This window comes from Cricetulus griseus, chromosome 7 (assembly GCF_003668045.3).
Source record: "Cricetulus griseus strain 17A/GY chromosome 7, alternate assembly CriGri-PICRH-1.0, whole genome shotgun sequence".
Lineage (NCBI taxonomy): Eukaryota > Metazoa > Chordata > Mammalia > Rodentia > Cricetidae > Cricetulus > Cricetulus griseus.
The window spans coordinates 131,590,303-131,652,293 of NC_048600.1; the positions used below are offsets into that span (position 1 = coordinate 131,590,303).

Below are 61,991 nucleotides of genomic sequence, written 5' to 3' on the forward strand. Positions count from 1 at the left end.
CCAGGTCAAGTTTCCATCTCCCAGACTGGCAGGTTCTTTTCCACACTGCTGCTTTGATGGACCTCCTCCTTGGGTCTGCATGTAAGTGCTCTGAATCCCGGAGACTCAGAGCCCTTCACACACACCTTTAAGTTCCTAAGCTGAGCAAAAGAGTCCCAGGCTCAGTGTCCTAAAACAACACAGTGCTTCTTCCAGGTCAGACACTCCTTTCGTTGGAAGGAAGCTCCTGGGGCTATCATAACAGCTCCAAGGAGGATGCTCTAGAAAACTCCCATGGGCGTGTAGGGACTGATGTTACAGGGGCTAGCCAGGGAGAGGGAGGGCACAGGTCAGACAGGAGGAAATTGTGGAAGGATGGCACAGTGGCTGAAGCAGATATCCATCAATACACCAGCCAGAACAGCTTCGGGGAGTGCTAAGTGCCAGTGCCCACACTTTTTTATCCCCCCAAACCTGGCATACTACCTGGTAATAAGAGGGTATGCCAGAGTGGACTCTGTAGCTCCCTTCCCTAGAAAGAGAGCTGCTCTGTCCCAGGCTCTGTGACATCCTGAACTCAGCTTTTATTCCTCATCCCGCCCTTTGATAGGAGCTGGTTAACCATGTTAAAAAGAAGAGATACAGAGGGTCAAGTAGCCCACTGATAAGCACTCTAAACTGAGGGGCAGGCATGACCTAGAAGTGAAAGGGCTAAAGGGGAGGGGTCAAGGTGGCTCTCCCTGATATGCACCTGGCATACAAGGACCTCCTGCTAGTGACCTCCTCTCCAGGGCTGCAGAGTGACTGACTGAGATCAATAGTAGAACCTTTAGTCCCCAAGCTGGGGCCACATTGACCAAGCCTGTGCTTCTCAGGTTTGCTGTGCCTCTGGCTTGCTAAGTTGTTTTTGGACATGTCACTTTGTCCTGATCTCCAAATACAGATTGCATTCGGAGCAATCAGTATTGGAACATCTTGGTCTCCACGGGCATCAGGAGGACACATAGACAGGTTTGCTGGTGTTCCAGAATTTTCCGAGAATACTTGTTGGTGGTTGACTGCTGACCACAGAGGCACACAGAGCGGCATACAGAAACCTGAAACATGGGGACCCCCTGTGGGGACAACACAGCCCTGTACCTTTCTCCAATGATGCCAGGGGCTACCAGACACCGAACTAGGAGAGTCCAGTAGGAAGTTCTAGGTGGCCGATCAGATCACCGGCTCCAAAAGAACAACTCAGAGAGGAAAATCCTCGCCCTAGCTCTGCTCTACTGGCGGCTAGCTGCAAGTCAGACTAATTCCAGGTATATGCTATAGGTGGCATCATGCTACTGGGAATGGCCTCTGTGGAGGGTGAGGCTCTCTCTGAGGCATCTCCATGCATGGGGAGCCCCAATCGAAACGACAGAGGGAGGGAGATGTGCAGGGCTTCTGGAATATATATCAGGGGACCACATCCCCAGGACTAGTGTCACCAAGTGGGCTTCTCACCCACCAGTGGGGGACTGGAGAGCCGGGGAATCCAGGAGTGTCTCCTGTCAACAGTGGAAAGAGAAAACCCTCAGTCTGCGCCCAGTGGGGGTGCTGGGTGAGCTCCCTCGGGTTTCTAGCAGCATTCTGGGTGGGAGAACCAGGCTAACTTGGCCTAGCTAGAAGTCCTTCTGCCTAAACAGTCCATGGACATCCTGGCTATCCACACCCTCTCCTCGGATTCCCTCCTGGTAGAGTAGGGAGAAGGCGAGTAGGCTTCCCCGCTGGAGCACTGCTCTGAGCAAGCAAAGCAGGCTCAGATGACTAGAGTGTGAATGGGATCCATCGGAGCCAGCTGCCTCTTCTTGCCCCAGCACCTATCCTACCCAGGTGGCCTACTCCCTGAACTAGGCTCACTGTCCAGCTCCAGCTCGCTATCACCGGGAAGTAGAGCGGGCACAGCAACTGTGAAGGGAGGTGTGATGGCCACACCTCCTACTTCTTCCTTATAAGGCCTGCCTGGCTTCAGGCCTTCCCCACCTACGGGAACTGGGCCCTTGGCTCAGTTTCTGGCCTTCTCACTGTGGCAGCCTCATGTAGCCCTTGCTCTTGGGCCTGGGCCATGACCATCAGGGACTGGGAAGCCAAAGGACTGGGAAGGTGGGGTGCTGGGACAAGCAAAATCCCAGAAGACAGCTGAAGGGACCCCGGATCCTCCTGCTCTCCAGGAGTCTGACTTGATTTCTGGGACTCACCCCCCCCACCTCCCACCCCGCACTCGCCTTTCCTTAAACCCAACACAGATTCCCTCCCATTTTTTTTTTAAACAAAAGCAATTAGATTTCAATCCTGATTCATTTGCATTTGCACCTCAGAAACCCGGTGGGGGAGGGAAGACAGGCGGGGAGGAGGGAACCACCACAGCTGGCCGAGCTGCCACTGGGCCGGCCACATCTGGCCAAGCGCAGTGGCCACCACGGGTCTCCCGCCACCAGCTCCTGGAGCCTACGCCCCGCAGCCGCTCGGCGGCGCCCTCATCGATTGCTAGGGCCGGGAGCGGAGAACAAGGTATAGCCTGTATTTAGGTTCCTGCCCTTATATGGCGATGTGCACGAACGCCAGCCGAGCGGTCGCACCATATAAGGACACGCGGCAGGCGCCGGGCTGAGCTGGTGCGCGCTCATTGGCCAGCGCGTCTCTCGGCAACCGGGCTCTCACGAGTGGAAAGGAGCCAGCCGCCCCCGCCCGCTCCCCGCCCCCTCCCATTCTTTCTCCCTTGGCATCCCGGCCTCTCGGCTCGGCACCCCTTTTCCTTGCCTAGCCCCCATTTTTGCTCGCGCCTTCTTCCTGATTTTTCTTCCCCCAATCATCTCCTCCCCCCTCGCCCTCGTTGTCACTCCTCTTCCAGTGTTCTTTCGGCCTGTCTTCGCCTCCCATCCCTTTGCTCACATCCCCAACCCACGACCCCCTCCCCAAACCCAGAGAGCAATGGGGATGGGCAAGAAGGCCCGGATGCGGAGGGGAGCTGCAGTGCGTGCGTGTGTGCGTGTGTGCGCGCGTGCGTGTGTGTGCGTGCGTGTGTGCGTGTGTGTTTGTCGCTGCCGCAGTAGCTTCTGCAGCATCAGGTCCACGCATGCACACACGCACCGCGCTGCGCTCTGGGAAGAGTCCGAGAGCCCCCCCACCCTGCTTCGCTGCCCCCCATCCGTTAATCAGAGCAATTAGCTTCGGAAGAAAAACGCTTGCGGGGCTAGGGGTGTGTAAGCCCACAACAGCAGTGGGTACCACCAAATTAGCATCTCCCAGGGCGTCCCTTCGGGCTGGATTTCTGAATACAATCATGATAATGATAAATCGATGTCTCATTTAAAGGTTACTTTAAAAAACCTGCCAATTGTTAGGGAAAAGAAGAAACCCTGCGCACGGAGGGAAAAGGCTAGAAGAGGGACTCTCGTTTTTTTTTTGCGGGCAGAATACAATGGAGCAATGATTGTGGGATGAAGGTCAGGTGCCCGGGGCTGGGCCCACTGTGGGGTGGGATGGGAACTGGCCAAGGCGGAAGGTGTCGCTATGTAGCTAATCCTCCAGGGAGACTCCCAATCACCTCAAACTCAGGCAGAAAAGGGACCTGGGTCCAAGGGCGCTTCGCCCCCTCCCCCGTCTTCAGGGGCGCGCGCACGCTCGCACGCGCGTACAGGTGTCCGGTTGACCCCTGGGGCGGTCGCTAACGTACTGGGGGCGTTCAAAGTATGCCTAGGTGCTGGAGCTACCCTTCGGGATTCCCAGGAGGAGGAGGGACCTAAAGGTGACAGCTAAGACAATGGGTGCCCTAGAGCCCTGGGGACTTTGCCTATGACCGAGCTCGGTTCTAGGGATGCCCCCTACTGGACAGCTTGCTCTAGAAACACCAAGCAGGTAGGGTCCACTGGGGAAGATGACAACCTGCCAGACCTCTGGGTTTGGGAGATCTTCCCCACCCTAGCCCTTCTCCCCCTCCCCCATCTCATCTCAAATCCCTCAACCAGGTCGCTCCCGAGGGAAGGTGGTGGCGGAAGTGGGCACAGCCAGGGAACACAGGTGCGAAATTGGGGAGGGCGTTGCCTGCTGGATCGACTTAGCTTTGGCCGTCGGCGGCCCGCCGCCTCGCAGTTTCTGCAAAAGGAAGCGCCCCGGCCCGATCACCTAGGTACCGGCTCCATCCCTCCCTGACTTGCAGGTGATTTGCTGCCTCGGTGCTGGGCAGAGGCTGAGGTTGCTCTTGGGGCAGAGGGTTTGTTAGGTCTGCGCTCAGCTTCAGACCTCTGCCATTGATGAAGGAGGTCTTCGAACGCCGGAAACCTGGGTTTATCTTCTAAGCACACCCCATCCCGGGAGCACACAACACACCCCACCCCACGCCTGCCGAAGCCCATTTTGCTAAGGGGGTTACATTAAACCCCGCAACCCACGTTTCTGTGTACATGGACACTACGGCCACGGGCCACGTGAGGGGGGCGGTGGTGCGGAGAATCAGACATCCTCTAACTTCTCCCTGATCAAGGACGTGTTTTCTTAAGCACGCTTCTTCCCCGAAACCCCAGCTGCAAAGCCGCTACTGAATCTAGAACCGCCTGTTCCTAACCTGTTGGCTCCTGTTCACTGGCCATTGCTCTCTTATTCCTGGAATTTTAATTTCCCAGTTGCTGCTTGGTGAAATCGCAGACGTGGAGAATGCGGCTGGCGAGAAGGTAATAGGAGAAATTTACAGATAGGAAAAAATAATACCCAAATTCACACACCTCTCCCAGTCCAGTGCGGCCCGGTCTGTTGGAAACCTGAGTACTTTCGGCTCAGGGGAATGGGGGCTACAGATAAACGGGGCTAGGCCAAGGGGTTCTAACTCTGTAGCCCGACCCCACCCACCGAGCCTCTATTCACACTTTTCGTTTATTTCTTAGCGATCTCAGTCTTGTAGCTCCAGAGGCAATTTTCTCCCTCTCCCTGGTGAGCCTTCGACCCTACTCAGAAATCATGCCCCTGGCCGGGACGTCCAGCTCGCTCTTAGCGCCCCTCCCGAGATTTGGACTCCATTTGGCTCAAGGAGAAAGGTGTTTGAGCCCGCGGCCGGGCAGAGGTGGCGCGGCCAAAGGCACCTCCTCGGAGCCCGCGGTTCCCTGCGGTGCTCAGGTCAGATGCAGCCGCCCGCGGGGAGGGCGGTGGGCGCTTGGCACCTGCTGAGCTGCCGCCGCTGCTGTGTGGTTCATGGCGCCCCGGGATCCACCCGGATCTTCTCGGCTGAGTTCCGGGCTTGGGTCATTCTGTAGTCTGCACACACACACACTCACACACACACACACACACACACACACACACACACACAGAGAGAGCTTTATATTTGCCTTTTTTATTTATTTTCGGGCAGCATTTGAGCCGGCCCGACCTTTTCCAACGCCAGGGGCGCGCAAAAGGGTCTGGAGGGTGGGGGTGGGGGAAGTAGCGTTGTCTAGATGGGTGGGGTCCAAGCGGTCACTCAGGTCAACGCCCCATTAACATTTTCCCACCCGGGCACCGCGACCTCACGAGGACACTGGACACGTTGGTGGGGGTGGGGACTCGGGAAGTGCCCTTCCAGTACTGTCTCCCGTCACCCCCAACCCGGTAAGCCCTCGCCTGCAGGTAGCCGCCCCTCCCCTCCGCTCCCCCTCGCCCCCACGCCCCCGAGCCCGCGAGGGTCTGGGCTTCAGGAGAGTCCCCTGGGGGGGAAGGGGAGCAGGGTGCAGGGCTGCTGCGCGCCCCCCGCCCGGGGCAGCGTGGCGACTGGCGCCGCTTTGGCAGCCATTTTCTGCAGCTGCCTGGGTCGGAGCTGATCGCAGCGAAGCGCAGGCGGCGGCCGGCCGGCCGGCGCTGGGTCACGGGCGGGTGGGGGGCGCCGGGACGCCAGGAGACCCCGGCACTGGTGCCCGCCCCCGCCGCGGCGCGAGTGGAGCGGGCCGCTGCGCGTGCAGAGCGCCTGCGATCCCACCCTTTCCCCGCCATCTTGTACCCCGGCTGGCGCCTTCCCAAAGACTAGCTGCGCAGACAAAGCCGCGGTGGGCCGGCGGGGGCCCCTGCAGCCCACCCAGGCTAAGCAGGCGGGCCGGGTAACCCTAGGGCCACCACACTGCCCCACCCCTCCCCTGTGGCCAGCGCCCCTGCTCCAGGGAGGCTCCGCGTGCTGCGGCCACTCGCACAGCCTGCGAGGATGCAGGGACCCGCTCCCCCCACTCCGCGTCGCCCCCCCGCCCGCGCCCGCCACACCAGCTGGCCATGCTCGACCCGCACCTCAGCCCCAGCCTACTGGGGTTTCGGGAAAGGGGTCCCACAGGGGAACAGAAATGAGGACTTGTCACTCTCGAAGCTCCGGATACTTCGCTTTCTGATAGGGTTGAGTGGGTCACTAGTCCTAAGGTCCCTACAACCCGTTGTAGTGACAAACTCGGGACCTGGGGTTGACCCCCCCCCCCACACACACACACATGAGGAACCACAAAGAAGATCTCAGCAAGGGAGGCTTTCAAGATCATCTTCAACCCGGCTCATTACCCCCTGCAGACCCAAGAAACTCGGCACTCCATTTTCTGGGATACCAACAGCGCCTTAGTCCCTTAGCCTGCACAGCCCTTTCTCTCGACGCTCCTACCCCGAGAGTCCAGACCTAGGACCCGTGGGTGGGTCAAGGGTGTCAGAGACACCTTTCTCTGTCCCCAAACACCCACGACCTTGGCGCCTGCCAGTCTTATGGGTCAAATGCTATGCTACTTTCGGAACAGAAAATCGGCTCCTTGAGACTCCATTTTCCTGTCTGCGAGTCTCCGGAGTCTGGCGATGGGATGGAAGCGCCGGACGTCCCTAGGTCCTTGCTGGTCCAGCGAGGACCACTGGTGGGCATGGACACCGGCTCTGGGCATCCTCCTCCCTGCCCCACTGACCCTCTGGATTTTCCCATCCCCCATGCCGCGTCCCCCAGGCTCCCAGGAGTATCCACCACCAGGGACAGTGATAGATGAAGAAACTGAGGCTGAAAGGGGTGTGTGTGTGGTGCACGTGGCTAGTGTGAGGTCTTTCTGCAGGTTGGGACAGCACTGACTCGTCCACCCAACCCCCACCCCCAAGATCAAAAGGCCCAGGCTGCGAGGCGCTACTCCCCGGTGTTAGAACTCTTGTCCAACACGGTGGAACACAGCTGGTGGGGGCTGGGCTCGGCAGCGGGTGTGGGGAGCGACCAGTCTACTGACCCACACTTGGAAACTTTTTCCCCATCCCCATGCCGGCCCTCTCCTCACCCCAAGGGGTCGGAGACAAAGCACCCCAGGGTGGCCTGTCTGGAAGCCACCCTCGGGGTTCAGTCCTCCCCACCAACGCCTGCCAGCCCGCGTGAATCCCGATCCTGGCCCGGAAACCAGTCTGACCACTTCGCCTATTTCCCAAGCCTCGGTGGAGGGTGGGGTGAGCCGGGCTCTGCTTCGCCTGGGCTGCCCTGCACTGAATGGGTTTGCCCAGAAGGCTGGCGTCAAAGCGACGCGCCCGCCTGCCCGCCCGCCCGCGCCGCTGGGAGCCTAGGGCCGCTCCCCCATCTCGAAAAACAACGATTTTCCGCTCCACTCCCGACCTTCGTCGCCTCTTCCCTGACAGCCAGCGCCAAGCGATTCCTTGCTCAATGCCCTGTGCGCACCTGCGGAAGCGCAAGCTGTCCCAGCCGTGCTCTAACACTCTAACAGTGGCATGGGCCACTGAACTGAGTCGGGAGCAGAGTGGCGGGTCATTACAAGGTGGCCAGACCCGCTGGTGAGGCTGTGTGGGCCCAGTGTGGGCCGCCAAATCTGGACGCTCTCGAGGGCGACACGGGGCAGAGAGGCGGAAAATAACCCAGTTGGCACACTGGTTCAGTGGGAGGTTGGGCATGTGGCCTCACAGCCTACTTATGCACGTGTTTTGAAGGCCCGTGGGCGATGCTGGTCGGTACAAGAAAGCAACTGAGCCGCCACGTCCAGCAGGAGGCTCCTGTCCACGCGAATGCCCTAGAGGCTAAGCTGCCGGGGTCTCACCCCCCACGTGGTAGTGACCGTGAGCACAGCTCGCTAGCTCTCCCTGAGGAGTCCATAGGATGGTGTGTGGCCCGGGGGGGTCTGCGATCTCCAGGTGCAGAGCAGAAGGCCCGGCAACATGGGGGTCTGAGCCGGGGCGCCACTAGGGCCAAGAAGGAAAATGGCTTGATGCCAGCGTCGCCAGGGCCGCGGGAGGACAGGCAGGCATGCCCAAAGCAGGGGCACCACTCTTGAGGACTGGATCACAGGGTTCCTGCTACTCCCAGTGTCCCACTGGAGAGCAGTACTGTTTATTTGGTAGGGCTCAACGCAACCTGCTGGGCTTCTCCTCCCTGGAACTCCATCCTCCTCCAGCAAGAGAGCAGGCTCCGCTCTAAGAAGTGTTAGTATAGGGTTTCTGATCCACCTTCCGATGCCCCCCCCTTTCCCCTTCACTTGGGAAGGTGTAGCAGAAAGCTCCCTGACAAGGCAGCCACCCATCTGCAGGCATCCTTCTAGGCAGAGGTAAAATGCTTTAAGAAGCGACGGGGGAGCGGAGCAAACCAGGAAAAGCGGGGCTTCTTTCACTCCAGCTAGGCAGAGGCTGCTTTTCCTTCTGAAAGGGTTGCCAGGAAATGAAACTTGGCAGGTTGTGTCCAAATGAGGGCTCGTGTCACCTGGCAAAGTTGTCTCTCCTCCAGCCACCCAGTTAGCTCTCCAGCCTGGGGGGGGGGCACACCTAGATGGGAGGTGCGGGAGCTGGAATGATGAGGGGGAGCAATCAATCCCTGGAGATATCGAGGCTTCGGTGTCGCTGGTGCTTCTGCAGGAGGCCACCTGACTGGCTCCTGGCGACTCCACCCAAGTCCCCACAGTGCCAGGGAACAAATGCAGTGAGTGGGTCTATAGTCACCACACAGGATCTGTGTTTCTCCAGGCTTGGCTAGTCCCGCCTGCATAGTGAGGACAGGAGGGAGACTCTGAGATGACACCAAGGCTCCTGACACTTGAGTAGGCACTGCACTAGCCAGTGGCATTTCCACAGAGGGTCCCTGCCCTTGATCCCACATCACCACTGGAAAAGCACTCCCTCTGCCTACTTCTGCGGCTGGCACTGTTCTAGCTGTGCACTGGGGCCGCAGAGAATGGGACTACAGGGTCCCACGTGCCACCAGCTCTGATGAAGCAGCAGGAAAGTGCTTATAATCTGGACCCCCTCTATTCCCAGACTCCTCCTCTCCTTCCTTGGCTGTCAGTCTCCCCAGCCAGCCAACTGTTCATCTACAGACTTCCTAGATATGGCAATGTCGACCAAGCATTCTGCTTAGGCGAGGTGTGTTTCCTCCAGGAGAACCAATTCAGCTTCTGCCCTTATCTTACAACCCAGGCTGGGGGAGGGGGTGACCAGAATATAGGTATGTCATTTGCAACCTGAGATGTGCCATCAAGGGGGGGGGCTGGATGCTGTTGAGGGCACGGAATAAGTAGGACATGCCCGGAGGTAGGGTTAATGTTAGATGTCTGGCTAGCTCAGGCTTCTGGCCAGAACTGTAGGGCCCACCAGGACAGACCCAACTAAATTGACCACGTAGTCAAGATGGACGCTAGCAATACACTCGTCAGCACAAAACAACAACACAACCACCTCAGATAGGCGCTGAGTGTGGAGCTCAACTGCTTGCCTAGGTGCACTAACGCTCTGGTTTAATGCCAGTACCACACCTCCTAGGCAAACCCCTCGTGGGTTGAGAAGGGATAGTGTCTTTTTTTTTTTTTTCAAGACAGGGTTTCTCTGTGTAGTCCTGACTGTCCTGAAACTCGCTCTGGAGACCAGGCTGGCCTTGAACTCAAAGAGATCAACCTGCCTCTGCCTCTCGAAGTGCCGGGATGAAAGTTGTGCGCCACCACTCTTATGTTGACCCTATGGCTCTAGAAGGCTATGCACTTTGTGGGGTTCACCTTGGTCAATAGAAGCCTATTTATGGCTGTGCTGCCCTCTTGTTGGGGGACAGGAGGAGGATATCATGGCCAACATATTCCTCCTCCCAGATATACTCCAAGTGACAGCCATGGGCCACTATGGTTAGGTGTCATCTCCCTGTTCCCCCAAGCTCTACTACTAACTGGCAGTGTGGCATCTCAGCACCTCCATTTCCTTGTGGTTAGGGACAGCAATGCAAACAACTTGAAGTTAATGCCAGGACTGGGGGAGAGAGAAAACCAGCAATGACACATGCCTGGTGCCTAGCTCCTCCTGCAGTTCTGAGTGAGGGGTGGAAACAAGCACAGAGTGTAGACAGGAGTGCACACTGCCTTTGTTAGGATACCGTGAGCAGAGCACTCCACAAACTATGACAGGAGCTATTTCCTAAGTGCAAGGGTAAAGGATAAACCAGAGACAGAAGAAACACAGAGGAGGGAGCACTACTTGGAGACCCCAGGACATCCCCTGGTAGGTGTTTGCCAGGAACCGTGCTCTATCTGCCACGTGTAGTCACAAGCCCCTGGGATTCTACTCTTTTCCTGAGGCAGCAATGAATGTCTCATTCATTCTTGCTGAGTCTATTCATACTGTGCTGTGTTGGCTTTATGGTGAAAAAGACAAAGCCCGAACAATGAGGGATACAAGATCCAGCAGACTCTAAGAGAGACAAGTACCTTGAATGGAGTGAGGGAGACAGGGTAGGGCTTTCCCAAGCATAATGCCTCCGTCTGGAATCCTAGATGCTTTCCTAGTTTCTGGGTGGAGGCTTCACACTAACAGGAGTTTCACTGGGCCATTTCTGAGCAGCCATTTGGTGGCAAAGACTACTGAAGGGCAAGGACAGTCCAGTGGCTGTGCAGAGTCCAGGGTTCTCTGCCTCAGCACAGACAGACTCTTCTACCATGAGCTTCCAGGGGACTGGGTAGTACAAGACAGCTCCATGCTCGGTATAGAGAAGCCATCCACGCATGGGTCCTGTTCAGTAGTCTTTGCTGCTGGGCTGGCTCTTATGGTTTACTCTGACAGGGAGAAGCCTAGTGAATCTGTTGAGTTTCAGGGAGTTCCTGAAGCCTCCCTTCTTAGAGATTTACCTCTCTGCTAAAAGGAAATTCTCACAGGATACAATGTTTTAATCCTGGAGGAAACTGTTGCATAACACTCCACCCCTTCCTCCATCTCTTGTATCCCCTTCCTCTCAGTGATCACCGAGCCTTTAAGGTGATGTCCACCTATGGCTAAAAAAATAGGCCACCATGCCTCAGTGACAGTCACTTGTTCTCACTTGGGTCACCAGTGGTTGACTTGATGCTGATAACACCAGTGATCCATGGTTGTAAACACATGTTTAGAAGGCAGTTTGACAGGCATGTCACAGGCATCTACTAGAACCACAAAAGTTGCTTCCCCATGACCTCCCCAGCCAAGGTTTTTTATCTTGGCTTACAGTACCGGATATGAACTGTGTCTTGTGGAGCCGGGCCTTAAAAATCCAGTTGGAAGACTGCTGGTCTTACCCACAACAGCTGAAACACTATTGCGCAAGCAGGCACATCCTGGCCAGCATGTCAGCATTTTAATACTCCAGGTCCAGAGCCAGGCAGTACTGTTGGTGACGGTTCTCCAGCAGCAGCCTGCATGGTCCCTCTGGCACTACAGAAGCCAACTTACAGGGTGGGAGTTTCTAGTGCAGTCTCAGTTTAATTTCTCCATGTCCTACAGTCAAAACATGTACATGCGGTGTCTTTGGGAGTCTGTCTGGTTCTAGCACACAACCAGCAGCAGTAGTAATGGCCTTTATGGTTTGTGGGGACACAGGGGCTCCCCTTTACAAGCAGATAGCCTGACCCTGGCCCTGGAGCTTTTCATGCAATAACCTTACAGCCTCTGGGAGTGTACTTTCCCACCCTTGTAGGGTACACCTTTTGGACTCTGTACTTTGTAGCTATAGTTTTAACACATTTTTTTTCCTTTTAATTAGCTGGCTCAGGAGGATTGTAGGTGGGTAGAAGTACTGCTATACCCATTTGTAGCACAAATAATAAAAACGGATACTAGGGTTAAAGCTGAAGGCCAGAAACGCAAAGTGGCCAGCCACTAGTTTTCAGTTCTACCAATGCTCAGACCTAAGGGGCGATCCTGTTCTCTGACTGCATCTCCACACTGCACTGCTCCTCAGACTGCCTAGACTGCCACAAGTTCCAGTCTCCTCCCTCCTTATAATCCTCTCTCCACTCAGCCATATCACCCCTGTCTCCACCTTCCTAGTTCTGGGATTAAAGGTGTGAAGTCTATTTCTCTTTTAGACTGATTCACTCTCATGTAGCCCAGGGTGGCCTTGAACTCACAGAGATCCATCTGTCTCTGTCTCCCGAGTGTTGGGATTAAAGTTGTGCACCAGGACTACCTGGCCTCTATGTCTGTGGCTAGCTTTGCACTCTGATCTTCAGGAAAGCTTTATTAGATCATAAACAATATATCACCCACACCCGTTTGTCTCTCCAGTGACTTTCCAAACCTGCAAAAACACTCAGAGGTTAGCATTATATCATGTATAACAAGACCCTTTCCAGAGGACAGGAGGGACACTGGACAAGGCAGCATCCTGAGCCCTCCCAACCCATAACAAATAGTGGGTTACAAAGATAACCGTGTTGAAGCACTCAGAAAGTCTGTCATCACCTGTTCTCAGTAGTGTCAGGTGACCCCAGAGGCTCACAGCTACGAAGGTCCTGAAGCAAGGTCTAATGCAGCAAGAAGGTTCCATCCATTAGTGTCAATTGCTTCCTCCACAGATCAAGGTTAGTTACAAAGCATGGACAGGAAGCACTAGCGTAATTAGCTCCCCGTAACCCTTAGTTGCTTTCTCTGAGCATGTATGGGGTTTTTTCCCCCTTAGCCCGGGAGCTCCCCCCGTGGAGCCTCCCTACATTTCTCCACACCAGAAAAACTCAGTGGCCCTGACTTAATTTGGCCGTACCCACTCAGGGTCAAAGGTGACATGCTGGCTCCCTGGGTCAGAGTGGCCCTGGGATGGGCTGCAGCCTTTCAATTTACCAAACCTCGCTGTTTGGGGGGTTCCTAACTGAGCAAACCACCTCCACCCTAACATAGCCTTTTCCTAGAGGGAAATGATAATTACCGGCCCAGAAGACAGGCTTGATCATCTTCACCTGGACTGTTCTACCGTGGGTGTCTTCTGTGTTCTGCTCCCCAGGCTCTAGAGCCATCCAGGGGCTCCTCACCATACAATTTGGCTATCATTTCTTGCCGCATTTGTCTTCAAACAACTCAGACTTCTTTCTCCACTTTACCTTTTCACTGCCACCTCTAGGTCCTCTTTATACGACAGCCTAGATCACTGGGGTCTGCAGAAGCCTTTCCTACCTTATAAAGTTCCTGTCTCACCAATGGACTTGGCAAAGCCAGCCTCGAGGTCCCAGCTGGGTCAGCCTTGTCTTAAACTGTGAACATGGCTCTATCTGGCCCAGTGAACAGGGTTTCAAACACAGTTCCTCAGTAGTGCCTGCCCTTCCTCTACGGTGGTCCTGGTGTTCATGGGGACACCAGACAGAGAACCAAGTGTTCCCCAGTGGCACTGATAAGCCAGACCACCAGGGACTGATTTCTTTTCCCCAAGTTATGCAGCCTTTGCCTTAAGGAGGGGTTGAAGTTTGCGTCACCCCAGTGTCCATGGCTCCAGTGGTCAGTCTGATCCCATCCACCCAGGTCCCTCATCCCCACAAGCCAGGCTGCAACAAGCTCTTCCATTGCTTGCTTAGAGACCTTTCCCCAACTCCAACAGTTCAGGTGGTGACTATTCCCTTATTGCTATAGCTTCTTGCACTGAGCCATTGTTAGTGCCCCATCTGCACAATGGGTTACCAATTTTCCCTTCCATTCTATTAAATGTAGGACCTGATGGGTATCTTCTATTGCTTTTTCCATGTACTCCTCACTCTCTCAGTCTTCCCATGTGCTCTGATTTTGTGGATTCCAGGAAAGGGCTTTTGAGCATGGGTCTTTTCCTTCTAGCCCCCTACCATATTTACCATATATCTGTATCTATGTATATATGTATGTAATATATAGTTATAATTGTATAATTAATATATATTACATGCATTGGTGTTTCAATTGCACATATGTCTGTGTGAGGGTGTCAGATGGATCCCCTGGAACTGCAGTTACAGAGGGTTTTGAGCTGCCATGTGGGCGCTGGGAATTGAACGTGGGTCCTTTGGAAGAACAGCCAGTCTTCTTGATCCCTGAACCATCATCCCCATGGCCCCCAAACCTTCAGAAAGGGCAAGCCAATACCTCCACCTCATCCTCTCGTTTATCAAGCCTATTTGCCAAATCAGAGACTAACATGGAGTCTCTTGTTGCAATTGCTCTGTTACACAAACAAGTTCTTGTCTGGCCACCATCTTGGTTTCAGATGCACTTCTAACTACACACAGCAGAGGCCAGGCAACCCCCCCCCCCAGGCACTACCGCCAACAGCCTCACTCTTGTGTGGTAATCTCAAAGACTGGAAACTTTCCTCTAAACCTTTAACCATTTCCAGGGTATCTCTGTATTCACGTGGTGGACCCTACTCACCATACAGGCACACCACCCCATACCACAGAGAGGAAGACTGCCACTGCCCTCCTGGGATTCCTCCTACAGACACTCCTAATCCTGACTGACAGCTTAGCCTCAGGTGCATGTCTTACTGCCATGCAGCAGATGGGCAGTAGTGGCACACGCCTTTAGCCCCAGCACTTAGGAGGCATGGGCAGGAGGATCTCTGAGTTCGAGGCCAGCCTGGTCTACAGAGGGAATTCCAGGACAGCCAGGGCTACACAGAGAAATTGTCTGGAATACAAAAAAAAAAAAAAAAAAAAAAGAGGAGGGTGGAAGAGGAGAACCACGCAATTGCAGTCACAGCATGGAGGGGGGTCCCTTGACACACAGCACACAGCAAAGGCCAAGTCTGACGGAATTTCCTCCGAGGACGTCCCACTCAGGCTTCTCAGCCTCAGGGGCACCACGCCTTGCTACCATAGCCAAGACCATGCACTCAATCTTCCCCAGGTCACCCGTGTGGTGTTCCTGTCCAGGCACCAGTTACCTTACATGACAAAACCTTTCCTGGGGAGACAAAACACACTCCTCTACTTGCCTTGGACAGGGGAACACACAACAGACCAAAAAAGTGCGTGGCCAGTGTCCAACTTGGAGAACCAATGAGTTTCATCGGACTTGGAGGAGTATGGGTGAGGGGTTACTTGCAGGAGCAGAAATGACTCAGAAGGCAACTGCACCATTGAGTTCCACCCCAGCACGGTGACAGCTCACAAAAGCCATGAACCTGGAGCACACTGCACAGTCTGGAGGCAGGGTTAGTACGTTCCCTCCAGGGGCCTCAGTCAGCCTAAATCTCTTGTAGGCAGCTCAGACAGTTTCTCCAGCCTCCAGGCAGCTTTTCCTGCAGATCAGGGTCTCAACTGTCTGAGAGTCTTCTTGGCAGCAGGGCTCTCACTGTTTACTCTACAGGGAGGGGCCTAGTGAGTCTGGTCAGTTTCAGGGAGTTTTTGAAGCTTTTTTTTTTTCCCTCCCTCCGTAAGGAGCTCTCCTGCAGTACGGAATTTTTTTGGGGGTGGTGGGGTTCTGTGGCTTTGGAGGCTGTCCTGGAACACTCGCTCTGTAGACTAGGCTGCCCTTGAACTCACAGAGATCCACCTGCCTCTGCCTCCTGAGTGCTGGGATTAAAGGCGTGCGCCACCAACACCCGGCTGAATGTTTTTTTTCTTTATTGGAGGAAACTATTACACAACTTAACCCCAGGCTGCTCTAGGAAGACCACAGGAGAAAGCAACATCTGTAGGTCGGCTCTCCCCTGCTTATCTTGAGGACAAAATTCAGGAAAGCAAGCCGTATGTTGCTTGCTTCCCTTGTCAGCAAACCATTCAGCATAGCAACCCACACCTGCCACACATGGCATGACCACGCAGAAATCGCTTGCCTACACAGGTCCATCTGGGCCAAGTCACTATGTGGTGGTTTTCTGTCCAGCTTGGGGGTAGGGTGGGGGGCAGGGAAAGCAGCAGAAGCAGACTGGGGGAGAGCCATCCCCAGTGGGCTAACCTGGTGCATGTGTGTATGCTGCCATCCACGGCGGTACACACTCGGATCTTCTCTTCCCACCGTGTCGGGAGGCAGGCTGATGCAGCCTCGGACAAGCCTATGCACCAAGAGGCTCCCTAGCTTGGGTTCTTCTGGGTCCCCTCTAGACTGGGAGGGGGGCAGTTCTATTTGAAAAATTCAGCTTCCAGATGTAGCGCTGATTCTCAGGGAGCCAGCTTCTGAGGGACCCCCAAGGTCAGGCTTAGGGGAAGGTCTTGTTCAGTGTTTCCAAATAGTCCATCTGTCCAGAGACAAGCCTAGTCCGGAGCCACTGTGTCCTGAACTACTGGGGTGCCATTCCTTCCTCCCTCCTGCCGTAGCCACCCAGCTGCCAGCAGTCTTCACTGATTTTCCTGTCGCCCTCGCCTCTTTCCCGCCAGCCACACGAGGCCAGTGAGACAGTGGAGGATGACCACATCAGAAGGGAACGCTCTCAAGTGCAGGGCATAGAGCTGGGAGCCTGGGGTGCCCTGGCTGTAAGCTCCACCGGCAGGGGCATTTAGAGCTGGGAGCTGGGGTGCCCTGGCTGTAAGCTCCACCGGCAGGGGCGTTTATTTACTTTTGGGGTTCATGCCATCTTTGGGAACAGGCACCACACTTGGCCTTATTACATCAAAAAACATTCACCTCTTTTAATGTACTCTTCCCACATGGAAAAAAACCAAAAAGACCAGGTAGCCATATTAATGATGGCGGCACCAAGCAGGAACAGGCTGGCTGGGACCCACCCTGGGTTAGGGTATTTACAGCTGTGCAGGGCACACTGTGTGTGAGGAGTGTGGTCGAAGAATCCAGGATTCCCGACCCTCTTCCATCCCTCCCTTCTGAATCCTCTCCTTCCTTCTCCCCCTCCCTCTTTATTTCTGGTTCCCTTCCTCCTCTTTTCCCTCTCTTCCACTTTCCTTCCTCACTTCCTTTCCTTGACAAATAGCTCTCAAGTATCTGGTGAGTGAGAGCTACTGGGATTCGCTCTCCTGGTGGGCAACTCACCATGTCAGGCGGGGACTGGGAAGAGGGAACCTCCACTAAGGAATTTCTTCCCTCAGACTGACCCACAGGTAAACAGACCATTTTCTTGATTAATGATTGGCCCAGTCCACCCTGCAGTGTGCCACCCATGGGCAGGTGGTCCTGGGTTATATAAGAAAATAGGCTAAGTAAGCCATGGAGAGCAAGCCAATAAGAACCGTGCTTCCACGGCCTCTGCTCAAGTCCCTGCCTGCAGTTCCTGCTTGAGCTCCTGCTCTGGCTTCCCTCAGTGACGGACTGTGGCCTAGAAGTGTAAGACAGACCTTTTCCTCCACAAGTCGCTTTTGGTCATAGTGCTGGTCATAACTGGGACAAGGCCACCCACTCCAATGCAATAAAAGAAGCTGATAAAACAGAGTCTACTTTAGGCCAGGGGTGTGGGGCAATTTCTCAAGGGGTAGAATTTTGGAAACTAAATGGCAAGAACTGAGCCAATTCTAGGGAGCTCCTGGGGCCAGAGTCACCAGCCCCAGGGCATGGAGCTGCTGAGAGCAGAGAAGGCACGGTAGAGTTTACCTGCCCCGCTAATCCTTGTTCTCCCACATCCTCCCAGCCTCTTCCCTGGGCCAAAGAAGGAGGTTGGACTCTGAGAGGTGGGCGGAGCCAGGATGTGCCAGGGTGGGCGGAGCCTGGATTGCCAGGGTGGGCGGAGCCGGGATGTGCCAGGATGGGCGGAGCCGGGATGTACCAGGGTGGGAGCAGCCTGGATGTGCCAGGTGATGGTATAGGGCTAGGTAGGCCCTGTCCCCACCTCCCAGACCCCCATTCTTTTGTGTTGACATCACGGGGTAAAGGGCAGGAGAGACCGCTCATTGAGGCTGCTGTGCAGTCTCAGGCTGAAGGCTGCTAAGCTCTGTGTTCTCAGCTTCTCCCAAGTAGAAATACTCCTAATGATTTCTCCGGTTCAGTCTGTGAGGTTCCAGGGCCAGTGCTTGTCCCCAACCCCAGGGACTCCTTAGATGGCAATCCAAGCCTGAGATAATGGCTCAGTGGGTGAGAGCCTCTATTGTTTTTGCGGAGAACCTGAATTTGGTTCCCAGCACCAGGAGAAGGGACACTGGTTTCAGAGGGCACCTTCATAATGTCAAAACCTTCACACACACAATGTCAAAACCTTCACACACTGTCAAACCCTTCATTCACACACACGTACCCATGTGCACACACACACAATGTCAAAACCTTCATTCACGCACATGTATCCATGCGCACATGTATCCATTCGCGCACACACACACACACACACACACACACACACACACACACAATGTTAAAAAGTAATAATGGATAATGAGCCAGGCAGTGGTGGCGCATGCCTTTAATCCCAGCACTCCGGAGGCAGAGGCAGGAGAATCTCTGTGAGTTCGAGACAGCCTGGTCTACAGAACTAGTTCCAGTACAGTCAAGGCTGTTGTTACACAGTGAAACCCTGTCTCAAAAAAAAAACCCAATTAATAAATAAATTAACAATAACAATAGCAATTTCTTAGAAATCTCAATCCAGAGTCAGGTGTGGCAGCACACACCTTTAATCCCAGCACTCCGGAGGCAGAGGCAGTTGGATCTCTGTGAGTGTGAGGCCAGCCTGGTCTACTGAGCAAGTTCCAGGACAGCCTCCAAAGCTACACAGAGAAATCCTGTCTCAGAAAAAAAAAAAAAAGAAGAAGACAATTGAGTATTTTGCCAACTCATAGAAAAAATGCAAAACTGGTAAAAAGACCGTCTATCTACTGTTTTGTGTGTGTGTGTGTGTGTGTGTGTGTGTGTGTGTGTGTGTGTGTGTTTTGAGGTGTTGGGGAACAACCTTGGGGCCTTCCTTGAGCTTGCTAGGGAGGTGGTCTGTTATTGAGCTACACAAAACGTGTGTTTTGTTTTCCCTTTGTACTTTTATTTATACTTTTATGTGCCATGGCATGTGTGTGGAGGTTAGAGGACAGACAGCTTTGTAGATCGGCTCTCCCCTTCCACCTTTTATGTGGGTTCCAGGGATTGAACCAGGTCTCCAGATTGGTATGCTGTCTTAGTTATTGTTCTATGGCTGTGAAGAGACACCCTGACCAAGGCAACTCTTATAAAAGAAAGCCTTTAATTGGGGGCTGGCTTACAGTTGCAGAGGAAAGCAGACATGCATAGCTGAGAGCTTCATAACCCAATCCAAAAGCAGCAGGCAGAGAAAGAGGTGCTGAGCCTGGGTTTCTGAAATCTCAAAGCTCACCCATCCCCCTCCCCAGCATACCTCCAACAAGGCCACACCTCCTAATCCTTCCCAAACAGTTCCACCAGCCGGGAACCAAACATTCAAAATGTGACCCCATTGAGGCCATTCTCATTCAAACCGCCATACGTGGCAAGCCTCTTTGTCCACTGAGACATCTCAGTATGTGTTTTGGACAAACACAATACACACACTTAAGTAATTGGAGACTTGATTGTTTGATGTTGCTTCCTTTTGTTTGACAGCAGGGTCTTGCTGTCTAGCCCAGGCTGGTCTGGGAATCTCAGCTTCCTGCCTCCATCTCCCAGAGGGAGGGTGTTAGGATTACAGGTGTGGTCAGACCTGTCTTCATTTGGGTACTTTTGCTATCTTTTGTGCCTGGTTGTTGCTAAGCTCCTAGGTGACTGTGGTACAAACCTAGCTGTTTGAATCCACCCACTGCTCCCAGGCTACCCCAGTTCATATTTAAAACATGTCAGTTTCCTTAGGAGCATCCATTGCTGCTAGTTCTAGTCTCCTGTTCCCAGAGCTGGGGGTGGAGGGTGAGGGTGCAGGGGTTGGGAGGTGAGTAGACTTCCGGCAGGAACCCTGGCCCAGTGACAGGCCCTTCTCTGTGCCTGTTATCAAGAGACAGGGTGCTGGCTGGTTTCTACTCGGTCTCTTAGACCCTTCTAACTCATTTTGTGAATCCCTCTGCTTCTCCCCACCCTTGCTTCAGCCCTCTCTTGGCTTCTCTTCTGACCTGTTTCTACCTCTCTCTTTTGGTTGCAACCATACACTGTTTCCGGTTCTAGGTTCCCCCAACCCATCCCCCCTACCTCTTTTTATAAAACGGTTTTCATTATATTTTTATTTACATATATTTATTTACCTGAGTTCAACCTCAGGTCTTCAGGCTTGGCAGCAAGCCCCTCTACCCACTTAGTCATCTCACTAGCCCTCCCTCCCCCTCCTCTGCTCCCCCTCCATCCCTCCCCCTCCTCCCCTCCCCTCACCCTTACCTCCCCTTCTCCCTTTCCTTTCTCTGGACTCCTCTTGGTTTACTTTTCTACCAAATGGAGGCTCTCTCGGTCCTCTGTGGGTTTTTTTCTTTTGTTGTTGTTGGTTTGTTTGTTTGTTTGTTTTTTCTCATTAGCTCTCTTTGCAGTTTCTCTCCTAAATAAGCCCAATAGAAGAGCAAGCATCACTTAGACCAAGCGTCAGGTCACCCACTGCTGGCCACTTCATGAAGCACTATCTCCTGGTTTGTGTCTCTATCCTCAGAGGAATCAAAGTGAACTACTAAGCACCTGGTACCAACAAGGCCTTGTGGGTATCCCACCTGCCTGAGACGGAGTCCCACAAGCTAGGCTCTCATCTCTGGACATGGGCTTTGGGACAGGCCCTCTCCCCCTACCCAGCTGTCATTGGCTCACCCATAGATGCTTTCTCACCTTAGGGTACACAGACTCCCAAGTCCCCTCTAGGCCGAGATTAAGGTTCAGTAACGCTTGGTCAAGGGCTGGATGAACACCGTGCTTCTGCCAAAGCCAACCACCTCAAGACTCTGAGGTTAGCGGGACTCTCTCTACCTCAAGGAACTGGACCCCCCACAGTGGTCTTCCCCCCTACTTGGTGGTCACTAGATTGGAAGAAGTCCAGACCATCATGTCTGCTCTCTAGGTTAGAGCCCGAACCACAGTCCAGAAAAGAGAATCTAGACCACGGTTCTCTCCAGGCACATGTGACCACTTAACTCCCCACCATGACATTGGACTTTGAGTCCGTCTGGTCAATAACAGCCAGTGTTAGAGGGGGTGAACTGTGCTCTGCACTGGGACCCAGACAGACACTGGTACACAGAGAATGGTCTCTTGCACATTAATAGTTGAACTTGGTGTGGGCTTTGGGGAGGCTCAGTTTCCTCATCTGCAGAGTGAGGGGCTTGGAGTGGGAACGCCATGGATTCTGCTTTCTAAGCTTCAGCACCATGACGTTGATCCACCAGCAGCACAGCTGGCCTCAGCCACCCTCCACAAAGCCATTCTTGCTCTGGCCTGCTTGGGAATACGACAGTTATTCCTGTGTTTGTGTGTGTTTCTCTCCTGGACCAGCCTCGGGGACTTTCCACCCTTCCTGTTCCTCTGCAGACATTTGTTTTCATCTGCAGAACGAGACATCATCAAGGACAGTGCTGAGCAAGACACAAAGAAAAGAAGCATTCCTGGCCACCCAGCTAGTCCTTCCCGCTGGCCCAGGGCTGGGCAGCTCCAGGCTCTACAGCAGTAGAGGTTTGCCAGGGAATGGCCAGAAGGCAAGGGTACCCTCTGCTGTGCCCTTTTTGGGTGTCAGAGGCCCAAGAGATGTAAGAGCCACCACAATGGCCAGGAAAATGACACACCTCTCAGTCTGTTGTTTTGCAGCTGAGCAATCCAGGGCCCAGGCAAGGGACACAATGGCCTCTGCAGTGTCAGGGCTGAGACCAAATCCAAGGCTTTCAACTTCCACTTCACTGCATCCTCATCTGTCTCCCTTGGACTCCCAGCTTGCAAGCCAGATAATTCGCATCCCCAGACCTGTTGGCAGGCCAAAGGAATAACTCACGTGAATCAAAAGCAATTTGCAAACATAAATAATTTTCAGTGCCAGGAGAGGAGCCGGCGGGAAGACTCACTGAAGGAGGAGGTGAACACAGCTGGTCTGGAGTCTCCTTCACCCGGCAGGGTCCCTCCTCTGCCCTTTTCAGCTCTGGTGGGAGGTGGGGGGGTGTGGAGCAGCATAAACAAAGCAGAAAATAGCTACGCACACTTCTATGCTGTTCACAGGAGGGGCTCTGCTTTTCCCTCCCTACCTCCAGCCTTTTTGTGGTTTTTAGCCCTACCATCTCCAGAGGCTCCAAGGAGGCATAGAGTGTCCTCTGCACACTTAGGAGCCCGAGGCTTCCTTCCCAAAGGCTGCAGTTTCCTTTGTCCTCAACCCACAGCAGCACAGAGCCTAAAAGAGTGGAGAAACACCATTATGTGTGGCCTCCTAGTACTCAAAGCTCTCCATGGCAAGGGAATGCGAACAACCATGGCTGTTTGGAGCCTGCTTTAGGGAACTGAGTTGGCATTATCAGAGCAACTGACTGTGGACTGTGGACAGCTGTTTGCTTCTGTGCTTAGGACAGGATGGCCCACACTGCCCCCGACCGCAGCACAGCCTTTCCTCAGAGGCTCGGACAACAGCAGGAGTGTGGAGACAAGCATCATTTTTGGAAGACCCAGAGCATTAAACACACCTTTGCAAAGCCCACCCCAAGAGGCTGTCTGAAGCAGAGAGAAACAATGAGAAACCAGACACCATGGAATTAGTGAAGAATTTCTCAGATGAAACAGGAAAGGGAGGAAATCCAGGGAGGTTTACAGGGCACCTGGCTCAGGTTGAAAGAGACCCACGGGGGTGTTGGTGACGTTAAGCTCCATGATATGGTGCCTTTGAAAGGGCCCCTCACTGGGGCAGTGAGGGAAGAGGCGTTCCTGCCCACACAGGTGGTGGCGCTATCACCCTCCTCCAGCCCAGAATGCACACACAGGTGTGCACACACATGCATGCTCATGATTGTACAACATGACTAATGGCAGCTCCCCGCCCCAACCTAGACAGAAGAACTTGCAGACTTGGAGCTGCAGCGTGGTGAGGCCTGGGTTGCAGGTCTTATGCACATGGTTCCTGAATGTACCAATCTTGAGAACAGACGAGTGTGTGTGTGTGTGTGTGTGAGCGTGCTTGTATGCACGGGGTGGGGGTAGGGCCCGGCATCCAGCATCCTGAGTCATGCGTTCAAACTACATCCACAAGGATGAGATGGCTGCCCTGCTGCGTGGAAATTAAACTACAGCGCGTCTTGCATCTTTCTCCAGGATTATCCTTAGGGCCTGTTTCCCTAAATTCAATTACTACATAATTACCTGGAGCCTCCAGAAACCCTCACAAACCACTCAGGTGGAGTGAGGGGTGGCAGGACCCAGAGCAGCCTAGCACAGCATGTCTGCTTGGCTCCTGGTGGGGAAGAGATGGGCCTGGTGTCCTTGGGGAGCTGAGCTGCCTGAACCAGGGCTCCTGGGCAACCTTTGGATTGGGATGCTGTGAATGGTTAGCAGTCCAGGAGTCATTGTCTGAGGCCCTGTCACACACATGTGACATGCACAACTTGACACACAGACACGTATGTGAGACATCAGCTTCTAAGGGCCCTGTTGATGACCATTAAGGGCTGGAGAGGTGGCTTAGCCGTTAAGAACGTTAAGAACGTCTGTTGTTCCTGCAGAGGGCCTGAGTTTGATTCCCAACTCCCAACTGAGATAGCTCACAATTGCCTGGAACTCCAACCCCAAGGGATCCAATGCCTCTAGCCTTGATAGACACTTACACTCAAGTGCCTGTGCACGCACACATGCACACGGGAGCATGTGTGTTTGTGCACACGCACAGTTAAAAATAAACAATTTTTAAAAAGAGCTACATACAAAGGGCTGGGGATGTAGCTCAGGTGTGAGAAAGAGCTTACTCAGAACCCGTTTCACCCCAGCCCGTGTGATGGCCCATGCCTGAAATCCCAATATTTGAGAGGTAGAGACTGGAGAGTCAGCATTCAACAGACATTTAAGGCCACCCTTGGCTATAGAGTGAATTTGAGACCCTTCTCAGAGAAGTAGCAAAGAACATAAGTTGCAGCAGCTTGAAAACTCCAAGAGCATTAGAGCCCTGGGGCAGAGAACGGCTCCTTACCTGTGGGGGCTCAAATGACCCTTTCACAGGGGTCACCTAAGAGCATCAGAAGGCAAGTTTACATGACAATTCCTAACAGTAGCAAAATTACAGTTATGAAGTAGCAGCGAAAATAATTTTATGGCTGGGGGTCACCACAGCATGAGGAACTGTATCAAAGGGTCACAGCATCAGGAAGGTTGAGAACCCTGTCCTAGGGGATGTGAAGCCCAGAGATACATGTAGGTTGGCACGTGCAGCTGATGGATGGTGAGTAGTGGGCAGAGGTGGTAGGGTGGACAGCAAATGGTAAAGGTCTTAGGAGTGCCGAGGGAAGGTGCTCTGCTCGAATAATCCAGAGAGGTTATATGATCTGCCTGCTTTGGGAAGCACCCACAGACAGACTCTGGGAGACAGGCGTGTAGAAGATTCCCGACTCTTACTGCACGGCCTGGCTCTTTGACTTGGAACAGGTTAGCCACCAAACCTTCATACTACCACTTGCAAAGCAGTGATAGGACCTACTTTGCAGAGATGACGGAAGCTGACACAGTTCAAGAGCTATCAATATTAACTTACCGTTTTCTATGAAGGAAAAGGCCAGCGGCAGCAGGCAGGGGAGGGTGGATTTCTAAACCAGTGGCCACCGGAAATAGACACTTGAATCGGAGAATAACAGTCTTCAATAACAATTTCCTCTCTAGGGTCTTCACCTCAGATACTCAGCAAGCACTCTCATAGGATCACAGGATCCGATTCAAAAAAAAAAAAAAAAAGAGAGAGAGAGAAAGAAAAAACACGAGGTTCTGGCTTTGTTCTAGGGAGGATTTGCTGTGAGAGCCTCTTCCTAAGTTCGCAGCCCCAGTGCCATTCTTAGCCATTCACGGTAAAGCCAAGAGGGTCAGGATTCCCATGACATCAGCAGTCCACCCTAACAGAAATGTGGACAGAGCTGAGGGATGCAGCTTGGAGGGGAGGTGGCCTAGGACAACAGTGGTCTAGAGGTAAACATTGTCACTTTCTCAAGCCGGGGCTGCAGGCCAGAATCAGGGGCCTTGCATCTGACATGGGGTGTTCAATTGTTCCCTGAGAAAAAAAGTGATCTGAGTGTTGGCATAGGGTAGGGGTATTCCAAAATGCTCAAGGCTGCCTCCTGAGATACTCTATCCTATCCCTGCATGGTTCAGCCTTCAAGATGACCAGAAGGAAAAAAGGCATGGGAAGGGAAAGTGTTTTGAGTAATGGCACAGCAAGTGCATCTGTCTTCTTCAATGTCCTAGACGCTTGCTGACAAATACCAAGTGTCAGTTCTTCCAATGTGTCACAAGCTCAGAGAATTCCCACCTCATTCCCAGCCCAAGCACAGGTGAGGGCCCCACGTCACCCAGCAACCTTTCCATGGCAGTTGACTACACATTCAAAGTCATTGTCATAACCGCCTTACAGGACTGGTTGGTTTTCAGGTCCCTGTGGGGAGGGGCTGACACAGTGACTATTCAGGACTGAAACAGTTTCCAGACCAAATCGAGGGTGCTGGGGACTCAGTTAAATCCCATGGTCGCCTAACATAACGCAACACTTTGCTTTAGAAGGAGTCTCATATCTCATGGAACATATATATGCTAAATAGTAGGCATCATAGTGCTGGCATGTAGCTCAGTTGGTAGAGCGCTTGCCCAGCATGTAAGAAGCCCTGGGTTTGGTTTCCAGCGCTGCCTGAAACCAAGCATGATGGACGTGACTGTGATCTCAGCATTCGGGGGTAGAAAGAGAAGGAACAAAATCTCAGGGCCACCCTCATCCTCTGCTAACCAGTTGGAGCCAGCCTGAGTTACAAGACACATGAACCCCCATATATACACACACATCTATAAATGCTTATATATATACACCACATTACACACAGACACACAGACACACAGACACACAGACACACAGACACACACACACACACACACACACACACACACACACACACACACACGGATGCTCAGCAGTTACAAGCACTGACTGCTCTTCTAGAGGACCAGGTTTGGATCCCAGCACCCACATGGCAGCTTGCAACTGTCTGTAACTTCAGTTCTGATACCCTCTTCTGACTTCTGCAGGCACCAGGCACAAAGGTGGTATACATACACAAATGCAGGCAAAACACCCACACACATGAAAAGAAATAAACCCTTAAAAACATGTGTTCATTTGCATGTATTTACATGCATAAGCTATGCAAATTGAACTGAGAACCCTAGATTTTTATTTGCTTGGTCTGAGAACTCTATGGTAGATCTGTGGGACATCCCCAGCTAGTGGTGTCCAAGGATGGAGAAAACACTGTGTGGAGATGAACTTGGCTCTTCCGGAAGTGGGCAGCTTCAACAGGAGGGCTCACAAATAGCCCTGCCCTTTGCACTGTCAGCTCTTGCCTCTGTGAGGCTTAGCCCCATGAGAAAGGTTCATCTGGAGAATATGAAAGATGTTTGCGTGTGTAGAATGCAAATCTTTCTTTTTCTCCCTTGAATTTGAACTCTCTCCCTAGAGAAAGCATTTGTGACCTGTTGCTTATAAAGTGCTGGTGGGAGACCATCTGTACCAGGAGAGCTGGGCCCTCTGCCTGAATACCCTCCCTGCCTGAGTGCCCTTGGAGGGGGAACTCTTCAGGGCTCTTAACTCTGTTTCTGTGCCTGGGACATGTCTTCCAAGACCAGTGCCAAGGGCTCAGAGGGCAGAGTCCTAGGAGGCCACTCTGCAGGACTGGGATCAGCCAGTTTGTTTCCAGAACCAACAAAAGAAGGAGGCAGTGCCCACTGAGATCTCAAATCTGTGTCACAGAGAGCTGACCTCCTGGGGACACACAGGTCAAGATGCTCAGGTGGCACATGGGACATACAGGGGACTCAGTAAATGCAAGCCCTTGTCCCTTTGGGGACAGAAGAGACTTTTGGCAACCAGGCTGGGCACCTTAGCAGCTCCCGTGGACCTCTGCCTCACCGTTTACCCTCTGACTGGGGCTGATTGGGGTTCCAGGGCTGCCCAGATCACCCCAGAGGCCCTGCACCCATACCCAGCTTTCAAGGCCTCAAGATACCTGCAGACCAGGGTTTTCCGGAAGAGTAGTGGTCCAGTGTCCCTCCCTGTCTTCTGCCTTTTTGTCCCCTCTCCCCAGGCTTGACAGAATAGGGGGCCAGACTTACTATCAAGGCACCACTTGTGCAGACCTGACAAGGAGAGTCCGCAGCATCCGGGAGTTTTCAGTTTTCATGAACTGGAAAAGCAGGGGCTGAGGTTCCTGCCTGGCACGGGCCTTTGTGCACCCGCCAGTGAAGGACAGGCCCAATTCTAGCGCTGAGCAGGCGGGTTGCCAGAAGCAAGATCAGCCTCCTCCGCTCACAGGGTGGCAAAGGGCGTTCATTACACAGAGGGGGAGGGGTGTTTAACTCACTCTGAAGGGGGCTCCCGGGGATGGGGTAGTGGGAGGGACAATTCACAAAAGCCGGGGCTACAAACTCCCAAAGGCTTTTTTTTTTTTTTTTTATAAGCGGTTCCCTTCCCTCCTCCCCTCCCTCCCCCGCCCCGCGCCCCTCCCCCAGTCCCAGCCGCTGATGGCCTGCAGCCAACACTGGCCACTCTGCGCATCCAGGCTCCCGCCCTCTCGGCCTTCCTCTCCATCTCTTCCCCAGCCTTCCCAACTCTGCCCCTCAAGCTACCTCAGCGCGCACACACACACACCCCACACCCCGACACACACACACTGAACCATGCTGTCCTCCTCCGCCCTAGGGACACTTTAGGCTCGGTCCTAATTCCGGACCGAGGCTTTGCAAACCGGGAGAGACCTGGAGCTCACTAGATCCCAGGCCCGAGGCCCCAGGGCCTGCTTAGCCACCGAACCAGGAGAAAGATCGCTGTGTCTGCAGAAAGCCGCTGCTGCGGGTGGCTTCCTGGTCCGCTGAGCCGCACCCCCTAGCCTAGGGGCCATTAACCCCTTTCTTCCCTCCTCCCACCACACCTAGCACCTCGGCCTTGTCACCACCAAGGGGACGAGCAGCCAGTTCAGTTCACACAGCTAAGCAAGTGAGGGTGGTAGACCAGACTCGGCCGGCCTGTCACCCCCTCCCGATCCATCCCGCGGAAGGTCCCCGGCCCCCCACGCAGCGGTTCACTTGCTCCAGCAGTGGCCTTTGGCCTGGTGGTTTCCGGGGAGAGAGCCTGGCAGAGAAAGGGCCTCCTCTGCTTCCTTGGAGGGGCGGGGCCCGACAGTGTCAGCTGGGATGGCCCTAAAGACTGGGGGCCACTCCACTGGCATCCTGGCCCACAGAAGGAAGGGCTGGGGAACTGGCGGTGTCTTTGGGGCCTGGCCTGGTGAGGGGGGATCACCAGACTGAGAAACAGGATCCAGGAAGGGAGGGGCGCTCCAATTGCTCACCCCTGCACCCCTCCTCCACAACCCTGCCACCTAGATGGGCTTAGCCAGCCAGAAAGCCCTGGGGACTAGGGTGTCTCTGCCACATCCCCCACCCCACCCCACCCTTCCAGTCCAGCACACCTCCCGACATTCCCACACCCTGTCGCCAAAGAGGACCCCTCTCTATAGAGTCACCAGACCCCAAAGGCTTAGCTCTGGGGGGGGGGCTTTCTCCACGTGATCTAGGCGGAAGTGGGGTGGGAAGAGGTCCGTCCTCTTTCCTCCAACTTCCGATCTCCCAACTGAGCTAATCCGGACATCGCAGTGAACCTTCAACGTCTCCATTTAATATTTACATTCAAGCAGGTAATAGTTGGAAGCTTATAGTTCAGACATTTCTATAGCAGCAAGTTCTAGAGCTCTTTAGCCTTTTAACAAACTTTTTTTTTTTGCACATAGAAACAACACACCCATGTGTACAAGTATCAAAAAATATATACCAAGGTTACTGGTGTCGCAGTTCCTGGAGAGGAGGAAATGAAATCAAAAATACTGGATGAAGGGAGAAGAAAAGGCCAACTGAAAATAGTTTGTCTGATATAGAATATAACATGATCTAGAGGAAAACTCCATAAATCTAGGTTTTTATATTTCAATATATAAATACCTACAAATAAATATATATATATATATATCAGCCCGAAGGGGGGGGGTCGGGCCTTCTGAGCTCAAACAATACATTTCAAGAATAACACCACGTACAAACCGGGGTAGAGTCAGCACTTGACAAGTTAGCACGGTTAAAATATAATACTATAACTCTTGAGACCGCCTCGGGGCTGCAGGGCCAGTTCTGGAGGTCCACGGGGAGGGCTCGGGTCTCCTATAGGGAAGGGGAGGTGGCGGCAAGGCCGCAGGCACCGAGTGGAAGGAGACTGTGAGAAATGGGGCAACTCAGTCGGGATCCCGGGAGAGCAGCGCGGGCCCTGGCCACGGCTGCTGGGGCGTCTTCTCCGTGGGAGCCTCTTCGAGATTGCAGGCGCTGAGTCCCAACCGGTGCGACTCCTTCCCACTACACCGTCACGTACTCCTTGAAAGTCACGGTGAGGCAGTTCGCGGTGACGTCAGTGATAATTATATTCCCAAAGAAGGGCTTGAATTCGCTCAGGGGCTCCGCGGGCTCGTCCTGGGCCTCGGCCGGAGGCTTCTCTGCGGCAGTGGCCGGCGCCACCACTGCGGCCACCGCCGCCGCTGGAGCCTCGGGCTTCACCTGGAGAGAGCTGGGCGGTTCCCCAGCATCGCTGCGCATCTTGACGCAGCGCAAGTCTATGGGCTCATCCAGGTCTGAGTCCAACAGGATGACCTCGGGCTGCGGCAGGGACGCGGCGGTGGGGGACACGGTGGCGGGGTGTTCGGCGGCCGGGCTGCCCCCCAGGCAGGTCGGGGTGCTGATGCTGCGGGCCGTCAACCGCTTCTTGCAGGGTTCGCGCTCGCCGTGGGTCTCAGAGAGGCAGCGCTTGCGCGCGTGGGAGAGGTTCAGGCCCACCGCGTGATGGTGGTGGTGGTGGTGGTGGTGATGGTGGTGGTGGGCGGGTGGGTGTGAGCTCCGGGCCGGGTCCCAGGCCAGCAGGTCTGGCTTGGTGGTGAGCTGCAGCGGCTGTTCACCAAAGGCCTCCTTGGTCGGGGAGAGCTTCCGGGACCCTAGGTCCTGGGGCTGAGGGTCCGCGGACACCAGAGCCTCCTCCTCCCTGCGTTTGCAGGGCACTTCCGCTTTCTTCTCCTCCGCACCACCGGCCGCCGCCTTTTTAAAAGTCCTGTCGGCCTGGGGGTGGCGTTCGTCGGCGGCAGCACGCTTCTTGTGGCTGGGGGAGCGCGCCTCGCCCTCGGTGGCCTCGCCCGACTTGATCTTCACCGCCTGCATGCCGTTCTCCATGTACTTGCTCATCACGATCACGATGCGCCCGTTCTTGTTCTTGTTCTTGACGATTTTCATCTTGCCCCCAATGCCGTTTCCAGCCACTGCCTCCTTGGGGGCTGGTGTCATGCCGTTGGGGGGGCCCTTCTCTGAGCCCTTGCCTGGAGCTCCTGCCCCTCCCCCCAGCGGCTTCACTGCCCCCAGGTAGCCTTTGGCAGCAGCTCCGTGGGCCCACTTGTCAGGAGGGTGGCTCTTGGCGCCCAGGTCTGGGCAGGTGGGGCTGGGTGCCTCCTTGTGGCCACCCTGGTACTGCAGGTCGTACATTTTGGGGTCTGGCTGGTAGGGGTGGTGCTTTTTGCTGTTCAGCTGATAGTAATACTTGCCGCTCTTCCCGGGTGGCGGCGGCTTACCGGATCTGTCCTTGCTATGCGGCTGGTACTGATGGTGCTTCTTGCTGTTAAGCTCATACTGGTGCCCCTGGCCCTTGCCCTGTGTGCCCAACTCCAGCTTGGCACGGCTGTCAGCAGAGGAGTCTTGAAGCCCTGTCAGGACATTGGAGCGGCGGGCAAAGGTGGGTACCTAAGGGGGAGAAAGGAGGGGAAAAGTTGACCCTGTGGCATGCCCGGGAACACCAGGAATGGTCTAGCTCCCACGGGTGGAAGTTGCATCATAGGGGGTGGGGCCAGGAGTTCTAGAAGAAATTAAGGACCATTGGGGCACTCCCTCTGGGAACTAAGCAATTTGGGCGCACTGTTCAGGGAAGGGCTTGTGCTGGGACCCCAGGATCAGCTGAGTATTCACCTGCACCACCAGCGGTTTGGGCTTGGGCCCTCTCTTTCGATATCCCATCAGCTGTTCCTGCCGTTCCCTGGGGAGGCAACAGGGTCGCAAGGTTAGTATCCCCAGTCTTCCTTGAGATCGGCTGTAACACCCTGTTCCCCACCCCACCTTCCCTCTGCTACTGAGAGGAAGGGACCGGCTGGAGGCAGTAGGTGGCCTGTGCTGCCAGTTGAGCACCCTCCCCGAAGTCCCAAGTCACACCCCTACTTCATCTGCCAAAGGGGTCCCCCCACACGCTGCAACCCTGTCTTCCCGACCAGGAGATTGCTGCTTGGAGATGACTGGCCAGCACTGGGCACAGCTTTGGGCCTCTGGCATGCTCTGCAGACAGTGTGCAGTGTGCAGGTTTGGGAGCCCAGTGACTAGGAGGTGTGTGCTGACCTCCTGTGGTACTTTCGGGGGGGGGGGGTCAGAAGCGTGGATGCTGACTGCCTCATTAAGATTCAGGTAGAGAGCCGCCAGTAGAAGGGAGGACTCTTTCTTAAAAGACCAGGCATCAAAAGCGGAAGGACTTTGCCCTTGTTTACATAGCGGCAAATAAGCCAATTAGGGGTTGGGGACGGAGACTGCTTCTGAAGCTAGGGTAGCCAGGTTCTCAGCCACCTGGTGAACCAGACAGGGCACAATCCCGCCCCCTTCCCATGAGCCAGTGGGTGGGGCTGAGGTGGCTAGCAGAAGGGCTCCCTCCTTAGAAGAGCAAGATCCGTTCAGCCTGGATTTCCAAATTATTAATACAGCTCAGGAGGGGGGAGCACTGATCACCACGTCCTGGCTACTCTTGGTCTGGCCACCCAAGGAGTGAGCGGTTGTCCCAGGTACTGCCCAGCCCTCCATGATTTGGCCACCCCTCTAGAGTTTGTCAGATTCCAGATCAGAGACCCTACTCTTCATCAACCCTTTTGAGTTGCCACCCCCACCCTCAAAGCCAGAGCCAACCCGGGGGGAGCTCTGCCATGCCCTGGGGCCGCGTTGGGGTCTGACTCCGAAGTTGCACAGCATTGCAACAGCCTGGATTATAATTCTTTGGGGACCTATTATGCAACATGGCATCAGCCGCTGACATGGTTACAGGGTGGTGAAGTCCCAGGTGAAGTCCGGGCAGGTTCCCCGGTCCTACACCCCGTGTCCCCGGAAAGAAACTCTAGCTCTCAAAATCTGAAGTTTGCAGTTTAAGTGGCAAAAGCAACACAGGAAATACTTCAAACTAAAAGGACAGAGACTGCAGGGTGGCGCGGTTCTGAGGGCTCTTCCCTTCCTCCACACCCTTCCCCCTCCCCTCTCCGAAACAGAGAGCCACAGCCACCAGTGGTGAATCCAGCTGCAGCAGCTGCAGCGTGGCATCTGTCTGCAGCAGGATGGGCAACCCCCAACCACCAGGCAGCGCTCACTCATGCCCTCGGGCTAACCTCCCCCCTGACCTGTTACAGCAACTTGCCCCACCAGATGTAGCAGTGAGGGTTGTGCGAGCTCAGGCTCCAGGCAGCATCTAGTCCTTGACACCCCCAGCGCCCTGGGAGTTGGGGGCATAAGGCCCCATCAACTTTTATTCGGCCGCCAAGAGGTTAAGTTCAGTTCCATGACGTCTGGGGCGGTTTCACAATGCCAGCTCCTTCAGAGCTGCCCCGGGAGGTGCCCGTGCCAATCGGGCAGTGGCTGCAGGAAAGCAACACCTAGGCTCTGGGGGTGGGGCTCCAGGGTTGCCATGGGAGGGGGCACAGCTCGGAGTTTTCCAGGCAGACCCAGGGTCATCCACACACAGGCTCCTGCAGCAGTTTCCCCAAAACACAAGCCTACCTTCCCCAGCCTTACCCTGCCCCCACTCCCAAGCTGCAGCAACCGCCAAGGACATTGGTTAGAGAAGCCCAGGCCGCAGCCTTGCCCATCCGGGTTTGTTGGGGGTGGGGCTCCTGCATGCCCCCTCCCACTCCTTCCCCCTCTCCTATTGCTGCAACCAGTCATCCACTTTACTCTTCCCACCTAGGGCCAGGGCAGCTAGCTGCTAAGGGATGCTCGCTCACCTGTTCTGGAAGGCGATCAGCAGACGGGGATCCAAGATGTTCTCCTCTGGTTCCCACGTGTTATATCTTGCAAGTGAAAGAGGAGGAGGGTTACAGTGTAAAAGACGGGAGGGGGCAGGTTGGGGGAACGATAGGAGGCCCCAGTGTGGCTTCCTGAACCAAAAGCTGTGATCTGGAGGGTAGACAGTAGGTTTCTGAGGGCCTAACTCGGTCCTTGATTCACGACCCCCCCAAATTAAAATAAACACACAAGGGCAGGAAGAAAGGAGGGGTGAGGAAAATGAAACTAGCAGTTTATTTTGTAGTCGTCAAGAATTTTAAGCATGTTACTGTGACGTGTTCCAAGGCCACTTTCCTCACCCCAATGCAAAGTCGCAGTCCCCTCCTATCGCCAGCCCGAGTCTCCACTAGGGCTTCAGCCGCTCTGCATTGAACCCCTAATCCGATAGCCCACAGCCCAGCGGCCCCCCCGCACCCCCTCGAGGCCCAGAAGACCGCTGTCACTGGCAAGCAAACCCCAAATACTCAGCAGTGCAAAAATATGCCTCTCTTTCTCTCTGAGTGTGTGTGTGTGTGTGTGTGTGTGTGTGTGTGTGTGTGTGCCTGCGCCTGTCTCCATCCGGTGCCTTCGCATTTCAAATTAAAGAAAAAAATTCCCCAGCGAAAGAGCTGCAGTGACAGTTCTCAACATTTTCTGCCTTTTTTCTTCCCTATCCTGCACCACCAGGAGGGAGGACGCACACAATTGCATTTTCGTCGCTTTTTAATTTTTTTTTTTTTTTTTTTTTTTTTTTTTGGTTTTGCAATATGGAGCCGTTCGGTGGAGGGAAAGGGGAAAGGAGCCATTTTCTGCTGCACATCAGTCAGTGCCTGCGCCCTCCCTCCCTCCGCCGGCCTCCCGGGCTCGGCCCCGCGTCTCTCCAGCTCCTCCGGCTCCTTTTAGCGCATAAATTAGTGATGGCATTTCCCGGAGAGCGGAGCACAACACAGGGCGCCCGGCTCGGGCTCGGCGGCTCGGCTTCCCAGTGCCTGCCACCGACTTCCCCACCCCCTCCTCCCTCCACCCCACTCCACCCCGCCTCCCGTCCGCTCCCCCACCACCCCACCAGCTACACGGGTCCGCCGGCCTTGGGGCCCCGTGCCCGGGCACTCGGCCCCCGCCGCCACTTACTTGGGGGACCAGCCTCTCCATTTCACCAGATACTCCACTCTGCCCTGTGGGGGGGGAAGAGACAGCACTCCATCAGCTTCCGCGGGATCCCCGGCTCCGGCCCTCAGCCTCCCCACCCCCTCCGCGCCTCTCGCTCGCTGCTCCCGCGCCTCGGCGCCGCCACCCGCGCGCCACCCCTACCTTGCGGATCCGCTTCTTCTCGATGCTCTCCACCGCGAAGACGTGCTCGCCAACAGCTGGCAGCTCCATGGCCGAGCCGGAGCGCGCCGAGACGCGAGCGGCCGGTGCGGCTGCAGACACAGCTGGCTCCCGCAGGCGCCCCGATGCAGTCCTGCACGGGGACCTCGCCACACGCTCTGCCCCCGCCGCCTCCGCTCGCCCCTCAACAGCCTGGCTGCTGCCGCCGCTGCCCGCGCCCGCCGACTCTCTGCTCGCGCTCGCTCAGACAACTGAGCCCGGGCCGCCGCTGCACGAGAACTCATGCAAATCCCGGACGTCAGCGGGCGGGGCCTCGCAGGGCCCAGCTCGGCGTCAGGGGGCGGGCCGCGCCTCGGATTGGCGCAGCCCGGCCTACCGGAGGCCCCCGGCCTGGGCGGCAGGGGAGGAGGAGGGCGCGGGAGAGGGCTGGGGAGGAGGAGGGCGCGAGGAGGTGCAGGGGAGGGATCTGCGAGCTGGGAAAGTGAGCTGGGGCCGCGGAGGAGAGGTGTGTCTGCCTGGGCGGCCAGAGTGGGCACCTCGACGGGTCCTACCTTGATCCGCGGCCAGACACTTGGGCTCCTCCCCACCTCACCCTGGGCCGCCGGTTCTCGGTGTGCACGGCCCGGGGATCCCTGCTGGGGGCCACAGAAGCATTCACTGCCCTTTGCAGTCGCTACCAACTACGCCCGACCGGCGGCTCCTAGAGGCACAAGGGAGTCTCCGACAGGGGGCAGAATCGGGGCGGGGGCAGATCGCGCCCCCACCCTTGGTGCTCACCGCCCCGCCCCGCCAGGCTCCAGGCATTTAGGAAGGCGAGGTAGGGAGAGAAAGAGCGAGAAGACTGAGGACTTGGATGAGACAAGGAGCACGGAGAGGCGGAGAGGCAAGGACAGGGACAAAGGAACAGCCCCCCCCCCCCGCCCCGGGCATTAGCACTCAAGAATCTCAGCAGAAAGAGAATCTGAATCCGATCCCACCCAGGATTCTGAACGGCTTCTAATTTACACTTGGCCCACTCATTCGCGGGGAAGGGGCAGTTTCTAGCAAGCCCCCAGACTGGGAAAGGCTGGGAGGGCAAAGAGAGAGGGAGAGAGAGAGAGAGAGAGAGAGAGAGAGAGAGAGAGAGAGAGAGACAGACAGACAGACAGACACACACACACACTCACAGAGAGACAGACAGACAGACACACACACACACACACACACACAGAGAGAGAGAGAGAGAGAGAGAGAGAGAGAGAGAGAGAGAGAGAGACAGACAGAGACAGTCAGACAGAGACACAGAGCGAGGACACCGGGGATGTGTGATTCTGCTTAGAGGCCCAAGGGCACTTCGTGGGGGTTCATAGAGTTCAAGAAAGGGCCTCAAGAGTGGGAGTGGGGAAGGCCAAAAGGAGGTTGAGGCTGAAGGGTGGTGGGTGAGTGGGCCTTGAGAAGAGGAGGAAAAATGGAATGGCCAGGGAGCCACGTATCCTTCATGAATTCCCGTCCCCTAGTCTCTGACAGCCAAGCCCTGCTGATGCAGCCATTGGAGCTCCGGAGTGTGAAGTTTAGCACCTTGGAGCCCGGGCAGCCGGCATGTTCAGGGGTTTTCAGTTCCAGCGTCCGGCTGGGGGAGCTGCTGCGCCAGATGTGACCTTCTGAGGGCGCCCCCGGTGGGCCCGCGAGACCCGTGGGGTCGCAGTGGGTAGACCTGACAGGGAGCATGCCATTCTAAGTGGGAGGGGTAAGGGTGTGCCTGGCCTGCTGTGTGTCCGGGCCCCAGCTCAGGGCTCCTGAAGGACACGGAGCAGGAAGCTTGCGCAATCCCTTGGCTGAGCGTCCACAGAGACAGAAAAAGCGCAAAAGAGGAGAGTGGATCGAGGGAGGGGGAGGGCAAGGAGCTATCCGGGTCTCTGTCCCTGGTTTTATGGCGTCCCAGAATGCCTGGTGAGGTACGCTGAAGTGACTTGGAGAGGGCCAGATACAGAAGAGAACCCCAAAGCCTGCCAGGGCTTGTGTTCTCCCAGGACTCCAAGAAAAGCCTGCAGACCGTTTGTTGTTGCACACACACGTTGATCCCACGCACCTTCACTTTGCAATGCCAGTAACTTTGGCTGTTGCTTAGCGTCAACTGCCTGGGGTGTTACTCTCCAAGGAATGTTAGGGTGGTGGGTCGTCTTCTGGAGGCAACAGAGAGGGGCTCGGTGTGCGGCGACTGGTCTCTAACTATCCTGAGGCCCATATCTAAGAACCCCCAAGAAGAGGGGATCTGGGTGGCCACTCTCTCCCCAACTCTTGGGGCTGGAGGGGCACTAGGAAAGGGCCACCCCCTCCTGTATTTGGATGTCCCCTCCACCACTCCTAAGGTGTAGGTGCCCAATGCGGTACTTATGTGGAGAAACTGTTGCAGGACAGCTGGGTCAGAAAGAGAGGGGTCCTCAAGGTCGCGGGGTACAGGGGTGTAGATCTGTCGTCCACTCATTCTAAGCTACCCAGGTCGTCTGCGCAGCCCATCATTCAGGAGGCCGGCAACAACTTGGTGTAGGCCAGTCCCTCAGTCTGGGAAGCAGAGCTTCCCGACATTGCCGGTCTCTTTACTCAAAAATCCCCAGGAAAATCTGTTTACTCTGGGTGTTTCCGCGCAGCCCAGAACCCGGGCTCAGGGGAGGGCAGGCAGCCGCTGCAGCCTTCCCGCCGCCACCAGGGGCGTTGAGCTGTGTGGCAGTCTGCTTGGGTGGCTGAGTCCAGGGGCCCCCAGGGGCCCAGGTGTGGTCCTTAGGGGCCACTGAGAGGAACTCGGTGGGGCTCAGACGCCAAGTTTGCGGAGTTTGCGCAGGAACCAAGCTGCAAACCGGGAAGAGCTAGCAGGCTCTGGCACAGGAATCTTTTCTGGAGTTGCAAATGGTCTTGGGAGAGGATTCCCCCAGGCTCCCTAACTGCGGAAGCGGCCTCCTGGAGTCACCTCCAGCGCCCAATGCCCCGGCCACCCCCCAGCCCTCCAGAGGCCTTTCCCTGGACAGCTCTGAAGGTGGCTGAAATACAGAAGTATCCGCCAATGCAGCAAGTTCTTTTCTCTGTTACTCTGCTCTCGTGGAGGGTGGGCAGATGAAGAAAGAGGCTCCATCCCTGTCCCAACTTGATGGCAGGTCCTAAACCACCCATCTGACAGCTGACATAGGAGCAGCTCAGATTCCCCAGCCCGAATAAGAGGCTGGGGGGGGGGGGCAGAAGTCCGGGGGCAGTCATGAGGTCACCTGATGTGCTCAACTCCTTAGAAAGCCTCCCCTGGGGCGGCCCCTACCTTCTCATCCCCCGAGGGCCCTTCTGAGGGAATCACAGAAGAGACTGGCTCCCAAACCTGGGATTCCCAGAGACTTCTGCTGGGGCCCCTGTCCTCAACGGGGATGCCCGGGGGCCCCACGGGAACCTTTATAAGATTCCTTAATCCAGTGCACTCGACACCACCCCCCTTCCAAACAGGGTGGGTAATTCGGTCGGCACTGCTGGGAAACAGAATTCCTCCGGATACCACCGCGTGCTGGGGCCCCCAGGGGCCTTCAGGGGCCCCAAGAGAGGAGCGTTGTTCCTGCGTCCAGTCCTAGGCTCGGGTAAAGGAGCCGACCCAAAGGAGGCCGGGAACTTTCTAATGACCGAAGATTGGAGAATGGTTACTGAAAATCCAGTCTTGGAACAGGCATGACCCGCGCCGACCGGGGGAAATAAACTTCTTAAAGGAGCCGTCTGGGTGAATGGGTTCTCGGCCCAAGGGAGATTGACACCGTTGCCCCCTGATCCCGGCTCTCGGCGGCTCTGTTGGAAAGAGGGAGCCTGAGGCTTCCTGGACTAGTTGCTCCGGGTGGATTTCAGTGGGAATGACTACCGAACTGCAAGGACCCCTTTCTCAGCCACGTGCTTAGTAGGGAAGTCGTCTTTGACTTGAGCGCTGACATTGGTGAAACAGTCAGCTTAGCTTAGGGGTAGCTGACCGGGCTAGGCTGCTGGGGGGTGGGGGGAGCCTTGCACTCCTTCCCCGGCACGCTCCAGGAAGAGCGGCTTTGTTTATCAGGGATCCCCTCAACGCGTCTCCCCACCCCCATTTTTGCCCCCTGCCACACACACACACCCTCCAAGGATTTGTTTTCATTTGCACCACTGATGTCCCCAGGTCCCACTCCAAGAGCCGTGTGATGCTGGAATCAGGGGTCGGGACAGGCTAGAGCTGGCAGTGTGCACGGGCGGGGCCACGGACCCAGAGTGCCAGGACAGCGAGGCGGTGGCCCTTTGACAGGACCTGGGCATCCTCGGGGCCACACAGGCCCTGCAGGGCCGCGCCTCTGCATTGCGGCACGCCGGGGTCGCGGGCGAAGCAGGACGTGTGGGGGACTGCGACGTCCGCTGGCCCATCCTCTCCCAACGTCAGGCGGCAGCCTCAGGCTGGCCTGGAGGAGCCCACCCGCCCCCCGCCCCGCGCTCAATCGCGAGGCTCCGCCGGCCTGGAAATCCGCGCCCCCGGGACCATATTTCATATATGATCTTTGGAGTCGACACAACCGCCCGCCGCTGCTGCCAGCACGCGCGCACAACGGCCTCGGCGAAACGTGGGCTTTTTATTTGGGTTTCGTTAGCCCACGGCCTGGCCGAGGGTCCCCTCCGGCCTGGAGGTGCGCCCCGACACACCCGCCCCTTGCATTTTGCTCTCGGGTGCCCCCGTCGCGCGCCCAAATCCAGCGGGGCCCACACACAGGCCTGATTTCTTTCTTCCTTTCTCCCCCCCCCCCCCCGCAACCAGAGCTAGCTGCCGCAGCCAGCCCCGGAATGAAATGAAAATCGCTCCGGCGGACCCCGAAGTGATCGTCAGCCGAGGCGCCATCGCCTCCCTGCCCCCACCCGCCCCTCCTGCTCCAGCCTCGCGGCGCGCACAGTGTTAAGCGCGTGCCCGAGGGGGTATTTGGAGTCAGGGTGGGAGGAGAGGGGGTGCCGGGCGCGGCAGGCAGAGTAGCTGAGCTTGTTTTCATCTGGTTCCCCCCAAACCCGTGGCAGAGGGGCGGGTCGGATCGGAAGGGCCAGGCGCGTCTCCGCCTCCCCGGCTGGCCTGGAGCCCGGTCTGGCGGCGGCCCGGAACCGCGAGGACGCTGTTCGGAGGCCGCGTCCTGTGCAGCCCGAGCGGGGGAGGGGGCGGAGGCGAAGGCGAAGGCTGGGAGCCGGGGCTGCGCGTCGCCGCCAGCCGATCGATCCCCTGGGGCGGGAGCGCCGCAAGCTACGCTGAACACCTGGGGGTGGGGGTGGGGTTGTCCCTGAAGGACCGAGGAGCGAACGAAGAAGGTGGTCGGGGATCGTATGGCGCTGGGTGGCGGCGGCTCGTAAGGCCCAGACTGCAGCCTGGCCTGCACATCGTGCCTTGGGCACTCCCCCCATCCCCAAATTCTACTTTGTGTTTGACGAACTGGGCTTCGGTCCTTTCTACAACCTAATCGCCCTCGGTGCAGCTCCGTCCTTCCCTGTGCAGTGCCCCTGCCAACCCGGGTCCAGGCCCCACCCCCACGCGCGATGACGAAGTCGTGGGATGTGGTCACCCAGTCCAATCTTCTGGCCCTCCTGAATCCTGAAATGTGTGGGTCTGTAGACCATTGGGTCTATCTCCCGAAAGAGAACCTTGGCCAAGAAGACCTCTTTCCCAGTTCATTTCGCAAAGATGTTTTCCACGGTGGTCCTTCGAGGACTCCTGGGACATCCCTTGGCCCCTCACCTGCAACTCCAGTGCTCAGTTGTTCGAGCTGGGGCAGGGGTGCAGACAGACCTGCACTTGCTGAGCCCTCCCCTAGGGGGCGGGCTCCTCCCGGGCTGGCCCGAGGCTCCGAGATTGCCCCTGCAGTGCTAATGCCTCTTAGAGCGTATGCTGGGCCCTGTGTGTAAGTCTCTCTGAGGCTGGGGTGGCTGAGCGATCTTGGAGCGCCCTGCCTCCTGTGCTCCACCCCGCCTTCGTACTCCTGGGCCTTTGGGTAGAAACACCCATCTTCTGAGGGACTTTGAACCCTAGGAGCCCCTGAAGACCCAGGACTAAATATATCCTAGGTGTGGGCCATTGTTTCCACTGAGAGGCCCCAGCTGGGTGACCTTCCTCCCAGACAGGAGTCTCCTGGGCGGCCAGCTCGCCTTGTTAAATTGGAAGCATTTTAAAGGAATCCAAGGCACCACAGCATCCCTCCTTGTTCTGTTCACAAAAGAACTGGGAAGAAGCAAGAAAGGTTCCTGAGGGGAACCAGCCTTCCAGCCAGCAGTGGGGTCCTTGGTGAACTGGAAAAGGTTAGCTGCTAAATAAATGCCTTTCGATAAGAAGCCTAGCAGTCTGTGGTGGCTCCTGTGTCTAATTTCAGCAGTGGAATCCGAGGCTGGAAGAGCCAGGAGTTCAAGATCAGCCTGGACTTTATGAGGCTCTATCTCAAAATGAAAGTGCTCCTATCCCCCCTACCCATCAATGGCTGCTTCCTGCTGGCTGCTATTGAGGCTAGAGCTCCAAGAGATACCCTAGGTAGGGGGAGAGTGGCCCCAAGACTTACATGAAAATAATGACCTTGAGAAGGATACGGAGGAGACCAGACTGTGTTTGTTTTGAGACAGGGCCTCATGTAGGTTTCAAACACCTAACCCATCTCCCTCCACCTCATGAGTGCCAGGATTACAGGCCTGGACCATCCTATGCAGCTTCAGATTATGTCTTGAGTATTATCTATAATCTCTGGGTGACCTTCCAGATAAAGCTCCATGCCTCCACCCCCTAGTCTTTGGCAGGAAGAAACCGTGAATATATCCAAGTTCCTGGTTGAGAAAGGCACAGACTGGTTTGGAACCACCCTGCGGTTCTCCATTTCCAGTGCACTGCCCACTACCCATAGGGATTTCGTTTCCTTTCTTTTTCCAGACATGGTCTCATGTAGCCCAAAATGGCCTCAAGCTATAGACTCTGGATGATCCAGTCTTTGCCTCCTGAGTGCTGGGATTACAGCTGTGTGCCACCATACTGGATTTTGTGTCGGGCTGGGGATCAAATCCAGGGCTTTGTACACACTATGATAGCATTCACCAGGTGAGCTACACCCCGTCTTAATTTCCTTTATTATTTTTTGCTTTTGTTTTTAGTCAGGCTGGCCTTGAACTCACAGAGATCTGCTTCCCTCTGCCTCCCAAGTGCTGTCATTAAAGTGTATGCCACTACCCTGGCTCATCATTTATTTTTAAAAATTATATGGATATTTAAAATTTGTGGTGATCTCCACATGGTGGTACATGCTTGCAGTCCCAGCTACTTGGGAGACTGAGGCAGAGAATCTTTTGTTTTATTTTGCTTTATTTTATGTGTGTTTTTAAGTGTATTTATATGCATGTTCTTTGCACCCACAAAGGCCAGAGGAGGGTGTTGGATCCCCTCTTGCTAAAGTTAAAGGAAATCGTGGGTCACTTGATGAGGGAAATTACCCTCTGTGTAGCCCTATGAATCCTGGAACTCCCTCTGTAGAGCAGGCTGGCCTCAAACTTACAGAGATCTGCCTGCCCTTGCCTCCCAAATGCTAGGATTAAAGGTGTGCGCCACCAACACCTTTCAAAAATCTTAAAATTAAGGCCAGTCTGGAAATTAAGCAAAATCTGTTATAAAAACAAAGTTTTCTGCCACATCCCGGTGGCAGAACACTCCTAGCATGTACGAGGAAGGCCCTGCATTCACTCCCTGAAGAGGGAACAATGTGGTGAAATTATATAAATATAAATATAAATATAAATCACTTACCATACTCACTGTTCAGTGCATTGCATAGCTAGTTGTGCTTAGCGTGTGTACAGTTAGGCAGGCCTCTTCGTGCTCTTGTAGAGTCTTTCATTTTGCCACACAGAAACCTGTCTTCATTAAATCCTCAGGGTTCATTCCTGCCTCCAACCTTGCAGCTCTCATTCGTTTCCTCTGTGAACCTGACTATTTTGATTGAAAGACTTATTTTATTTTATGCACATTTTGCTGATATGTGGTGCGTGTGTGTGTGTGTGTGTGTGTGTGTGTGTGTGTGTGTGTGTGCGTGCGTGCACACACACCAGACTTGGTGTCTCTGGAAGTGGGAAGAAGGAACTGGATCTCTTGGAACTGGGATTATGAACGATTATAAGCTGCTGTGTGGCTGCTGGGACATGCACTAGGGCCTTCTGCAAGAGCAGCAAGTGCTCTTAATCCCTGAGCCATCACTCCAGGCCTGTACCTGCAGTGAGACATCCACCCCACCTGCACCCATTTAGGCTTGGTCACAGGTGCGGATGTGACGGACAAGACTAGGTCTGGGGTTCTAAACCCCAGCTCGCTCTCTCTTGGTTCTGGTTGGGTCATGGAGAGCAGCCTGGGTGTGGATCCTTGGAGTGGGAACTTTTGGGTCATCGGTTTCTTATGTAAGTGACTTTCTCCCTGAATAAAATTAACTTATATTTAACCTAGTCTCGTGTATCTTAATTTGTGCGTCTATTTTAAGGCCTCCTGTAGATGGAGTCTCATAGTGGTGTGTGTCTTCCTGTGTGCTGGTCACAACATCCTTGGTGCTCTCTCTGTTGTAGCAGGTGTTTGAATCCCTTCCTTAGGAAGGCTGGATAATATTCCATCATCGGGAGATGTTTCCTTTTGAAATCAGGAGAACATGAGGTCAAAAAGAAAGCTATAGCTTTCATCTGCTCTAGCTTCCATCGTAACCTGCTGGTCTTTTTTTTTTTTTTTAGACAGGATCTCACCCTGTCACCCTGGCTGTCCTGAAACTTGCTGTGTAGACCAGGCTGACCTGAACTCACAGATATCCATCTGCCTTTGCCTCCTGAGTGCTGGGATTTAAGGAGTGTGCCACCATGCCAGCTTGAAGATGTACTTTTTAATGCTGTTTCATGAGGGCTGTCTACTCAGAAGCCATGAAAGTCATAATGCAACCCTTGTTTTGGCCGAAGAAGGGTATCTCTGGGGCGATGTGGTGAATTGGACCCCTTGCCTGGCACAGGGCATTGTCTGGCCATTTCCCTGCCTCCAGAACACCAGCTTCTGCTTGATGCTGTGGCCACAGGAGGCTGTGCGATAGCAAAATGGGCCAGGGCAGGGGCACCAGGCCTGCTGCTTTCCTTCTCTTCACAGAAGCAACTCTGGCAGCACCAATTTCTCCCGGATGTCCGTCTGGCCTGTGTCAGCGAGCTGACTGCCCTGTGATTTGACAGTAATGATTATAATGGGGTTAGTCTGTCTTCTTTGACTCGTTTGAATTGGAAGATTCAGAGATGGGTCTCCCTCTCCCCAACCCCCCTGCCTGAAGCTGGTGTTATCTTCCGTTAGAGAGAATGGGAGTGCCACACAGAAGGAGCACCACAGAAAGGAAAGATGCTTCGAATTTTCAACCTGCTGGTAATAACTAGATTTATTTTTTTCACCCCAGGGACCAAGAATTAGTACTATAAAAGCCGAGGCATGTTGTATAGAGCCACAGAAATCTTCCGCCGGAGCTGGTGTGGGAGAGCAGTCTTTCTTGGAATTCTAAAAGGCAGCCACAGCTGTTAAGTACACAGAGACAGCCGAGGATTCTCCCTCCCACACTCTGCAGTGGCTTTTCCATCCCCCTCTCGGTTTCCTACCGAAGGTATCTTACCGTTTGTGCCCTACCTGCCTTCTGCCCTTTCCCACCCCCTCAATAGATCTTGACAGTCAGACACAGATTCAGCGCTATATGGGGATAAGCTACGGAGCCGAGGGTAGCTGGGTCCAGATTGTTTTCCACTTGCTCTTCAGGCTGACCCAAGGGTCAGAGTCATGCCTGTATTCTGACTTTTCAGGCATTGAAGGGTTGATGAGGAAACACCTGTGTGTGTGTCCTGTGGCATGCAGCCCATGCTGCAGGCAGCCCTGCTCCTCAGAAAGAAAAGACGACATTTGTGGAACCAGCCCACACAGCCCTACCCACTGCTCTGAGCAGCATTGATTAGCCCTGTCGTTGTCATGTTTCTCATTAGAGGCCTGATTAGTAGTAACACTCGTCAGTGATCTCCTCCTCAGCGCAGCCTCTCTGGCCCTCAGAGCACCTCGAGAGCAGCCTGGGGTTGATACTGAGCATCCACTCTGGCAAGCAAGGCTAGGGGTTTTAGTGGGAGGATCCTGCAGAAGGTGGGGGATGCAAAAAGGGTCTCTTTATCCCAGATTGGATATATAGCTCTTGGTGAGGAAGGGAGGGCACCCCTCCCCCATTTGCTCCTGCTTGGCCTTGTCCCCTTTCTCCCAGGCATATGCTGGCCAGGAGCCTCTAAAGGTGTCCCTTTGAGTCACAGTATTACCATGAGTTTGAGGTGCTCTTGAGGAACGGGCTTCAGGTTGCCAAGGTGAATTTGTCAATAGAATATCGAACAGGCCTGGGCTGAGCTGCCACAATTGTCTGCTTGAAGCAGAGAGCCAGCCTCTGGTCCTCTCACTGTGCAGAGGACCACAGCATCCTGGCTGGGCTAAAGCATCAAAAAAAAAAAAAAAAAAAAAAAGTGCCCCAGACTTCATGAGCCCACAAGACCCCAAACTTGGGGTTCTCCTCCGTCACTCTCCCACCCATGTTTGGTGCCACAAAAGGAGCATGGAAGCTCCCTGGAATCCAAGATCCCCAGACCTCTTCCCCTCCCCCTTCATTTCGTTATTGGGGACTGAACCCAGGCCCTGTGCATGCAGGGCAAGCGTTCCACTACTGAGTTATCTGTCCTTTGTCCAGACACCCTTGCCGGCAGGGAACCCACCTCTTAGACTTTCTCTGTGCCCTGGCAGACAAATACAGGGAGGCACAATAAAAGTGTGCAATCCCTTGTGTGTCAAACTTTATGAATGGCTTCAAGACAGTCATGTGTGAGAGCAGAGTGGGTCCACTCCAGTGGGTGGGTCTCATGCCCATGAAATCATCTTGTCCTGCTGGGCCTCTGTGTGCTCCTTGTGTCTGTTGCCTCTCTCTGTGTGTGACGGCCTTCCTCTGTCTCAGCCCCACAACACATACACAAGCCAGCTCAGTCCAGCCGGTGTTCAAAGGAAGGAAGCTCTCCCATGGATTCCCAGAGACACTAGTGGTGACCCCAACATTGGGTGTTTAGAGACCCATGGAGTTGCCCTGGGAGTTCCCGTTTTGAGGAGTGGAGAGTCTAGGGGCTCTTGGTAGGGAGAATGGGAGGGATGGGGGTCATCGACCCCCTATTGGAAGTCCTGGGCATGAAGGCAAGAGTGCCAAGTCGTTAGAGTCAGGGTAAACACCCCCCACCCCACGCACAACCACTAAAAGAAAAAAAAAATCTGAGCTTTTCACGGCCACCTCTGTGGGCTGGAGCCTCAGTTTATTCCATTGCAAAAAAGGAGACAAGACCTTAGCTTCACACTCTCCAGAGCCCTATCGCAGCCCCTTCCTGGCTTCCTTTACTGCACAGTCACTTCACTTGGGACCTCCGCACTAATGGCAACCGCAGCCTGGAGTGTTCTTCCTCAGATGTCTACAGGGCTCCTTCTCTTCACTTAAGCTTTGCTCCAATGTCTGTCTTGCTGCTCTCTCTCTCTCTCTCTCTCTCTCTCTCTCTCTCTCTCTCTCAAGAGAGTCTTGCTGTGTAGCTAGCCCAGGCTGGCCTCAGACTTGTGGTCCCTTTGCCTCAGCCTCCTGAGTTAGCCATCTTTTCCTGGAGCACACTCAGGCCTTGTTACTATACTGGCTCTGCCCTGCTCCCACTAGTTCTCCTGCCTGTCACCAGAGTGAGGAGCAAGCCCAGTCTCTGGTGTGTCCCCAGACTCTAGATCAGTGCCTGGCATGTACTAGATACAGGTATGCACTGGTCAGTGGGCGCTGGGTAAAGAGGACTTTGTCCAGGATAGGTACATGTGTGTGTGTGTGTGTGTGTGTGTACTAGGTTGTCACTGGCTTACTGGAGCTTATGTTGTTGTTAAATGCAACCGATTATAGAAATTAAAATCTTTATATTTTCTATTAAGTTATATTAAGAACAAGATAAACCATGTTTAAAAACAGAGGCTGGGGAGATGTTTAGGAGGATTTCCTGTGTAAGTATGAGCCCTGAGTTCAAATCCCTAGGACCCTGTTGTGCAACAAAACTTTTCCTGGGGAGAGGCAATACACATGGAAGCTTACCTCAGTTAGGGAGCCTATGGCAGTACAGATACCACTTAAGTCTAACTTGGTGAACCAATGAGTTTTATTGGGGTTACGTACAGGAATATGGGTAAAAGGTTGCTTTCAGAAATGACTCAAAGAGAGCTTCATTACCAAAGCCCACCCCAGTATGGGTGACAGCTCACAAAGCTGGGAACCTGGAGCACACTGCACAGCCTGCAGGTAGCTCAGCAGGTTGGAGAGCCTTCTGCCTTCCTTCCAGGTGCCTCAGTTGGTCTAAACCTCTTCCAGCCAGCTGGTCTGGCCTCTGAGTGAACTCTTAGCTCTTATTGCTTCCTCCTGCAGGGAGGGGCCTTGTGAATCTGGCCAGTTTCAGGGACTTCCTGCTTAAGCTACCTGCAGGATGAAAAGGACTCATCTCAGAGGAAACTGTTACACAGCTGACCCATATGAAAAGCTGTTAGTGTGGCTCTGGAGAGACAGCTCAGCAGTTAGGAACACTGGCTGCTCTTGCATCCAGGTTTGATTCCCAGCACCCACATGGCACCTCTTGGCTGTCTATAATTCCAGTTCCAGGAGATCTGATGCCCTCTTCTGACCTCCTCAGGCACCAGACTCACATGTGGCTCACAAATACACATGCAGGCAAATGCTCATGCGAATAAGATAAATATTTTTTAAATTAAATTATGGCGTGTGGCCTCTGCTCAGGTCTATAACCCCAGGGCTGCCTAGCGTGGGAGTGGAGACAGGAGGATCATGGGAGCTTGCCGCCTAGCTCTTGGTTTAGTGAGAGACTCTGTCTCAAGAGAGAAAAGCAGAGATATGCCTTAAGTATCGCTAAGATAGACCAGGACTCCGAACTTCCTCTTTTGGCCTCTGTATACACACACAGGCTCATGTACCTGCACACATGGACACAACAACTCCTTCCTCTTTTGACATTTTCCTGTTACCATGTTGTCCCTATTTGGTAGGAGGACACGGGTGCATCTGCACTTTGAAGTGTAGCTCTGTCCCCATAAATCCATAGCAAGACAGCTGGCCTGCCGGGCACCCAGGAGCAGTATCTCTACTGACCCCAAAGAGCTCAGAACAGCACAGAAGCCAGCAGCCAGGCACAATGCCTACTGCCGAGCCCATTTGACAGAACATGTGCCTGGTCTGTGTAGAAAGTGCCAAACATGGCCAGGGACTATGACTGATGGGCGGGAGCTCCAGTGGCGCAATTGGTTAGCTCGGCACTCCTATGAATCATGGGGCATTGGCACAGCTCAGACCACTTCTGGATCATGTTAATCATTGTTGTGTTTTGTGTGACTGAAATACCAGAGTGAACACCTAAAGGGGGGAAAGACATTTGCCCTTGCTTTCAGAGGGTCCAACCTGGAGTCTTTTGGCCCCAAATTCTAGGACAGAGAGCATCATGGTGGTGGAATGTGAGGCAGAGGACAGGAAACTGAGAGTGTCATGGTAGGGACCAGGTATGACCTCCACTGGCATAACCTTTGCCACCTGCATCCTCCAACAAGGCCCATTCTTCCACTAAAATTGTACCACCAGCTGATAATCAAGCATTCAACGCACAATCCTGTGGGGTGCTTATATTTTAACCATACCATGTAGCCCAGGCTGACCTTGAGTTACCTGCATAGCCCAGGTTGGCCTTGAATTCCCTGTGTAGCCCAGGCTGGCCTTGAATTTCCTGCTTAGCCCAGGATGGTTCTGAACTCCTGTTCTTCTCTCCTTTTCCTTCTTTGAGTGCTGGAGTTGCAGCCATAAAGCACCACGCTCATTTTTTGTGGTGCTGGGGATTGAAACTAAGGTTTCATGCATGCAAGGCATACACCTTACCAGCCAAGCTACATCCCCAGGTCTGACCTGACGCTCTAAATGCCTTAAAAGAAGATTTTATTTTTAGCCGTGTGTGTGTGTGTGTGTGTGTGTGTGTGTGTGTGTGTGTGTGTGTGTGTGTTTAGGTGCCCATGGAGGCCAGAAGAGGATGGCTGATCCGATCCCCTGAGCTGAAGTTTCAGGTGGCTGTGAGCTCCCTGATATAGGTGCTGGGAACAGGTCTTGCAAGAGCAGCAAGCTCTCTTAACTGCTGAGCCATCTCTCCAGACCCTCTAGGTGTATTTGCATAAATCCTGCTTAGGGTTGGATGGACAGGGACGGACAGCCTCCTGGAAGAAGTTAACTGTGAGTTGCATCCATGGGAGGCAGTGTTCAGAGCAGGGTCAGCAGGTACACACGGTGTGCCTGAGAAGCAGAGAGAGGGCAGGAGAAGGGAATAAATAGATGGAATGAATGGGGGGCGGGGGCTCCGAGGTAGAGGAATAGAGGAAGGCGACAGCCTGAGGGTTGTGAGCAGGAATGTAACACTTTTCAAGCAGAGGAGGGTTCAGACTCTGGTGCTGGAGGGTTGTTCCTGCAGAGAGCAGCCAGCCTACAGCTGTCATCCATTGCCCTTTCTCCTTCTGTGATCTTTCCTGAAGCACCCAGAAGCCCCATCTCTTATCTCTGAGAGTATGGGTCAGAGTGCACAGCATGGAGCCGAAGTCAGACCAACCGCACAGGCTGGCAACCCAGTTGGGTCTTGTTCTCACCCTGTGACCTCAAGCGACCCTGTGCTGATAAAACATCTGATATTCACGGAGAGTCACTCACAGGCAGGGTGAGGCACCACACAAAAGCTGTCCTTGTGAGTTCTGGTTTGTTTTTCTTTTAAATCCTATTAGGACAGTGCATCGGGGGCTGGAGAGATGGCTCAGCGGTCAAAAGTGTGCACCTGAGTTCTGTTCTGTTCTCAGCACCCATGTATGGGAGCCCACAGACACCTATACCAGGGGGTCCAGCGCTTGCATTCACATGTGCACATAGTCTCCAACCCTGACATGATTTAAAATAAAATAAAACCTAAAAAAAAAAAAAAAGACAAAGATGGCTCAGCAGTTAAGAGCATTTGTTGCTCTTGCAAATAAATGACCTAGGTTTGGTTCCCAGCACCCACATGGTGATTCTCAACCACCAGTAACTCCGGAGGAGGAGTCTCTAGTGCCCTAACATTAAGGAAGGTGGGTCTTCCTTACTCCTCACGCAAATGCTAATCTCTCTCTTTCAGAAGCACCCTCAAAGACACACCCATGCTTGAAGGGGAAGCACTGACCATTGGGGCCTCAGTGATCCAGTCAAGCCAACCCCTAAAATCAGCCAACACTGAAACACCCCTACATTTTGTGCCAGATCTAGTGAGCAGGAGGGCAGGTCACTGAACGATGGCTGGCACACTGTCATTAACAATCCTAGAGTCAGAAGTAATGGCTCACATCTTAGGAGGCTAGGGCAGGAGGATTGCTGTTATTTCCAGGTTAGCCAGGGCTACACAGCAAGATACTGCCTCCAAAAAAAAAAAAAAAAAAAAAAAGGTCCAGAAAGACTGTCATCTTAGGGCTGGACTGCTCCAGGGCCTTCTCAGGAATGGCCTCCTCTCTGAATACCTGGGTTGGGTCAGAGTCATAACTAGCTTCTCTCTGCTTGGCACTTTTCCCTGCTACTCCGCCCAGGTGGCCTTTCATTAGGCATGGCCTCCCAAGCTAGCTGCTTCTCTGAGCACAAAAGGCCCCTGCACCACCTCCCATGGGGACTTCCTCTCATTCCCACCCCTGTGCCCTGCTCCCCTCAGGGAGGCTCTGTCAGATGGGCAGCACCCCCACAGCTCCTGGTCTGACCCACCCCCCTGCATTTCAGGGAAAGGAAAGAGGGACAAACCTGTGGCCCTTTGCGTATACACTGGCCTCTCATCAGAACTTCAGTCTTCAACTTGTCTCTATTTTACAAGTGAGGAAACTGTGGCTTTGTATAGCTGCAGACTCCTCCCCACATGGCGTGTCCTTTGAAGCCATGTGTGCCGGCTAGTTTCATCACAGCAATAGTAACCCCACCCAAGAGAAAAATGGGTACCAGGATCATGGATATAGCCTCGACGAACCTGACCATGTTATTTTGGAGGGGACTGTGAAAGGACTTTGGAACTTTGGGCTAGAAAAGCCATGAGTGTTGAAAGCTCAGTGAGCTGTTCTGTAGGAACTTGGAAGATAAGAATGCTAAGAGCAAGGCAGACATGGAGGCCTGGCCTGTGACGTTTTAGAGGGAAGCAAAGACTTTTCCGGGTCATTTGTGTGAAGAATCTGTGGTGTCTGGTCAGCTGGGGCTGAAGAATTGGCTGTGATTAAGAAGAGAACAGCATCACTGAGGTGAAGTCTTCTGGGAAGTGTTTGCTCAGGGTCAGCACACAGAAGCTGTGGTCCAAAGCTGGCTAAGGTTGTCCTCATGCTGGCAGCTAAACTTGGTAGTGTAAGAGTCACCAGGTGGTGCTGGTTTTGAAGGCATGAAGGCGTCATGGAGAGCAGCTGAGGCTTGGCACTGTGTGATAAGCAGTCCCTGAAGAGAGCCACACATTTTGGAGATGCCAGTACCAGGAAATGACCACCGAGAACAGCAGCAGCAGAGGAATGGAGCCAGCTGGAGCCTAGAACACAAGCTGTGTGTGCTGCAGAGGGTGGAGCCAGAGAAGCAGCCCAAGCCCTTTACAGGATAAAGAGGTCATTAGTGAATCCAGATACTGGACACTGAGTGATTTACACAGTTAATGTTTTGGTTTTGCTTTGATTGTGACTGTTCCCTGGTTCTTCTCTCTTGAAGTAAGAAAATATTTATTTTTTTATTTTATAGGAGCCCATGGTTGAGAGACATTGGATTTTAAAAGAATAGATATTTTAAAGAGACGCCACCACCGCCCAGCAAGAGAGTGAATTTTTAAGTGTTTGAATTTTTTGAAGATTATGGGACTTTTAATATTTGGGATGTTTATTGTATAATACTGACACTAATGTGTGTGATCTTGGGGATGAATAAGAAAGGAAAGGCTGTGGCTTAGCAGTGATGTGTTTGTGTGTCAAGTTGACAGAGAGTTGTCCTGGATGTATTTTTGTCAACTTGACACAAGCTCGAGTCATCTGAGAGGAGGGAGCCTCAGTTAAGAAAACACCTCTGTAAGATCAGGCTGTAGACAAGCCTGTAGGACATTTCCTTAATTAGTGATTGATGGGGGAGGGCTCAGCCCATTGTGGGCCATGCCATCTCTGGGCTGGTGGTCCTGGGTTCTATAATAAAGCAGGTTGAGCAAGTCATGGGGACCAAGCCAGTAAGCAGCTCCCCTCCATGGCCTCTGCATCAGCTCCTGCCTCCAGGGTCCTGCCCTGATGAGCTCCTGTCCAAGTTTCCTCCAGAGATGAACTGTGATGTAGAAATAGATGTGGAAGCCAAGTAAACCTTTTCCTCCCCATGGCCATGGTGTTTCATTATAGCAATAGTCATCCTAAATAATATATCATGCAAGCCCTACTGTGTGTCAGGCGCATGGTGTCAGTTTGATCGTGTGCCAAACATATTGTGTGCCACTGTACCCAGCTCTCCTAGGTCCCACTGAGAGCTCTGCCTCTCCTCATCAGTTCATCTGCTGCTCTGGAGTAGACACAGGGTGTGGGGACGATGGGGACGGAAGCTCTGTGTACACTCATGCCTTATCTCCTCCACTCTGCCATAAATCCTGGGTGGGGGTGGAGGACACGAAGGTCATCTATGCTCTGTCTCCTTGGGTTTCAGGCTGGGTTCAGGCATGTGTGTGGCAATTCTCTTTGTAGGGAGAGATAAAATGTGCGGCAAACACTGGAGACGAAGCTGCTTTCCCTCAGGCGGATGTGCCATGCACTGGGCCCTGACAACACAGAATGCTTTACAGAACCTTCATGAATGCTAAGACCGGATGCTCCATCCACACATAAGGCTCAGAAGCCACATGGCCTGCTCGTGTCACTCAGCAAGAATGGGGTCTGAGCCGCCCTATTTGTGCAGGGTGTTAGAGATGTGTGCCCTTCTCGTAAGGGGACAGATCGTCCGATGGAAATGCCACCCTGGCACCTGGAGGTGCTGAGGAAGGAAGGCTGTTTCAACCAAGAAGTTTGAGAACAGCCTCTTGGCCAACATAGACCCTGACTGAGATGGAGAGGGAAGGGAAGGAAGGAAGGAGGAAAAGAGGAATAAGAGTGCCTTTTCCTATCTGGGTAGGCAGGGGTGACTTACACTGCCCACAATGACCTCTGTTTACACATACTCTCTCTCTCTGTTTTCAGCACTAGGCATCGTACCCGAAGCCTTGTGCATCCCAGGCAAGTGCTCTGTAACTGTGCTTAGTTACTTATTACAGTGCTGGGGTTTGCACCCAGTGCTCACACATGCCAGACAGTGCATCACCCTGAACTAAACCCCTATACTAATAGGTTATAACAAAAGAAAACTGAAGTCGACCATGGTGGTGTGCACCTGTAATCCCAGCACAGGGGAGGCAGAGACAGGGGAGTCATTTCAGATCCAGCTTAGGTTTATGTATGAGTTCCTATGTGAAAATAAGTGGATGGACGAATAAATGAATGAATGAATGAATATCTCTGAGATTTAGTTTATTTTATTTGGGACAGGATCTTGAACTTCTAGGTACCAACAGCGCCCCCCCTCCTGACTCTGCCTTCTGAGTTCTGGGACCAACATGCCCCTCTCAACTATGTGATTATTTTATTTGCAACAGAATCTTTCTCTATAGTCCAGGCTAATCTGGAACTCACTATGTATCCCAATCTTCCTACCTCAGCCTCCTGAGTGCTAGGATTATAGGTGTGAGCCACCCACCACACATGGCTGTGACTTTTAAATTTCTAGTAGCCACATTTTTAAAAATAAAAAAATAAGCGGGGGGGGGGGTTGTTGGCTGGAGAGATGGCTCAGTGGTTAAGAGCACTGGTTGCTCTTGTAGGGAACCCAAGTGTGATCCCCAGCACCAACATGGCAACTTACAACCATTTGCAACTCCCTCTTCTTGCCTCCCTGGGCAACTGCTACACATATACACAAGCAGGCAAACATTCATGCACAAATAAAATCAATTAATGAATACAAACATATTTTTAAAAAGCAAAAAGAAGCTGGGCAGTGGTGGCGCATGCCTTTAATTCCAGTGCTCGGGAGGCAGAGGCAGGGGGATCTCTGTGAGTTCGAGACCAGCCTGGTCTACAAAGTTACACAGAAGGAACCCTGTCTCAAAAGCATAGAAGTCAGCATGGCAAGTGTTAATACTACATTTGTATATTCTCATGTATCCAAATATTGCTACTTCAACATGTCCTCAATGTAAACACTGAGGAGCCGTCCTCCTTATTATTATGGCCCTTCTAGTCTTGGCAATCCCTTATGGATTTTAGCATCAGTACTTTTAATAGCTCAGACGCCATGTGTGGCTTATGGCCTCCTTCCTGGACACTGTGGGTCTGGGGATCCAATAGCCACAGTCCAGATGATTATGCCAGATTCTGGACCATCAGAGCCTCACTCCGTCTTCTTCTGGGTCCTGTGGTCCTACAGCATGAGGCACGTGTGGGTCTGAGTGTCAGAGGTCACACCATCACTTACTCCTCATTCAGGCTCACTGTGTGACTTCTGGTGGCTCACAGGTGACTACAAATGTGGACTTAGAGAATGAGGCAAGACTGGAAGTGACCTTTACATGCCTCTGTGGCTGTCAGGTTGGATCCCTAGACCTGGGAAGCCACATAGGAAATGTGTCATCTGCCCAGAAAGGCTCTCAGCAAAACCTCACCCAGAAGATAACAGTTCCTGGTGGGTTCTGGCACTGCCTGGCAGTCTGCAAGCAGCTAGCTCCGTTTCCCTCCAGGGAAGGGCCTCTCCTTCCTGCCGGTGCACGGATGCCTCTGTCTCAGGCAGCAGAGCTGCTGATGTCAGCAGCACCAGGCCCACCTCTGAGGTGTCTGTGGGCTGGCGCACCTCCCGCCCAGCTTGGCTGATCACTGACGTGGATGCTGTTTGCTGGCAACAGGGGGCAATTATGGGGCTTGTCTTCGAGGACCAGTCTGCGCATGTGTGTCTCACAGAGCTGCTGGCCTGGCATCTGGCGGCTGCTCAGTTCCAGGCAGGGCTGGGTATGCAAGGCACTGTGGCCTTTGTGGGGATGTCCTGGTAAGGTTGACCTCATCTGGCTCCATCTACAAACTTAGAGGATGTCCAGCATGGCTGTCTCTGTTCTTGCCCTCGACACTGGCATCAGCACCCCTTGCTGCCCTGTCCTCTGCTTCCTGGAGACATTTCTAGGCTGTCACTAGTTTCTTATCTCATCTTGCCCTAGTACTGGCTTGAATTGTCCCCAAACTCATGTCCATCTTGGTACCTTGATATGTGACCTTGGCAGGGATCAGATCTTTGCCCATGTCAGCAAGTGAAGCTGAAGTCCCTCTAAGGGTGGGAGCTTTGTTCCGTGTCACTGGTGTTCTCAGAGGAAGAGAGAATCTGGACACAGACAGGGAGCACCCCTTCCTATGATGATGGAGGAATAGATGGGAAAAGGGCTTCTGCAAGCCGAGAAGTTCATACCACTGAAGAAGGCAGCAAAGAATTCCCCTGTCCCTTGGCAGAGTTCGGCCACTTTGCTGACATCAGAACTTCGGACAAACACTCAGGGGCCAAGGGGCAAGAGAGCAGGTCACTGATGTGGTTGTTTGGTACAGCAAAGCACCCCCATACAGCCCTCTCTCCTGGGCTCTACCCTGTGAGCAAAGGAAGACTCTCCCACTGACCCTCCGACATTGGCCCTTCCCCCAGTGACCCTCCCACACTGACCTGGCTCCTTGGTTAGGCATCTCCAAGCCCTGGCAGGCTATGCTGACACCAGTTTCACCAGAAGTCTCCCTGAGCCACACACGTTTTGGGGGATAATGGTCCTTAGGATTCCAAAGGATTTATCTGAGCTCAAAAGATGCTGATCATACCTAGCTGGAACCCCACATTTGACAAGTGAGGTGATCAAGGCGCCACTCCTGACAGTATTTTTGGGAGATTAACCTGGCAGCTGAGGAGCAGGGCGGACAAGAACAGGCAGCAGAGAGCATGTTATTGCAACTTCAGCATCCAGCACAGGAGTCAAGGTGATGGCAGGGCTAGAGGTAGATCCAGGTCTTACACGAGAGCAGAGTGCGCTCCTGAGTGAAGGAATGCTAGCCGGGGAAAGGGTACAGGCACAGGCAGAATGGCCTGGGCAGCAGGCAGGGATGGGGTGGGCACCGTGTAGTCAGGTGCTCTGACCTGGAGTCCTGGTTCTGTCCAGACACAGGTAGGTCCCAGATCTCAAAGTCCTTGGACTGTGACAGTCATTGGTAAAGCCCGACACAGTGCCCAACGAGGGTGAGCCTTTTTGTCCTCTGTGCTGCCATTGATTATCTTGAACGCAGCATGGATTAAGTCACCGTGGAAACACAGAGGAAACCCAGCAGAAGGCCAGTGGCAGCCCTGGGGGGAGTGTCTATCCAGTCACAGAGAGGATGGCTACAGGCCAGAAAGTCCCCAAGGACACAGCAAAGGCAGATAGGAGGAAATAGAGGACTTTTGGGGTACCCATCAGGAACATAAAGAGGGGCTCTGGGGATGGAATAGGCGGTCTGGAATAGAGCTGTTCAGGGCAGCAGGGAACCATGGAGGAAAGGATAGGCACAGGCACACATGTGCGCTTGTGTGTCAGCTTCAAGCAGAAATTAACAACTGGCTGTGCCAGTGTGGACAGAGAGCGGGGGAGGAGGGAAGCTGGTCTGCTGGGCAGGAGGGCCATCTTGGAAAGAGGAAGATGGCCAGTTTGACAGAGAGGCTGAGGTGTGACAAGGTGTCTTCCTGGCTAGCTCAAGGGTTGGGTACTGGGAAGGGGGGCTGCCTGAGATCCGGGACAATGAAGGCCCTGCAATCTTCCCCTGTCCCTCTAAGACCTTCAGTCTGCCACTGGGAAAGGAGACAGGAGCTCACGAGGAGAGAGGGCATGAATCCAGGTTCCAAGAGTCTGGGTGTTCTGTATATGGTTGGCTCCCCCTCCCCCCTCCGTCGGAGATCTGGTGAGAGCCTCTCATGCAGCTGAAGCAGAGATGCAACAAGCTCACAGCCTCCCAGAAATCCTGCCCTCGCCACAGTTGCTCACAACTGTCTGTAACTCTAGCTCCAGGGGTACTGGTACCCTCTTCTGGCCTCTAAGAGCACTGCACACACACAGCACACATACACACATGTTGGCAAAATAACATACACATAAAAATATTTTTAAAAGAAAGGAAGGAAGGCAGCTATAGTGTCAACTACCCAGGAAACTGAAGCTGGAGGGTTGAGAGTTCAGGGCCTTGGGCTGCAGAAGTGACTCAGCTCTCACTTAAAAGCAGTGGCTGCACCATCTGGGCCCAGGCCTGGCGAGCTGTGCATGCCCGTGGCACAGGTGTAGGGGGCAAGAAGGAAGCTCACGGCACAGCAGTCACCAATAGGCTGTGGAAGAGGCTCCTGGAGGGAGGCTGTGATGTGAAACGGTTTTATTTTGTTCCTGTCCTTTGCTCAACCTTAGAACAGGAAAACATTGAAAAGAGTTCTTTGTATAGCTGGATTTTTAAAATTAAATTAATTATTATTCCATGATGTGTGTGCCATGCCACAGAGAGCATGTAGGGGTCAGAGGACAACTTAGCTCTCTCCTCCAACTTTTCTTGGGGTCCCCTTCCATGGAATGGTGTGTGTGTGTGTGTGTGTGAGTGTGTGTGTGTGTGTGTGTGTGTGAGAGAGAGAGAGAGAGAGAGAGAGAGACAGAGACAGAGACAGACAGAGAGACAGAGAGAGACAGACAGACAGACACAGAACAGGAAGGGAGGGAGGACAGACAACCTTCCTATCTTTTCCCATCTCGCCTGTCTCATTCCAGGCTTGCTCAGTTGGTCTGTACCGGAGTTTTCTCTGTCTGAACACACATTAAAATTTAAAACAAACCATGGTGACAATATGCTGACAGCCATGTATTCTGGTTTTCGCTTAGCCTTTTCTCTTCTCTACCATTTGAAGACTTAAATGACTAAAATTAAAACCGAAACACCCAGTTACTTGACACTGCGGTGTTAAGTTTGCACAGTTTATCAAACAAAAATACCCAGCATGCACTTTGAGTTTCAGAATTGGGACATACTTGTGCTAAAGTGACCCATCATGTGTCTGGCACTCAGCTGTGGTTACCGCCTGCTTACTGTCCAAAGGCCTGCCCCTGTGGGAGCTGAAAGGAAGCTGCTGGGCCTCAGGCCAGTGTCCTGCCTCCAGGGTGGACTCTGGGAGTGGGGATGAACGATTCCTGCTACCTGCTGGGCGCCAGGCCAGGTTGTTCCTTTAACTTTCTGGAGAGCAGTGCAGACTTCGCCTCAGGCTGATCCTGTCCTGGATTGCTCAACCTGGATGAGGTTCTGGGCCTGGGGAGACAACTCAGTGAGTACAGGCTTTGCAGGGAGTCCAATTCCAGGAACCCATGGGGCAGGGGGAGAAAACAAACAAACAAAAATTAGCTATGTGTGGATCATTCTTATAATCCCATCACTGAGGAGGCTGAGACAGGTGGCCATGGGATCGCTGGCCAGCCTAGCCTGTGTGGTAAGTTCCAGTCCAGTGAGAGACCTTGTCTCAAAAAAAAAAAAAGGAAGGGTGGGGACTGGAGAGATGGCTTAGTGATTAAGATCACCAGCTGCTCTTCAGGAAGACCTGCGCTCTAGTCCTAGCATTCACTTGGTGGTTCACAACTCTCTGTATCTCCACTTCCAGGGGATCCAATACCCTCTTCCGGTCTCTAAGGGAACCAGGCATGCATGTGGTACACAGCCATATATTCAGGCAACCTCCCCCCACACACTGTACACACAGTCACACACACATACACACACACACACACACACACACACACACACTGTACACACACCATACACACACACACACACACCACACACACATACTGTACTCACACACACACACACACACACCACATACACACTATATACACACACACACACACTGTACACACATATACACCACACACACGCACACCATACACACACACACCATACACACACACTGTACACACACACACACACACACTGTACACACACACCACACACACACTGTACACACACACACACACTGTACACACACACACACCACACACACACTGTACACACACACACTGTACACACACACCACACACACTGTACACACACCATACACACACACACACACACACACATACTGTACTCACACACACACACACACACCACATACACACTATATACACACACACACACACACTGTACACACATATACACCACACACACGCACACCATACACACACACACCATACACACACACTGTACACACACACACACACACACTGTACACACACACCACACACACACTGTACACACACACACACACTGTACACACACACACACCACACACACACTGTACACACACACACTGTACACACACACCACACACACACACACTGTACACACACACACACTGTACACACACACACCACACACACACTGTACACACACCACACACTGTACACACACACCACACACACACTGTACACACACACCACACACTGTACACACACACCACACACACACTGTACACACACACACACACACTGTACACACACACACACACACACACTGTACACACACACACTGTACACACACACCACACACACACTGTACACACACACACACACACTGTACACACACACACACACACACACACACTGTACACACACACACACACACTGTACACACACACACACACTGTACACACACACACACACACACACACACACACACACTGTACACACACACACACACACACTGTACACACACACCACACACACACTGTACACACACACACACACTGTACACACACACACACACACACACACTGTACACACACACACTGTACACACACACCACACACACTGTACACACACACACACACACACACACACACACACACACACACACACACACACACACACACACACACACACACACACACTGTACACACACACACACACCACACACACACACTGTACACTCACACACACTGTACACACACACACTGTACACACACACACACACACACACCACACACACAGTACACACACACACACACACATTGAACAAAACGAAAAATAAAAGTTGATGGTTCCTGAGGAGCAACGACTAAAGTTGACCTGTAGCCTCAACACATGTGCACATACATAAACAAACATGAACACATTCTCTCTCTCTCTCTCTCTCTCTCTCTCTCTCTCTCTCTCTCTCTCTCTCTCTCTCTCTCTCTCTCGCACACACACACACACCAGGTTCTGAATACACTCTGCTTGGCTGGAGCGCGGCCCCCCACCCCGCCCGCCCCCTTAGCTGAAAACATTAGAAGAAAGCTCAGCCAGACAGCAGCATGAAGAGCCTGTGAGGCCAGGGTGCCGGTGCCACCAGCCTGGGGTGCGTTCTATAGCAGGTCTGGGTCTCTGAGATGTGGTGAGGCCCCTCAGGGACCCTGCTGCCCACAGCTTTTGGATAAGAAACTCCTCTTGCCCTAAGGGCTAGGAACCTCAGCACTGCTGGCAACAATGTCTCCTGAGCCCTCAAAGGATTCTTTAAAACAGTTCAAGGGCCGGGTCCCCTGTGGGAGAGGTTAAGCAGCAGAGAGGAGGATTAAGTGCGGGCTTGACTGTGGGAGGAGCTGGCTTGGCTGTGGACAGGGGTGGGGGGTGGGGGGAGGCTAGGGAAGGCCTTGGAACCAGCTGCTCTTTCCCAGCCCCCTGCCTGCCAAGGCCCCTGCTGCTAGCTTCTGGCTGTCCCCTCCAAGGGTCTTGGGTGTGGCCATGCTTATCGATCCTGGGCACTGAGTGTCTCAAGGAGGCCCAGGGCCTGGGCCTAAGACCCACGTGTAGGCCATCCCTGACAAGGGGGTAGAAAGAGGGAAGGGGTGAACAAGATTCCTTCTTCAGGGGCATTCAGGGGCATGACCTTTCCCTGTCCTGGGAGCAGAACTCTCAAGGGCCGCAGCTGGTTAGGAGCACAGGGGAGTCCAGGCCTGGCAGAGTCTGTGGCCAGGCCTCGTCCTGGCCACCATGGCAGAGGCAGGTGGCAGGGTCAGCTCTGTCCACCCCTCCTGACCTCTCAGGCATGGACATGTCCTCAAAAGCCAGCAGCAAAGTGGCAAGGGAGACAGACCTAAAGGAGGCTCAGGGCTTGCTCACCCCTCAACTCATCCCTTCTCCGGGCCTGCACAGGAGACCGATGCCCAGAACAGGGGGAACCTTAAAGCAGAGCCTGCTGTGCTGGGGCTGGCGATGCCACGCAGGGGTGTGCCCGTGCTGGGCAGTCCTATCAGCTCCACACAAGCTAGAGTCATTAGAGAGGAGGGAGCCTCAATTGAGAATTGCCTCCATAACATCAGCTGTGGAGCATTTTCTTAGTGATTGATGGAGGAGGGCCCAACCCATGGTGGGTGAGGCCATTCCTAGGCTGGTGGTCCTGGGTTCTATAAGAAACAGGCTGAGCAGGCCACAAGGAGCAAGCCAGAGAGCAGCTCCCTCGATGGCCTCTGCATGGGCTCCTGCCCGGCTTGAGTTCCTGTCCTGACTTCCTTTGATGATGAGCAGCAATACTGAGGTGTAAGTTGAATTAACCCTTTCCTCCCCATGTTTCTTTGGTCATGGTGTTAAGTCACAGCAATGGAAACCCTAACTAAGACAGTGCCTCACACATTTTAAGCCCTGAGTTCCACGCCCAGCATGAGCAATAGGAAAGGGAACCATGCTCAGGCCATATCCAGAGTCATAGCAATGTTACCTTTTTTCTTTCTTTTGTTTTTTTTGAGACAGGGTTTCTCTGTAGCTTTGGAGGCTGTCCTAGAACTCACTCTGTAGATCAGGCTGGCCTCAAACTCACAGAGATCCTCCTGCCTCCTAAGTGCTGGAATTAAAGGTGTGCGCCACCACCGCCAGCTACCTTTTTTCTTTTTAATTAAAAAAACAATTTTTAAGAAAAGTCTCATGTACCCAGGCTGCTCACTGTATGGTTGAGCCATCAGTTACTTTTCTATTTCTGCAAAGAGACATCATGACGGAGGCAACCTATAAAAGAAAGCATTTAACTGGGGGCTGGCTTACAGTCTCAGAAGGTGAGTTCATGACTGTCATGTTGGGAAGCACGGAAGCAGGCAGGCAGCAGGCAGGCAGGCAGG

The 61,991-nt window shown here is 53.8% G+C and overlaps 1 protein-coding gene across 1 annotated transcript; it reads right to left on the bottom strand.

Annotated features, from left to right (window-relative positions):
- Positions 1-28,848: 28,848 nt before the first annotated feature.
- Cbx4 (chromobox 4) lies at positions 28,849-34,962 on the bottom strand. The gene is made up of 5 exons (XM_027425499.2): positions 34,648-34,962; positions 34,468-34,511; positions 33,297-33,362; positions 31,240-31,306; positions 28,849-31,017 (listed from the first exon to the last, which is right to left on the bottom strand). Exons 1-5 carry the CDS (start codon positions 34,714-34,716, stop codon positions 29,596-29,598), a joined length of 1,668 nt encoding a protein of 555 aa, XP_027281300.1. The 5' UTR covers positions 34,717-34,962; the 3' UTR covers positions 28,849-29,595.
- Between the last annotated feature and the right edge of the window lie 27,029 nt (positions 34,963-61,991).

What these genes read in the sequence shown, in the direction of transcription:
- Cbx4 (XM_027425499.2), bottom strand. Translation starts at nt 34,716, where the DNA reads ATGGAGCTGCCAGCTGTTGGCGAGCACGTCTTCGCGGTGGAGAGCATC. An exon ending in AGAAGAAGCGGATCCGCAAG is followed by an intron (nt 34,512 to 34,647) that starts GTAGGGGTGGCG and finishes CCCCCCCCACAG; the next exon opens with GGCAGAGTGGAGTATCTGGT. An exon ending in CTGATCGCCTTCCAGAACAG is followed by an intron (nt 31,307 to 33,296) that starts GTGAGCGAGCAT and finishes TTGCCTCCCCAG; the next exon opens with GGAACGGCAGGAACAGCTGA.